Source organism: Lolium rigidum, chromosome 4, assembly GCF_022539505.1.
Source record: "Lolium rigidum isolate FL_2022 chromosome 4, APGP_CSIRO_Lrig_0.1, whole genome shotgun sequence".
NCBI lineage: Eukaryota > Viridiplantae > Streptophyta > Magnoliopsida > Poales > Poaceae > Lolium > Lolium rigidum.
This window is the reverse complement of record NC_061511.1, coordinates 163,019,080-163,087,948: the sequence shown is the minus strand read 5'-3', so window position 1 is coordinate 163,087,948 and position 68,869 is coordinate 163,019,080. Positions and strand designations below refer to the sequence as shown.

Below are 68,869 nucleotides of genomic sequence, written 5' to 3'. Positions count from 1 at the left end.
TTTCTTTTTCCTATATGATCCAGGAAAAAGAACAAACACCAAACCAACTCAAGTACTCAATTTGTAGTAAAAAAAACTCAAGTTGTATTATCCATGTAGGTTTCGAAGAGTCACTTCAGTCACCCAACCTAATAGATAGGTGATAACCTAAGATCGATATACATATTGTGGCTAAAGAGATACCCCTTACCAGCGGCGGGGGCAGGATTAAAGGTTAGAGGAGGGCAAACATGTTAATCTTCATTTAGGGGGACCAAGAAGCCTAACTTTCACTAAAAAAATATGTAAAAAACACACTTACCTCTATTTTTCTCTTGTTGGACCATGGCATGGGGGCGAGGGGGGGGGGGGGGGCATAGCCCTGCTAGTCCCTATAGCTCCTCCATTGGCCCTTACAAAATAGGCCACCAAACTGTGGATTTTTTATCGTACTATTTGAGATAAACTTGGTGAGCTCTTAAGCATGGTAACTTGAGAACCACTATCTGAATCAAACTTGGTACTACCATTGCCGCTGTCACACCACAATTGAACGAAGTATCAGAATACATCAGACTTAGGGCTGACAATTTGCAGCGACAAAACACCACATGAACCCCAATGTTGGTCGTGTTAGCCAAGACAACAACTACATCATGAGATCGATCGAGATGTGGGATCCTTAATCCACTGAGGCTTCCTGAAAGATCGGGGTTTTATCGACTAGAGTACTTGCTATTCTCAATAGGGGTATTTGCATTATCTTGTTACCGTATGTTGGCTTCCTGAAAGATCGGGGTTTTATCGACTAGAGGAGTGATGCGGAGCTAAAATCTGAAGCAATGGGAGTTAAAGAAGATATAGGAACAAGTGCAGTCACAATAGTGCAGGAAATAAAAGCTATATGCAAGGACACCAAATGTATCCAGATGTTCAAGTTGTTAGCAGGAACTCTATGTCTTCATTGAAGAGGCTATTACGTGTGCTTGAAATCATGTATCTTCACTTTCTTCTTCCCGAGCTCATATTTCCCTTAACTTGTTTGTTCAATCACTCATGGTGGATCTTGAGGTGATCCCAAACATCGACAAACTTCGTTGAGGCGGCTTGTACAAATTAAATTCTCTCGAACTATGCCTAGCCAACTAGGGGGCGCCAAATCTTCAATAGTAAAACTGAAAACCTATAAGCTAGACGATGCTCTAGCTTGATGTGCTCAATTAAGATCAACTTTTGTATGACATTTTAAGATGTGCTTGGGAGTAAGAGAAACTTTCCCTCATGGTGGTCAATGTATCTCATATCTAAAAATTTAAACTCTAACATGTATGGTCCGTCATCATTAAATAGGCCCGGTCACATAACAAAACCAATCCATGTGGTACTGATACGTCCCGAACGTATCTATAATTTCTTATGTTCCATGCTACTTTTATGATGACATTCACATGTTTTATACACATTATATGTCATTATTATGCATTTTCCGGCACTAACCTATTGACGAGATGCCGAAGAGCCAGTTGCTGTTTTTTGCTGTTTTTTGTTTCAGAAATCCTAGTAAGGAAATATTCTCGGAATTGGACGAAATCAACGCCCAGGGTCCTATTTTTCCACGAAGCTTCCAGAAGTCCGAAGAGGAAACGAAGTGGGGCCACGAGGTGGCGACACGCCAGGGCGGCGCGGCCTGGACCCTGGCCGCGTGGCCCTGTTGTGTGGGTGACGAGGGAATACCTCGGCAATGCCTACGTATTGTAGACTAGGGTTTCGGGAGGAGCGACGATGGAGATTCCGGGGACGAGATTAGGCACACGACGTACCCAGCTTCGGGTCCCCTCGGTGGAGGATCCCTACGTGCTGCTAGCAATCCAGTATATGATCATAGATGTGTTTACAGGGTGCCGCCGTAGGCGGAGCTATGTTGTCTATTTCCTGTCTATCTGTTGTCCTCCCTATTTCGGGTGCCCTGGCTAGCTTTATATATGCAATCAGCCTAGGGTTTTACAAGAGTCCTAGTCGACTACTTCTTCGGGTTGCCTTGTTGGGCCTTCTCCATATTGGGCCGAGCCGATCCAGGTATACCAATAATGGGTACCCGAAGGGTATGCCCATGTCGATAGCCCCCGAGTTTATAGGGAAGTCGAAGACTTGCGTAGAAACTCCAAGCATAACCATCTCCGAAGTCGAAGAAATACAAGGCGAGGTCCATGTCGTAGATCATGTGTAGCGTAGATGATGCCGACGATTCTTGAAATTATCGGGTGCGCGGCAGCGCTCCCGATGGGAGTAGCCCCCGAGTCTATGGTAAGTGCTTGCACTTAGGCATAGACTCAAGTTGTACTACTCGATGAAGAACTTAACTATATTTCTGGAAGACTTGATGAAATCCATGTGCTCCCGATGGGAGTAGGCTCCACTCGAGTCGTAGAATCGAGTTGAGTCTACAAACCTTGATTGTCATAGATGCTATCGAAGTTATTTTTCTATCGGGTGCGCGACCAGCGCTCCCGATGGGAGTAGCCCCCGAGGCTACAGCCAAGTGTTTGCACTTGGGTGTAGGCTCAACTTGCTTTTAATCGACAGCACAATTTTTCCTCTTTCTTGTATCTTATCGGGAGGGTGAACAATACTCTCGATAAGAGTAGCCCCCGAGCCTATGGGCAGTTGCTTGCACCTAGACATAGGCTCAAGTTGTACTACTCGATAAAGAACTTGGCGCAGCCCCTCTTTTTATCGACTCCAGGCCGTTGCTATTTTTATTTGACATCCATATCTATATTGTACAGGGATAATGGTAGTTGGGGCTAGTTCATCCGACGGATCAGGTACTAGTTAACTGCTCTAGTGGCAATCCGCAAAAACCTACTTCAAGATCACGTCCCTGGACATGATCCCGGGATACTGGTGTTAACTCGACGAGTGCCGCTTAAGGTCTTACCATTCCGTCGAGTCCCGGTCATGTTTTATCGGGTACCTAACGCGTCCGTTAGGATTTTTCTTCGTATCTGCCGATACGGATAAAAGTAGCGGAGCGCAGTCTTTGGCGATGCCACGCCCAGCAGAACGGATCCGGGGTCTTACCTTCGCAAATTTGCGGCATTCGAAATTGATCGCAACTTTGGCGTTACGAGAATATATTGTCGAGTGCCTTGTTCGGCTGATGCAATGACCCATTTTGCGGGTTCTTCTATTTTTCTCTCGGTCTTGATAAGACAACCGAATATATTGGTTCTTCTATACTGTCGGGTACCTCACCGATGCTCTTGCTCGGAATAATATGACGAGTCAATGAACCCGAAGATTTGTCCACCTCTTTTTTTCTCTTTTTTTTCTCCTTGATGAAAATTTCGTCGAGTTCTTCTCTCAGGAAAATTTCTTCGGGTCCTCCTTGAGGACAATTCTTCGGGTCCTCCCTGAGGACAATTCTTCGGGACCTCCTTGAAGATATTTTTTCGGGACCTCCTTGAAGATAATTTTTCGGGACCTTCTTTAAGATAATTCTTCGGCACCCCCTTGAAGATAATTCTTCGGCACCTCCTTGAAGATAATTTTTCGGCACCTCCTTGAAGATAATTTTTCGGCACCTCCTTGAAGATAATTTTTCGGGTCCTGTTCTTTCTTGAAGACAATTTCGTCGAGTTCTCCCTATAGACAATTTCGTCGGGTTCTCTCTTATATACTTTGAATTTTGCTTTCTCCTGCACCAATAAACAAATTTTTTCTATCTTTCCCTTGACTCTCTTTTTCGCATGCGGTGTCAGATGCTCAGATCCAATGATATGTAAAGTGAATATATGCCGCGCAACCCCCAAGTGTCGGTTGCGATGGAAGTAAATGATAATCAACTTTATGCAAATCAAAGGAACACTTAGCTCATTGGGCACGACGAAGTCGGCACGATGATGTCTTTCAGTACGAAGAAGAAGTCGAGCCGAAGTATAAACCACCAAATAGCGAAAGTAAATGCCGCCAAATTGTTTGATGAAGAAATAGCCGAGCCCCCGAGCGCTGCTGGGGTGATATGATGATTATTGCTTAGATGTTGTGTCGCAGTTGCGACCCGAGGCGAAATCATGGTCGATCCCCCGAGTGTTTGCTATGATATCGAAAGAAATTGATGGAGTCGCGGCGTCATATACGGTAAAACCATTTAGAATGAAGCCATTGTCCATAATGTAATATGAGCTCATGAAGATGAATCGAAGATGAAGTATTTGAGATGAATCCATATTGAAGATTACGCCATTAAATATAGAGCATATATTAAAGATAAATCCGCCGATATCATAGAGGATGACCCCATTGACCCGAAGAATCCCGTAATAACCATAGAAGATGAATCCCTTGATAGATGATGAATCAATTGACCCGAAGAAAATAGTTCCAGTAATAACCATAGAAGATGAATCCATTGACCCGGAAACGCATCGGGTAGTATTGTATAAGTGAACCAATAATCACTCAAAGAAAACCAATCCAGTAATCCGAAGAAAATAAATCCACTGAGCCGAAGAAGATAATTCCACTGAGCCGGAGAAAATAATTCCACTGAGCCGGAGAATATAATTTCACAATGCCGGAGAATATAATTTCACAATGCCGAAGAAAAGAAATTCACCAAGTAACCGAGTATATTTGTGATAACGAAGTAAAGGCGCAGCCCCAATTGTTTGGGTGAATTTATTGTAATAATGCAATGTTGCAGCCCCCAAGTATTCGGGTGTGGCAAAAGTAAATAAATAATTAAACCTTGGAGGAGGAAGAAAACTTAGCTTTTTATCGGGTGCAGAGAAGCCGATGTGGACGCAAGTCGTGCCTCAGACGCAGTCTGTAGCCACGCGTCGCCTGGCCGGAAGTAGTCGATGAAGATGATGCAATCAATGTAGCGGTCCCGCAACAGGTGAGCACCCGAATATATTTAGTTAATAATGTCGGGTCTATGACTTGCAAGCCCCCGAGTACGGCAAGTGCGCGTCAGAGGGTGCGGTTGACCGAACAGAATAATCGAAGTTTTGCTTCAATCTGATATTTTTTTGCGTCGGATGAAGACTTCATGATGACGAGTGCGTATTGGCAGGCGCGCGCTAGCGGCTCCGTAATGACAAGTTCGGATTTGTACGTAATCCGCGGTTATTAGGAAGTCGACGAAGTTCTTTTCTTGCGATGTCCGCCCAGCCCGATAACTCAATATTGTCATCGGCAGCGTGAGCATCCAAAGTCTGATCAATGAGTTCTTTATTCAATGCTTCCTGACTCTGTGAGTACGTGATCCTGTTTTGCTTTCTTGCTCTTTTCCTTTTGGTTTGCTCGCATCAAACATCTCCTAGGAACTTGGCTTTTCTGTCCTGTTTTTGCTTTCCTTCTTTTTAACGGACAGCACAGACGTACGCTACTGGCTACGGGAAGACATCTCCTTGCCTACTTTTCTTGATCGGCGCGAGAGCTTCGAATTCCATATTGAATTTAGCTGCGTTGCTTCCGCGAGAATCGCCAAAAAATCATGCTATGTCTCGGGACTTGATCCTTGCTTGGCTAATTGCTGGTTGCCGCTACTTACTCTTGAATAGATACGTAGTTTTTTGTCTGAAAATTTGATCTGATCTCCACGCGAAGCAGCATCATGCCTTACTTTTTCCTCTTTCCACGGCAAACGCTTGGATCCCAGGAAACTTCGGTTCACTTGATCAGGCGTTGCTTGCCCGATACTGCAGCTTCTTGATGGTGGATTTGAGCGCTTCTGAAGTACATAAGCTAGATGCAATCTGGTTTTTTCTCATCTTCTGTCTTGCAGATGACGAACTCGACGGATCCCGCCCGGATCACAAAATCCAGTCGTCGCAATTCCCACAGACGGCGCCAATTGACGAGGGAATACCTCGGCAATGCCTACGTATTGTAGACTAGGGTTTCGGGAGGAGCGACGATGGAGATTCCGGGGACGAGATTAGGCACATGACGTACCCAGCTTCGGGTCCCCTCGGTGGAGGATCCCTACGTGCTCGCTAGCAATCCAAGTATATGATCATAGATGTGTTTACGTGGTGCCGCCGTAGGCGGAGCTATGTTGTCTATTTCCTGTCTATCCGTTGTCCTCCCTATTTCGGGTGCCCCGGCTAGCTTTATATATGCAATCAGCCTAGGGTTTTACAAGAGTCCTAGTCGACTACTTCTTCGGGTTGCCTTGTTGGGCCTTCTCCATATTGGGCCGAGCCGATCCAGGTATACCAATAATGGGTACCCGAAGGGTATGCCCATGTCAGTGGGCCCCTCGTGACGCCCCTTGACCTGCCCTTCCGCCTACTTAAAGTCTTCGTCGCGAAACCCCCAGTACCGAGAGCCACGATACGGAAAACCTTCCAGAGACGCCGCCGCCAATCCCATCTCGGGGGATTCGGGAGATCGCCTCCGGCACCCTGCCGGAGAGGGGAATCATCTCCCGGAGGTCTCTTCATCGCCATGATCGCCTCCGGATCGATGTGTGAGTAGTCCACCCCTGGACTATGGGTCCATAGCAGTAGCTAGATGGTTATCTTCTCCTCATTGTGCTATCATGTTAGATCTTGTGAGCTGCCTATCATGATCAAGATCATCTATTTGTAATCCTACATGTTGTGTTTGTTGGGATCCGATGAATATTGAATACTATGTCAAGTTGATTATCAATCTATCATATATGTTATTTATGTTCTTGCATGCTCTCCGTTGCTAGTAGAGGCTCCGGCCAAGTTGATACTTGTGACTCCAAGAGGGAGTATTTATGCTCGATAGTGGGTTCATGCCTCCATTAAATCCGGGACAGTGACAAAAAGTTCTAAGGTTGTGGATGTGCTCGTTGCCGTAGGGATAAAACATCGATGCTTTGTCTAAGGATATTTGTGTTGATTACATTACGCACCATACTTAATGCAATTGTCTGTTGTTTGCAACTTAATACTGGAGGGGGTTCGGATGATAACCCGAAGGTGGACTTTTTAGGCATAGATGCATGCTGGATAGCGGTCTATGTACTTTGTCGTAATGCCCTGATTAAATCTCATAGTACTCATCATGATATATGTATGTGCATTGTTATGCCTTCTTTATTTGTCAATTGCCCAACTGTAATTTGTTCACCCAACATCTGTTTATCTTATGGGAGAGACACCACTAGTGAACTATGGACCCCGGTCCTATTCTTTACATCCGAAATACAATCTATCGCAATTGTTTTTTACCGTTCTTCGCAAACAATCATCATCTTCCACACAATACGTTTAATCCTTTGTTTACGAGCAAGCCGGTGAGATTGACAACCTCACTGTTACGTTGGGGCAAAGTACTTTGATTGTGTTGTGCAGGTTCCACGTTGGCGCCGGAATCCCTGGTGTTGCGCCGCACTACACTCCGCCGCCATCAACCTTCAACGTGCTTCTTGACTCCTACTGGTTCGATAAACCTTGGTTTCTTACTGAGGGAAACTTGCTGCTGTACGCATCACACCTTCCACTTGGGGTTCCCAACGGGCGTGTGCTTTACGCGTCATCAGGTACCGACTTGATAATTGGTGTAATTGAGGTTTCAATTATGTGAAGTAACTAACACAGCAAGCCAACGAACATTTTCCCATCGAGGTACCTCCGATGATGTTGATTCCCTCTTGCCCTCTTGCCACCGTTCGCGCACACTCATCACAAGGCAAGACACATGCACCCCAAATCGCACCACCTCTTTAAGACCGGAGATCACCCTATTTAGTTATTGGTGAGGAGCCTCTTTCTCCTTTTACCCCTTCGCCTTCTTTCTTCTTGCATCATCTCCCCCCTCCCCCCATATTGGAAAGCGTGACTTTTCACTGTGTAAGCTTAGGGAGCAAGTAGACACATGTCAGGTTTCTGTCATAAAATTGGACCATAGTAGTTCTCACAAATAGAGCAGATGTATACCCCTCTAACTATAGGATACATGGTTAATTCGTTGAGTATTACTATACGATACATCCGGTCTCTCATGATCCTTGCCTACGCAGCTGCTCCCCGTTTGTCTAACCTTGTCTTCCTTCGCTAACCCAAAGTTGGTCTGAGGTCGTGGGCCACTCGATGATGCATGTGTCGATGCCGCCAAGCCCACCTTCTGGGTGCTGCAAGGATTCCAATGGCACCGCCAATTTGGACTCTGTGCTTCGCCAACCCAATTTGGACTCTGTGCTTCGCCAACCCAATTTGCCCTGTTGCGCTCGGAGCTACTTCAGTTGGTCGTCGACCATAATTAAGGAGATGCCTCTCCCAGCGTGAAGAGGTAGCAACAATCAAGCTTTTTTTTGGCGTGTGCCACTAGTTCTGTGTAGTGTGTGGACTTGTATGTGTTCATGTGAGTTCACTGGGCATCAATCGTATGTGGTTGATGTGCGGTTGCTAAGATGGCGTCAAAGGCTCTCAATGAAGCCATTGTTGACAATGCCACATAAGAGTGGTTTGTGGTCAGGGAAGATGTATCTTTGGTTCTTTGTCCCTTCGTACCATGTCCTTCCCATCACCGCCGTTCAATGTATCAGCTGTCATTGAATGTGAGGACATCGATGGGTTGACCCGTCTCTGATGATGCGGATCATGCTCGAGCTACAAGAGCTGTGTCTTGACCCCTCTCCTCCTCTCTCGATGGTGTGCATATGCATGTGAACTTGCTTAGGATCCCGGCAGTGTCTTCCACACCACCACCAGTAGATCCTAGCTAGCCACGTGCCTTCGTTGACTGTGGTGACAAGGTTAAAGAGGAATGTGCACGGTTGACTACCTCCGAGGCTCTCTTTGCAAGAGAGCTCTGTGACTTGAATCTAGCAAAGAGATTGCTTGCCTCTAGAAAAGGTTGCGACGGGCAAAATTAAGAAGGTGAAAGAGTATTATGTCAAGAGCAAAAGTAATAAAAGTGGCGCCACAAGAAACGTGCCCGCAACTATTTAATGGATGGTTCTGTTCTTTGAGGTTAAGGTTGTTGAGGTTATTTTTTTCTTGAGTTCTTCCTTAATGTGTTGTGTGGGTTTGGTGTTGTAGTGTTGGTGTTCATCTGAGCTTAGCCTTTATTGTATGGTTTTTGCTCGATTTTGCGCTAATTAACCGGACACCTTTCTTTTTCAAAAACAGTTACGTACGACAAACATTAAACGACCTTGGGCAAATCGGAGCATCTTACAAAGACCGTGCACCTTGGACAATTTTTAGAAGCAAAACAAACACACACAAGTAGTATATGCTAGACGGAACCTTCCAAAAACCGAAAAAACTTAAACCAAAACGCCAGAATCAATCGTTCCAGCAACATACGGCCGGCCGCGCCGAGACTAAGATCAGTCAGAAATCGACCGGCGGCCTCCTCCATCCAGTGATCGATCAGGAGCAGCTCTTGTCGTCGTCGTCGACGTCGCACTGCGGCAGGGTGGAGTAGTAGGGCCCGGCCCGGTAGGCGACCTCGCCGGGGCAGCTCCGGTAGGGGCGCGACGGCTTCTCGCCGATCCTGCCGCCGTTGAAGTTGGTGAGCACGGCGCACCCCTCGTTCCCGGACGCGACGAGGCGGACGAGGCACTCGGACGGGTCGAGCTGGCAGCTGTTCACCTCGTACGGCACCTCCACGTTGAACACCCCCTTCTCGTCCGTCGCGTCCTTGCCGTAGAACACCGTCCGCCCCCTGTGCTTGTCCAGGCACGTCACCGCCACCGTGCTGCCTGCAAGCGATTCACAGTGTATCCGTCGGTCATTTCATGAGCTCGCCGGCCGCCGGCGAGGACCGGTATCAGTGAGGGGAACGTACCGTTGACGGGCTTGGCGTTGTAGGCGTAGGCGTTCCAGTTCTTGGTGCAGTCCTGGCACAGCACGGTGCCGGTTATCCTGAACTTGGACGCGCCGTAGTTCCCACCGGCGTCGGCGCGCGTCGCCACCGCGAGCGCCACCAGCAGCAGCATCGACGCCGTCCTCCACGCCATCGCCGACGATTCTGGTTGGCTAGGTAGAGCTCGGCTTGCTGGAATGGATGCGCCGGTCAAATGTTATCGAGCTGTGTCTGAAGCGCGCGGCGGCTTTATCGTGGAGCTCCAGGGTGGTCGACGTGAGCCCGACTCGTTTGGCCGACGACGACGTGCGCGCCAGTTTAAGCTGTCGGTACGGCAGGATAGCCGGCCTCTCGTTGCAGCCACGACAGCGTCGGCCGAACCAGTCTGATGACGTGGAGGCCGCGCGTGCTGATGACACGCAGACATGTGGGCCATGTGACCCGGCCGCTGGTGGACCCACATGTCAGTGGAATCGCAGTCTCCTCTCACTTTCCCCTCTCGTTGATGATTCCAAGAGCGAAAGCACCACCAAGCTCTGCAGCTGCTGCTGCTCCACCAGCAATGGCCATCGCGAAGTCCGGCGAGCGACGGATTTGAGCCGGAAATGCAGAAGCAGAAGCAGTGTCCGCAGCCTAAGCATTTGGCTCCGATGCTCGATCGAGCCCCTCCCCCGCCATGAGAGACCCGAAGCAGAAGGCAGCAAGAGCTCACAAGCCGCGCCGCTTCAACATGCTCGACAAGCTCAGGAAGCGCTACAGGTGGAGCTGGCTGCTCTGGGTCGCCCTCTCCGCCTACCTCTTCCTCCCGGCGCTCCCCTCCCTCCGCCGCTCCAGCTCCGGCTCCGAACCCCGCCCCGGCGTCCGGATCTACGCCTACGACCTCCCGCCGCGCTTCAACCGGGCATGGGTGGACGCCGACGCGCGGTGCGCGCGCCACCTCTTCGCCGCCGAGGTGGCCGTGCACGAGGCGCTGCTGCTGCGGCAGCGGCGGTCGGGCCTGCGCGCCGAGGAGGCCGACCTGTTCCTCGTGCCCGTCTACGTGTCCTGCAACTTCTCCACCCCCACGGGGCTCCCGTCGCTGGCGCACGCGCGCGGGATGCTCGCCGAGGCCGTCGACCTCGTCCGCGCCGACATGCCGTACTGGAACCGCTCCGACGGGGCCGACCACGTCTTCGTCGCGTCGCATGACTTCGGCGCCTGCTTCCATCCCATGGTGAGAGAACCTGCTCCGTCCAAGCTCTAATTCTTACCAGTACTAGTTGTTCAAACACAATTTGGTTCCTTCATTGTTTTCTTGGCCGAACTACGAATTGGTAGAAGTATGTGCAGTTCTTTGCATCAAAACAGAGTCTCGAACTAATTGTTAGGAGTATGTGATTCAGTTCGTTGCATAAAAGGCAGTCTAATTTATTACTACTACAATGACCAACGCAACACATGAAAAGGAATGTCTGTGCATTTTTCAGGGTACATATAAATTTGCGGTATAGGAGTTGGCTGATTCTGTTGATTCCTGCCAAATAGAACCCAGTTGCTGTTGCAATGATGTGACACCAATTCACTGGTTCAGATTATACTAACAGTTCAGCAAAAAATGTTCATGTCCTTCCTATGTAACCATGGACTTACTGAGAATACCCTCTTGTCTGCTCTGCACGATGTATTAATCAATCAGGAGGATGTGGCCATTGCGGCTGGTATCCCGGAGTTCTTGAAGAGGTCGATCCTGCTGCAAACATTTGGTGTGCAGGGCAGGCACACGTGCCAGGAGGTGGATCATGTGGTGATCCCGCCACACGTGCCGCCTGAGGTGGCCTGGGAGCTGCCGGAGCCGGAAAAGGCTCATCGGGATATCTTTGCCTTCTTCCGAGGCAAGATGGAGGTCCATCCCAAGAACAGCAGTGGCCACTTCTACAGCAAGTAAGTATCCACTTGGCAAGAACATTGCCTTAAAAATTCAAGAACACTATTAATTGACTGTTTCGCTTGATCTTGCACATTCCATCGGTCAAATATTCAGGTCTCAGAAGTTCATAAATTGCCTCAATGCATGTAGAAAACAAGTTGCATGTTAGTACTACTAGAGTACTAGTTAGAGCAAATCTCTTACAGAACTCCATACCCAAAATGGAACGCACAGTACAAGGTTATTCAGTCAGCTTTGGAGTTTGGACAGCCTATAGCGTACACATAATCTCTACTAGCGTATGTGATTAATCATGTCCAAGTAAAAGTTTGGCTTCATTATTTGTTGAAACTTACAGTTTACTTTGCACTTGAATCAGGAAGGTGAGGACTGAACTATTGCAGCTGTATGGCCGCAACCGCAAGTTCTATCTGAAGCGGAAACAGTACAACGGATACCGGTCGGAGATGGCACGCTCGCTGTTTTGCCTCTGCCCCCTTGGGTGGGCGCCATGGAGCCCCCGGCTTGTGGAGTCGGTCCTCCTGGGCTGCATTCATGTTATCATCGCCGATAACATACGCCTGCCGTTTCCTGACGTCCTCCGGTGGCCAGACATCTCACTACAGGTGGCTGAGAGGGACGTCGCCAGCCTCGAGGCAGTGCTCGACCACGTTGCGGCGACCAACCTGACGACGATACAGAGGAACTTGTGGGACCCCGTGAAACGGAGGGCGCTGGTTTTCAACCGCCCCATGGACGAGGGAGATGCCACCTGGCAGGTTTTGAAGGAGCTTGAGGCGAAGCTCGACCGGTCCCGACAGCAAGGGAGTAAGAGGTGATATAACCGAGGTTCAGACGTTGATACCATCGCAATGCATGCATTTTGAGCATTCTGCAGTGCCAAAGTTCAGTGGATAAGCCAGAAATCCTCTTGTCAGATGCTTCAGATGCAGCGCATCACCATGAGCATGCCATTTTTGAGTTCAGACTGCATCACCATGAGCAAGCTATTTTAGAGTTCAGAAGTCCTTTTGTCAGATGCTAATCAGCTAATATCTTAACTGGAAGCAGCATAAGCTTTATGCCGCAAAAGGGCAGCCTGGATGGCAAAGCAGCCTAGTTCTGCACAGGAGAAAATACACCATTTTGTTCTAAGGATCATGATGTGTATTCATGACAGTGACAATAGAGTAACTAGAAGAGAAGTGTATCAAATATCAATCAACAGTGGAATTAATTGAAGTAGTTTTCTCACTATGATTGAGGAACCAATGTAATCAGAATAGTCAAATCTGAGTATTGAAAACTTTGCCGATGCCTAAAATGACAAGTGAAAGAGGATAGATGTAACAATTTGAAGGTCACCAAGTTATCTCCACACACATCCATTCGCCCGGCAAAATTGAAATGCAATTTTCTGCTCTCAAAAAGTTTTGGTATTTTTCTGAAACAATTGTATAATCAGTATGTTTGCGAAATTTGGTATAGAAATATAGATATACCAGTATGTGTCCTGCCCGGAAAAAAGGAGAAGAAATTACATTTAACTATCTTTTTCATAATATGCCTTGAGTTTTCTTGCACCTCTTTTACATTTTTAAGTCTTCGGATGAACATCTGACCATCCTCACCCATCTCACTTGGTATAAAATCCATGGACTAGATTTACAATTACATGTTAAAATTACAGATTTGCTAGTTCTCAGCTAGCTAGCGCTAAGCCAACTCATATACCGGTTGCATGGTGATTCGTGCATCTTTGAGTTGTAAGCTAGATTGCAACTGAGATTTTTCACTTTTAAGTGGAGTTGCAACTAAGAAAAAAGTGCTCCACACCGTAAGATTTAGTTTGAGTTTATGCTAGTCATGAGTTGCAATATGGATTGCAACTTAGATTTAATGACATCATCTAACTAAAAACTAAGTTAACTCTTAGCCACACCCTTAAAATTAATATTAAACTTATTTAAGAAAAATTGAAGGCCATTGTCCTAGCTTTATATCATAGAGCCACAAACCGCAGCAGGCCTTACGAAGTTCGAAACAAACATAAAAGACACACGAACAACATGAAGGTAGCAAGGTTTCCATTGACCAAATGAAAATCCCAAATACGAGGTGTCAAATGTCGTAAGTTGTGCGTGAAAACGACCATCGGCTCCCAGCGCCACGTCAAGGAACTCCGTGTCCTTTGGTTTGGCTAAGGAGAGCATTCACGGTGTTGCCAAAAGCTAAATATGCCACATAATAAAAAAATGATTTTGGTGTTAAATGGCTAAGTGTCTCGCGGTGTGTAGATTTTTTTAAAAATCTATGTTCCCTCTTCTTAGCTTTTCATGGCCCACAACAAAGAGAGACATTAGAGAGACAAAAAAAATTAGATATCTCATAATTTTTGGCTATGGCAATTCCCTCCACAATTGAGGGAACCAATGCTAAAAGCCAAATTCAATATTTGGAACCCCTATTTGGCATACATTATAGCTGCCCTAAGATTCTCCATCCAATTCTGCATGATCATAGCATTTTGAAAATGGCAGACAACTGGTTTGCCAATGATGTTGTCTTCCATAGCTAATTTGTTCCTAATAGTCAAGAGAGTCCAACATTTGCGCCAGCCAGAACAATTATATAAACCACTCCAAAAGCAGTGAATCAAGAGAACATTACAACAGTCTTTGAGGGCGGAGGCAATGAAAGCAAGAGAGAGTTCAGGGGGTCATAATTATTACACCAATAATTAAGAACAGAGGTAGAGGAGGGAGTAGTACAACGATAGGCATAGGCCCAAAGCCTAATATCCTTAATACAACGGCGGAAGACTAGGGTAAGATCCTCTACAATTCCATTAAAAGCGAGAGCATTCTACCTTTTCCAAATGGCCCAAGCGATGGCAGTGTTGATCGTAACTTCCTCGTAGGCATGGCCGTGCGAGAGCCACATATCAGCGAAGCTGGCTGGGCCACGTGTGTCGAAGTCCCGGTGGAAGAAGTTTCAAACTTCTTTGGCTCGAGGACATAAGAGCAACAGGTGATTGATGTCTTCATCTTTGGGGCATGAGACGCAGTGAAGCAACAAAACTAAGTGCATCGTTGGATCCGACAAGCCAAAGTCATCAGGTAGCATTTCCCGAACTTCTGGCTACATGAATTTCGAAGGGGCATGAAAAGATGTAACTTTCTTTTTGCGAAACAAAGAAGATGAGACATTCTTGTAGTGTATTAATCACAGCGCGCCTTGAGATAACCTCATGTAAACAGATCGGGTCGGGAAGCACCCCCATGCTTCCCTATATAATTACAGCAATCCTTCTGGTACTAGTTAATTTTGGTCAGGGAATAGACTTTACTTTGAGCAAACTTCATGATCATTGAGCTAGACACGACGAAGGCATGTGTTCAGGTTAGAAATCAAACAAGAACTGAAGAAAACAAGTCATTTTCCCATCCCATTACAAATTTGCAGTCGTTGGGCCAGTGTTACTACTGTGTTGAAATACGAATTACATCTCTCTTCGGAGGAGCAGGGTCTCTTAGAATCTCCTTCCGCGATGTGAAGGAGTCAACAGCAGGCAGTAATCAAATGCAGAAAACAACGGGGGCCTGCATATTGAAATCGACAAGTCCAGGACGGCCACGTTGCCAGGACAAACCAGTTTCACCATCGCAAATTGCAATTGGACATGAACAACCGTGACAAATGTGAACATGAACGAAACGTGTCGCCCAAACATTTCACAGCGAGTCAAAATTATGAGAAAAATTAAAAACAACACATGCGGTTAAGGGAAGTCATCAATTCATCTTTAACCAAACGAAGAAACTACAGGGAGCTTCTTGCACATGTAAAAATGAAAACGTCACCGCACACGAATACTATCAGGTTGGTTGAAAGGTCTGAAGCTTTGTTCTACTTAAACCTGTCGATAGCCCATCTGTAAGCAGTCAAAATAAGCTCATATGGAAGGAGCCATCTCCCGATCCCCTAGCACAAGGTATGGCCTCCTAACCCATGTGCTAGCTGAACTAATTCGTCATTGCATTACAGTAGTTCTTAAAAGGAATACAATTTTCAAGGGTTGCCGTGGTCACCGGAGGCAACAAAGGCATCGGGTTAGAGGTGTGCCGGCAGCTGGCTGATCATGGTGTCTCCGTCGTGCTGACGGCCAGGGACGAGACCAGAGGCGTGGCGGCCGTCGAGAAGCTCAAGGCGCTGGGGCTCTCCGACGTCGTCTTCCACCAGCTGGAGGTCACAGATGCTTCCAGCATCGATCGTCTGGCTGCTTTCCTAGAGATCCGTTTCGGGAAGCTCGACATCCTGGCAAGTATTTCTTCTGTCCGACCCTTTGGTTGATTGATAAACAAAACATGATCAGCAACTGATTCGTATGTATGTATGTATGTGGTATGCCACAGGTGAACAATGCCGCCACAAGTGGAAATGAGAGACTAGATGATGGCATAATACCAGGAGTGGAGAAGGTGAGCTGAGCTGATCAGTCAACAAATTAATCTGTGCACAAACAGACTGAAACGGATTTAATTCATTCATGTGTACTACGTGCATCAGTTCGACGGCATAGATGTGCATCAGAGGCTGGAATGGATGAAGAACAATACCCGGGAGACGCATAAGGCTGCAAAACAGGGCGTGCAGACCAACTACTACGGCACAAAGCACGTTACCGAAGCTCTGCTCCCCTTGATCCTCTCCTCGTCTGACGGAAGGATCGTCAACGTCTCCTCCAGCTTCGGACTGCTGAGGGTACGTAAACCCCACCACAAATCACGCCCGCCAAAGAACTCCCATGCATATATGTACATACATGACGTCTCTCTCTGTGCGGGCGGCTGCAGCATTTCGGCGCCGACGAGGTGGAGCTGAGGCGGCAGCTTGACGACATCGACAGCCTGACCGAGAAGAGGCTGGACAAGCTGCTTGACGCCTTCTTGGGAGGCTTCGCCGACAGCAGCGCGGCAGAGACGCGTGGCGGGGGGCGAACGACAGGGTTCTCGGCGTACAAGGTAGCCAAGGCCACAGTGAACGCCTACACGAGGATGCTGGCGAGGAGGCATCCGGCGCTGCGCGTCAACTGCGTGCACCCGGGCTTTGTCAGGACCGACTTTTCCATGAACTCAGGGCTCCTCTCGCCGGAGGAGGGCGCACGCGGCGTGGTGGAGGTGGCACTGCTACCAAACGGCGGACCCACCGGCGCCTACTTTGCTGAGGGCCAGCTGCAGGCGTCGTTTGCGTGATGATTTCAACTGACCTGTTCGCCGCTTACCAGCCAGCAGCTAGGGCTTTTGCTCCAACCAAATTGTCTTGCTTGCAATGTTAGTTAATTACATGACTAGTGGTGTGGCCTGTGGACAGTGGTCACAGTGCTGTTTTGAAATTTCACGACAAATTTCTATCCATTGTTCCAATTCAATCAGTTTGGCGTCCATGTCCCACTGCAGGGGACATAATTGGGTTGGGTAATATGCTTCAATATTGAACTAAATTCTTGACCAAACTTTGATAAAAGCCCTGACTAAATTTGGATGGAGAACAGAGGTAAGCAGATGATATATGGAGCAAAATATATCATATATGAACTTAGCCCATATATAATTTGTCATGTGCTTTCATGCCATGAGCTGCAGTTAGTTTCATCCCCCAAGCTTGAGACGGATCAAAACAATCAGAAAACCAACTAACCCCATGTCACACTTCATAAGTTCACATATCACAGAATTAATCAATTACCAAGATATAAGCACCTCTAAATTTTGTCAATTGTCCTCATCGTCCTCATTATCTTGAAGCATAGCTCCTCGCGCCCTTGCCCTAAATAAAGAATAGCAAATGTTATAGCCAGGTGCATTAAACTTCCACATCAAAGTAGTGTTTGGAGGAACTTTGTACAACCTCCGAGGCTTGGGGGCTACTCGCTTCGTGGCTTTAGCTGGAGGGACTTTACTAGGTGAAGGCACTGTAGATTTGAATTTCGTTAGTTAAGAAAGTATCATGTTATCTTCACTTCCAGTTATGCATGAAGAAGAAGCATGGTCACCTGATATTTGCTGCTCCACATGAGCTGTAACTTGATCCGAGCCCGAAGTCACAACAGACACACTTGGAACCTCATCAGCTATCAGCTTTGGCTTTGTTGCCTTTCTTCTGTCTAGGAAAGAAACAGCTTCAAGCTGTTTTTGCATGATTTCATTTTTTTCCTATGACACGAAAATATTACAAACATCATATCAATTGATGTTTCCAGTATCCAACTAAACAAAAAATAACATAGGAATAGCTTCATTGTTACCCAATAAAAGTGCTCATCATTCAAAAGAACCAGCACATGCAAATGACATACCATAATGAACCTCAATGATATAGGGAGTAACTGTCACTGGGCCAACACACTGGGTGACGTTGGAGTTTAAGTGAAGTCTTTGAGAAAAAGCATGTATTGCTCAAGTTAGCATTTGTATGCAGTGAACACACGCAGGTCATGTTTTAGTGTGCGCAAACTGTTACACATTCCATGTAGACTTTGGAGTAACAAAAGTTGTACAATGTCAGTGTGGTAAAACTAGATTGTTCAACTGTTTGATATGTTAACAAGAAAACATGTGGATTAGTGGGCTACCCTGATAATCCCATTTACACTAGTTCAAAAGTGCTGGTCAGGAGATAAGATGACCTACTCTTTCAGATGACAGGCTCACCATCAGCTGCGACATTCGTTCCTGTTCTGCAAAAGAAATAAAACAACGCATTCCTGAACAAGGTTTTGAGTAATGACTAAACCCTTTCAGCGACAAACCTAAGTATTGAATCAAAACTCAAGAGTAAAATGAAGACATCAGATGACAGCAACCTCTGGATGCACGCTCCAGCGTAGTCCTATAAGCGGCGTAAAGCGCAAGCGAGATCTCGGCTACGACATCACTCACTGCAGCGCCAGTAACTCTCTGGAGAGAAATGGCGATGCGAGGCAGGCCCTTTGCCTTGGTAGCCACGAGCTTTGCACCATCGGGGCCTGAACAGAGCGAAGATGACACTCTCAATCATGTATGTAATTGTTGTAAAGATTGGGGAAAACTGAAGTGGTGGATAGGTAGGTGGCATGCCAGGTGACTTGCGGAGTTGGTCGGCGGCGAAGAGCAGCTTCACTTCCCCGGAGGACAAGGAGGACTTGAGGTAATCCAGGAAGTCGGACCATGAGCCGCCGATTCCAACATCGTCTCTCTTCGATTGATTTGCACGCACGGCAGGGCACGCAAGAAAGGGAATGCATAGATGGAGAAGCTATGTGTCAGCACCAATCGGAGGCGACTGGGTTCAGACGAGGACTAGGAGTCCAAGGGGAGCTTACGAGATCGTCGAGGTCGGAGATGGAGAGGGAGCGGTCCCAGGCGAGGGAGTGGCAGTCGGTGGCGGCGATGCGAAGGGCGGCGGCGGAGCGGGCGTGGGCGCGGAAGAGAATGGGGCGTGGGGACGGGTGGCCCTCCGGCTTGGCCTCGCCGACGACGGCGCCGAACGCGTCCTCCAGGTCTACCGCCGCCGCCATCTCGCAACTAGGCCGGACGGCGACGAGGAGCGGAGGAGGCGCGGGCGCCGGGGCAAATTGTTTTTCTTCTCCTCTTCTGGGTTTGACTCGACTAGAACAGGCTTACGTAACTCGCTCCTGAAAGCGTATTCCCAGTAGAATTTTCTGTGTTACGTATCTTGAATTTGAAAGCGGAAAGCTGTAAGATCGGAATGCTGTCTTCAAGGCTTCTTACTTGGAAATTTGGAATGACATCTGAATGGATAATACTTCGATGTTTTTCATTTCTAGCGTTTCCTTTTTTTGACAGAAAACCGACAGATTAAATCACATCAACACAAAGGAGTCCTCGGATGCAATCCGAAACAGAATAAGAAATAAAATTAGAGTTTACATCTTGACAAGACTTATCTAATATATGCTCCGCTTCATTAAGAACCCGCTTCACATGGCAAAAGGATACCGAAGTGAAGCCACTCACCAACTGCTTGATACCAGCCACGGCCAAACCAACGGACGATTTGTCCATGCTTTGTGAGTTTAGTCGTTGCACCATAGAGAGACAATCTAACGCGAATATCCCCTTTCTCATTCCTTCATCTTGAGCTAGCTCAACCGCCCGCCGAAGAGTCAAAACCTCCACATGCTCAGGTTGTTGGAGCCGCTCAATGTGTTGTCGACAAGCCACCAAGCAAGTGCCCCGGTGATATCTCCTGACCATTCCTACACCCATGCACTCGACAGCTTCAAAGATCGCAGCATCATAGTTAATAAGAACTGTACCTTGCGGCGGCGATGTCCAAATTGTTGTTGTACGATTGGACACACACCAGTGCTTGATGTTTTTGTTTGTATAGATGCTCTTTGATCATATCAACATAAGCAAGAATCTTCATTAACAAGTCTCGAGTCCTATTTGAAAATAGATTGGAATATTTGGAATTTGAAGTCTATATAATGGTCCCAACCTCTAGACTCAAGATTGCATTGTGGACGGCACCATCGATAAGGCAGAGGAATAGAGGGTAGGCCGAATAGCTCCAACCCTAATTTTCCTACACTTCACACACACACGTGCGGCTAGGATTTGGCTTGACGTTCGAGTTCCTCACCTCGTTACGTGTCACCCAAATATGCCAGAGAACCAATGATAGAACTGTAGGCTGACGATCATTTGAGCGAGATAGGAAATCAAAGAGCCCCCTCTTGCAAGACTCAAAATGTTTCCGATTTAGCTTCAGAGATGCTCTTTAATTTCCCGCCAACCAACACGAGTAAACTGACAAAACAACATATATGGCCAAAAAAAATGCATGCTCAGTTGTGATAAAAAATACTAGTCGTGGGAGGAAACTGTTTTTCCCGGTGATATTTCCACCACTTTTCTTATCTCAAACTAAGTCTTCGGATCAACAGTGGAAGGTTGGTTGTGTATTGTTTAGTCGATGACGTCTCGCTAGTGGAAGCAACATGGCACTAAACAGGACGGTCCATAGATTTCGGGGCGCTAGGGCGAAACGATACCAAGGACCCCTTTTCATAGTAGCTAAGCTTTTCTAGGGTAGGGGGCAATGCCCCCTACTCTAAGAAAAACCTGAAATCTTAGGAGAGGGCGTGTGCCAGACAGACGTCTTGGGCACACGCACTAGGCCACAACCTGTTGCGTCCGGCTGTCACAAAAATGGTAGGCTAGCTAATATCAGGTGTCGTTTTTAAAAAAACTGTAACTCTTAAATCGTGCGGAGAAATTACAATTCGTTTTCACTTCTAAAATCTCCACGACGAGAGCTTCAAAACTAGACCACATTTTCATATGTTTCGCTGACCTTTTTTAACAAGCAACTTTGATATGCAACAGAGCAACTTTATTGTGTAGCAAAACAACTTTCATGTACCACAAAGCAACTTTGATGTGCAACGAAGATGTACACTTTTTGGTACACGAAGGCACAACTTTGGTGCCCGAGAACAATTTTGGTATCCATCGTAGCAATTTTAATGTGTGATGAAGCAACTTAAGTGCCCTGCAGAGCAACATTGGCATCCGGCGACGTAGTTTTCGAACCCTGCAGAGCAATTTTGGCGCCCGACGGAGCAAATTAATATCCTGCAGAGCAACTTTGGTACTCGACAAAGCAAATTTGGTTTGTGACGGCCTAATTTTGGCGTCCAGCAAAGCAACTTTGGTGCCACCGAATAAATTTTGATGGATGGCTGAGCAACTTTGGCGTCCACTGATGCAATTTTCGTTGTGAATGTAGATTTACGCCGTGCAGCAAAGTTGCTTCGCCCCACACTAAAGTTGCATCATCTCGTATTATAATTGCTTTATCCCACGTGGAAGTTGCTCTAGAAAAACTTTATCAAAATACATAGAAATGAGATCTAGTTTTGAAGAGCTCACCGCAAGAAATTCAAAAGTAAAAGCGGATCCTAATTTCGACATCTGGTGCAAAAGTTATATGATTTTGAATATTTGAAAAGGAAAATTAATGTGCATGATGTCATTGCAGTGCATGTGCTACAATCACTGTGCGTTCACACTGACAAAGTTATCATGCTTTCTTTTTTTATACGCTCGCTCAAATGCACCAACAGGCACGCGGCCGCCTGCTAGACGGGTCCCTGAAAAAATCCTTAAAGATATTCATTTATGTTAAATTTATATACCTTACTTAAAGTTTAAGCATGATTAGTTTTCTAGGCCCTTTAACAATCTCACTCAAGCTTCACCACTTGGTCACACACAAAAAAAATAAAAAAAAATTATTCAGCAAGATAAATATAAGTAGCTTCATCTTAATGCCCTCTACCATGTTGTCTATAACCTTTTATAAGTTCACCTTGTGTTGCTAAAGAAGTAAACAAAATTTAAACGGATGAGAGGTGGGCGAGGAATTCCTGCCACCAAGATTTTACGGCATGATCATGTGAAGCTGAGGAGAATTCGTGTTTAGGCACAAATTCACCGATTTGTGAACAGTGAACCTCGTGCCAGTAAGGGAAATCCTTGCATATGTGTTGGACTGTCTTATTGTCGTTCAGGCATAGATGAGATATATAATTGGCTACAATATCATCCCTTTATTGTAAAACTAGGAAGAACGCCCGTGCGTTGCACCGGGATAAATAAAAACGCTACACTAAATCATCTATAATTACAGTTCTCAAATGTCCTACCATCGATGGAGATAATCGTGAGTTTTCTCCTATTCATGATGAACATGATTAATTCAAAAAGGTGAGCGCGGGAGTTTCTTGCGTCACCTACTTGTAATAATTCAAACTTTTAATGATGGTTGACACCACCCCTATATAATTTAAACTTGGTACATTTTGCATCTCCATGTTTTAGTTCCATAGTTTGTTACAATGGTGGGCAACACTTGTGTGTGATCTGCATTATGTGTCGGGCAACAAATGACTAAAATAATGATGGATCCGAAGTAAAAAAAAAGTTAGTTTATTTGTTGAAAAATAGTCAATACTAAAATTTTGTCTCAAATTCGATTGGATTTGCTGCAGCATGCTAAATCTGCTGTAATTTTGAAAATAGGCCTAAAACTATGCAATTAAAACCGTCTCCTTAATGTTCAAAAAATATCAAAATCATCTCCTTAGGCAACAAACATATTTGGTAGTGATTAGTTTTTTGGTATTAGTTAAATATAAAAACATTTTAGCGTTGCAACTGCTGTAAATCTATCAATAAGGGTTCACGAAATAATGTGTTTTTATTGATAAAAAATGTTAGGTTTTCTCTTTGATTTCCTTTCATACCATTTGAAATATTGTTAGGTTTGTTCTTGCAGGCTTTGCCGCTGTCGAAACCGAAAAAGAGCTTCACTTCGCTAGACACTTGATGATATCACACTCTAGAAACTTTTACTACATTCGGCCGGTGCGAACGTGAGTAGTTCGTCCCAACTTGCAAGTCCAACTTCAAGTCTCTATGCACTCCCGCTGATCTGAAGATAGTCAGTCATAGAAAACTTCAAATTGTACACAGAACAACCAACATACAATTAACATCTTAGTAAGTAATAGATTTAGTACACATGCTCGGCACCCTAAAAGAGTTTAAGGTTAGTTTTTGTGAACTCTCTCCTGTCGTGGCTCAGCATCGGGTCGCCGGAAACATGGAGAGAGCAGAGCAATCTGGTCAAGCTGTGGTCGAGCAATCCTTCACGGAAGTTGTATGGGGGAGCAAAGACTACAACAACCTTGATTTCAGGCCTCTGTTCAAGCCAACCTCGTACTCTCCAAGTTCAGCTACCTCGCCCATCCAATCCCACAAACAATCGGGCAAGCAAAACACACTCTCGTTGAGGTGTTCCTCCTCAACCATCCAGCTCTCCGGCTGACTCGCCAACGTACGATATCGTTATGCTCACCAATGCATATGTCATCGACGCTGGCGTGAAAAAGATTACCGGTCCAATCCCACCATCCTTCTGGTGTCTGAGCATTGTCGAGCAGCTCAACATTCCGAGAATCGGCGAATCGCCTCCTATTGGCAGGTTTCCGACGCGCTCTGCAACCTGGCCGGCCCGGCCAGCCGTCTCGCCAAGATCATGCTGTCGCGCAAAACTACTTCATGTATATCCGGCCGGCGTGGTCGGCACTGATCGAGGACGGCCGAAGGTGTGTTGGAAGTGAAGCACTACTCGCCCGGCCGACTGCGCCCCGTTTCTGAGCAGCAGAAGTGCTCGGCGTGCCCCGCCACAGCCCACAGAACCCAGCCGACGCTAGAAGCCTAGAACTCGAGTCCTTTATTGCCGAACGGGCAAATTGAAGTTCATGTTGGGGAGGGAAAATATCGCTTGCCAATCTGTGCATGAACGGCTTACGACAAGCAGCAGGATGAGGCCGGAGTCGACGTGAGCTGTTCATCTCCAGCTGCTGGTACGGGACAGGCTGCTGGTTGTGGACGCCGATTTCTGGCATCGCTTTTGCCATCGTTTTTGTTCTCACGTTGCCTTGTCCTCTTGATCGTTGATGTCCCTTAGAGCATCCCCACTCGTTGGCGCTCCCCACGCCCAAATCCGGCGAAATTTTCGTCCGGATTGGAGGAAGATTTGGCGTGGGGAGTAGCAGTTTCCCAGCCGCGTGCCCAGGCGAAGTCGACGAGGCGAATTGAAAAAACAGAAACTTGACAAACTACGGCTAAAAACGGGTGAATATAGACTAAATTTAATGATATTTACTACATAACGGGCGGAGTTCATACATAGAGGCCGAATTCGACTATATTTCGAATTCGGCTAGGGAAATCCAAATGCTAATTTTAAAACACGGCGCTCTACATGCCCAAATGGCGGTAGAACACCGTGTAGTCGCCGCCGTCGTCGTCGGAGCCGTCGTCGTCGTCGACCTGCGGCGGCGCGGCCCGGCTGCCGCTGCCCCGGCCGGCGTCTCCCCACCGAGGCGGGGAAGGCTTGTACCATTCGTCGTCCGACGCTTCGAGGTCGACGAATGGGACGGCGGCGGCGGTTGGAGCGGCGGTTGGAGCGGCGGCGTGGCCGGCGCGGGCGGCGAGTCGCTCGCGCGGCGGCCGGTCCAACAGCCTCGCCTGTCGCTCCGCCCGCTGCGGCGCTCCCGGTCGCGCGCGCCCGGTCCGGTGCGGCGTCGTCCGCGCGCTTCTCCTCCTCCATGTCCCGAAGCGATCCGGCGATCGCCTCCGCCATCGCCGCATCCTCCGCGCGCTTCGCCTCCTCCTCGGCGAGCTGGTTTGCGGCGGCGGCCTCTTTCTTCGTCCTCTTCCGGCCGCCCTGCGGCGCGGAAGGCCGGTCGCGGATGACGAGGGCGCCGGCCGCTGCGCCCTCCGGTCGGCGGCGGAGACGCCGACTCCTCCCTCTTCACCGGCGCCAAGGACGACCTCGGCGCCGATCCGGAAGACGACGAGCTGGCAGCCATGCGCTGTGGCTGCCAGACGTTTCCCCGGCGGCGGCTCGTCGATGCCCTCGATGCAGGGGGCATCGTGAGCACCGGAAAGTTTCCGCCCTCGATGTGATCGAGGACGTTCGCCAGCGTTCTATCCGGCGCGCTCCACCACCGTCGTCGTCCCGCGGCGTTGTTGCGCGCAGGCGGAGGTGGCGGGCCATCGTAGGCCGCCAGCTCCCGCTCCCACCGCCGAAGGAAGTATGAGTTCCGGCGCGTGTAGTTCTCGGGGTGGTGGCGCGGGTCGGCGCGCTCCTCGTCCGTCATCGTCAGCCGCGCCTCCTCGATGGCGGCGTCGAGGGCGTCGCCCTGAGGCGGCGGCGGGATTGGTACGCCGCCACGGCTGAGTCGCCACCCGCCGCCGGGAGGCCTCGTGTCGGGCGGGCAGGGGTACCCCGCCTGGTGGAGGAGGTGCCCCTCCCACTGACGGAGCGTCCCGGCGGGGAAGCCATTGGAGGCTGCGCCGTCGTCGTCGGAGAACGCCATCTTCGTTGGAGGTGGCCGGTGAGTGGAGGGGAAAATGGAGGAAGAGTGGAGCAGGGCGTCGCGGCGAGCGGCCCGGCCTTAAATAGGAGCGGCGGGCGCGGCGAGCGCCGGCGATTAATGCCGCGCGGAAGACGATGCGTGCGCGAATGACGATGCGACGGCATTAATTCGCCGCGTGGAAGCTACGCGGCCGGCGAATGCGGACCGGCGGCAGGCTTTCACGGCGCGCGGAAGACGATGCGATGAGGACGACGATCGGTTTCTCTCGCCGACAAGTTGGAGCCACCGGATGCGCGGGAAGTTGCCTCGCCGTTTCGCGCGTTTCGTTTCGTCCGGAGTCCCCGAGCGCTCCCCGGGGGCCGGGGATGGCGTGGGATCGCCGGATGGATTTAGGCCCAAATCCGGACGAAAACGAGGAACCGGGGGCGCGACTGGGCCGAATTACGCCGTCCGGATGGAAAAAACGCTCGCCGGGGGCCTGTTCGGGCGGACGAGTGGAGATGCTCTTAGATACTGGAACGATGACGCTCAATGACTGTCGTATCCCCGCGCCGTCCGGCAAAGGTCATTCTTGCATCGATAGTTTTTTTTTCGAAAATAGGGAGGCTGACGGGGCGTCGCCGTGAGAAGCCAGACCAGGTGCGGAGGAGGGGGCTTCGTCATCACGAGTCGAAGCATGGTGGACTCTGCTGCACTGCCCCGAACTTGGGTCGCCCCTGTCGGGCGGGTGCCGAATAGCGGTTGCCAGCGACGTCGGCAAGATCCGCCGTCGGCAAGATCCGCCGTACCATACGTGACCTCCTCTTGCGCCATCTGCCCCCGTTCCTTGCTTGTGCAAAAAAAGGACCTGGTGCCTATTGCAGGCAACGCAGGGTTTATATTTAGACGAGATCGGAGGGAGTCCCTGCGGGCAACGCGTGGTTTATTTGGCCGAGATCGGAAGGAGTCCGTGCGTGAATCTCATACAAATACATATTTCCTTCGGAAGAGCGACGTACGATACGAAAACTTTTTTAGCGATCGGACGAAACAATCTAACGTACCAAACCAAACGGACCAAACCACGGAAACGCTTCTCCATTTATTATTAGGTATAGATATAGATATAGATTTTACGACGGTCGGGATCTTCCCATGAGCACAAGCCAAGCAAACAACTTGATCTTTTATAAGCCTGAAACTCTGAAAGGCTGCATGCGCCCCAAGAATTGTGCAGCATAAGCCGAACTGTGCAGCTAGCAGAGTTTGCGGTTGATTCCGTCAAGTTCCCTCTGATTGATTTCATAGGGGTTAGGCAAGACCTAAGTTTTGTAATAGGGTTCTAGATGTTTCAGTTTTCTTCTGTTTGATGTAAAATACACCGTCAGAAAGTTTTCTTCAGTTGACGTAATTTATTTAACTAATATTTAACTTGAATCGGTTCCTGAATAAAGCATACCCACAAGTTTATTAGGGATCTAATATCTTATAAATCTCGATCAATTAAAAGAATACCCGTTGAAAACCTTAGTGAGCGGCTCTGTTTGATGCTCTTTCTGACTGGTGACGGATCTTGAGAAGATGAGATCTTACTGACATGGTTCATGTTCAACTATGCTGCAACAGATGTTTCAAAGACAGTAAACAAAAATTTGTACCAACACATGTACAAAATAATTTATCACACAGCACTGAAACAATTGTAGCACCATATGATTAAATCACCGTGCTAGCATAATCTGCAAAATTGTTGCTCCCTGCTGTTGATATGAAAATCGTCTTGATATATCAACTGCAGCGGGCAGCCAGCCCTGTTCCCTGGACTCTGGTTATAAGTTAATAGAAAAGGAGTTTCATCAAATTCAGATCCTCAACTTGGGGATAAATCAGCTGAAAAATCCAGGAGCTGACCTGCTATGGGCAGGAAAATGGTGCAAAATTACCAAATATTCCCACCAAAAAGTGTTGAGAACATCAAACCACCAGATTAACGGACTTGAAACTGCCTCCAGACTATTCCCCGTAATCTGATAATCCTGTGACTCCAATAACTCTACATCCATGCATGGTTAGCTAAGGATAATGAATCATCCTCAGGTTTGTAGCCTTTCTTCTCTCTCGATCTCACTCACGAACCTGTGCACGAACAGAGAGGAGACAATGACAGAGATTTGTTGCCGTCTAATGCCTCCAGCTTTTCTGTTTCCTTACTCCTTTTATTAAGCAAGACAACGATCTTGCCTGCTCACACGTAGCCCACAATGATCGTGCCATCCCACGACCGAGCACACGAGCTTACAACGCAAGGATCGGATCGACACAAAGACCAACTCCTATCCTATCTGTTCCTAGCAAATAGCTGAAGAAAAACTAACTGAAACTGACTGACGAAAAACGACACTACTAACTGAACTTGACACTTATTACTGACACACTAGATTAACCAACAAGGTTTAGCCATCGATGTTCATACCACCACATCGGTTCATACTTCTTATACTTTGTTGTAAGATTAAGTTCAGTGGAATAATGTTCTTAATGTAGTTCAGTTCCGATGCAGTTAGGAACGTACAGAATACTAGCTCATGTACAGCATCTAGGTCCACACAGTATTCAAGCAATGATAATCAAAGCTGGGAAGATCTTGACAGTAGAATTGTGCATAGCAAAGCTAAGATTAAGTGTTGTTGCCGAAGTCACTGAATGTGTGGAGCTCTAACAACATTCTGTGACCAAAATTAAATATTCCATAACTTCATTCAGTTTTCTCAGTTCAGTGCTCTTTCTTTTTTTTTTTTTTTTGACTCTGGCAACAGTCCAGTGATCATCTGACGAGCATGCACTATAACAGTACCTAGCAATTTAAATCAAATACTATTTCAACTAACCCTTAAATGATTTTCCATTGAGTAAAGAAGATGATATGGGCATTAGAAAGTGCAATCTAGCAGGCCAATTTGACAGGAGTACCAAGGATTCGGATTGAGAGTACATTCTACTGATGTTATCCCAATACTGCAGAACATACTCTCACTCACTTGTTACCCTCAATACTTCACGTATGCTTAGCATGTCGAATATCATGACAAAGTCAGCTTGCAACATATTACATAGGCATAACCTAACAATTGACGAGTGTGTCAGGTTTCCATGTAAACTCTCTGCACTCTCGTCTCTCAGTTACAGTTATACTTCACATTATACATGAACTGGTGGTCAGTTACAGTTATACTTCACGTTATACATGAACCAGTGGTCATGGTGGTTCATCCGCATCTCCCACATTTCTTTTCCATCCTAAAAAAAGTCTCTAGCAACAAATGCCAAACTAAACCAACTGCAAACAGAACAAAGCTCACCTGCAACAAAGTCAAACTGACCTACCAGTTCTCTAACAAAAACCTATTTATGGGCCTCTTGGATGCAAACGATTTCCAAAGGACTTTTGGAGAATTCAATCTTTAGGATTTTTTCCTAAGTGGGTCATTTGATTTTTAGCATCGCAAACCATAAGAATCTTTCCTCATGATTCATTTGTAATTTATTTCAGATGAAAATTTCATCCACTCCAACCTCTTGGAAAAATCGTAAAGTTTTTCCTGTACTCAGTCAAACGCCCCCTCAGTCCTGGTATTCAATATGGACACTTGGCCTCTTTGGTTTGTAAGTGGAGGAAAATCATATAAAGATGTTTTCCTTTGGTGGGACTATTTATCCGTTTGGTTAGTGGAGCAAAGGAAAAACAAAAGAAAGTTTCCTAAGTTTCAAAGGGAAAAATAAAGGGATTTAACAATCTACAGGCCTCATTGGTTTAAAGGAATCATAGGATATTTGGAGGATTCCATTCCTTCAGAATTTTTCCTGTAGAGCTTGTTTGTTTGTAGGATGGAAACCATAGGGATATTTCCTATGGTCTACTTTGTATGCAGTTCCAAAGAAAATTTTCTATGAGTCCAACTACATGGAATTTTCTTTGTTTCTAATTTCTATGATAACTATGCCATTTACCTATTGCCTCGTAGCCTAATGCCGTATGAAAGTTCATGCGTTTATCTTATGGTGCAAGCAAACAGGTTCTATTACAGATCACTATGATTTCGACTCCCATAGGGTATTCAATATGGCATGCCATCCTAATCTCACTTTTTTCGGGGTCTAGTGTTTTTAGAATCCTACAAACCTAAGAGGCCCTCTTATTAGAATTCCTATGCACGAAGTACAAGAAAGAGGTCTAGCAGCATAGTACATTCTAATTATATCTATATCACTTGATGTGGTTTGACATTGATTTGAATGCATTTATCAGGATTCATGTGTTTTTCCTACACATGCGAACCAAACACGCAAGTTCACAAAATTCTTGTGCTTTTCGATCCGCTGTTTTACACATTCATTCCTATCATATTCTTGTGTTTCACAATCGTGCAAATCAAGAGGTCTAGAGCAGAATATGCATGGAAATTGAGATTTCAGGGTGGTGTTAATGGCTTAATATGACTGGCTATACATTCTTAGTAAAACAAGGGCATTTTGCTAGTGTCCCATTAGTATGCCCAACTATCATACACTGAACAGCTAAAAAAATACTATCACACACTAAAGCATATGGATATTGTGTAGTAACCCTCCCGTGGACTGATCTGTCGCAAGTTCCTAAGCAATACAATTTAGGGTTCAGTTCCAGTATACAAACGAGCAATTTAGTTTCCTAGAAGGGCCCTAATAGCACCAAAATGTGCATTCACATAAAGAGAATACGAGTCTCACATGAGAATGGATTCATCAAATAAAAGACAAAAGCTAATAAACCGAACAGTACACACCAATCATGATAACTTGTGCAGAACAAATGCCCAATACATATTAAATCAACAAAATTGTATAGTGGGTTCTCAGTTCTCATTGCAAAATAACCCAGTAACCGCACTAGAAAAATCTACAGGTGCGCAGTGATAAAGAAGAGTATAGTGATTGCTACCCAAAGAATAAGTATAATCATGTTGAATGGATCATCACCTGATCAGTTTCCGTTATTCCCTAGCCAAAATTCCCCTTTCTGGGGCTCGAAAACACTACTCCAATTACAACATCATGCTGCGGAGCGTGCCCAACTCATTCAGACAATTAAATCTATCTATCCCTCAATCACGCACTTCAGATCTACTGTAAATCGTAAAGCAGAACGCAAAACCTTACGAGTTTGCCTTGGCTCCATCGGCCGCAACAGTTGGGGTTTCCTCAGCAGCAGCAGCTGCTGCTGCAGCAGCCGCGTCCGCCTCGATCTGCTTCTTATTGCGCTCGATGGCCTCGCCGACCTCCTTAGGCATGTACTTCTCGTCGTGCTTGGCGAGCACCTCGGTGCCCTGCAGGAAGCACGCGCCCTCCCTTGCCTTGTCGGCGACCTTCCTCCCCGCGCCGTCGCGGCGGAGGTCGTCGGACATGGGCTTGAGGAAGCCCTCGACGACGACGGAGTGGCCCTCGCGGAAGAGGTCGGGGAGCGCGCCCTCGTAGCGGACGAGGACGTCGGTGACGAGGTCGGTGACGACGAACTCGATCTCGGAGGCGGAGGAGGAGGGGTGCGCGACGGAGCCCTCGAGGACGAGCCCGCCGAGGCGGCAGCGGGCCTTGGCCGGGTCGGTGGCGAAGCGCGCGAGCGCGTCCGTGGGCGTGAGGTAGAAGACGAGCTGGTCCTGGAACGTGGCCAGCACGGTGACCACGAACCCCGCCGCGCAGCCGAAGGTGAGCGCGTAGGTCCAGAGGCGCCGGCTCTGCAGCTGCCGCGCCCGCGCCCCGATGTCCGCCGCGCGGGGCTGCCGCGGGGCGCCCGGCCCGGCCCGCCGCGTCGCGGAGTAGAAGCGGGCGGGGTGGAGATTGTGGGCGAACGGGGTGGGGGTGGTGGTGGCGGTGGCGCGCGCGGCCGGGGCCGGGGTGGGGGTGTGGAGGAGGGTGGAGAGGAGGCGGCGGGAGGGGAGAAGGCGCGAGAAGGCCATGGAGCTCGAGCTTGGCGGTGGTGGGATCTGGAAGGTGCGGGGCGGAGCGAATGGGGGAAACCGGGAAAGGCGTGTGTGCGCGGTGCGCTCGCCTTTGCCTACGGATTGTTGGTCGGGCGCTCATCTTCTTGCTGCCCACGACACGACCTCCGGCGAGGTCAAGGCGGGCCGTTGGATTTGTTAATTTCTGGCCCAGAAAATCGAGTTGGAAAATGAGCACTTGCAAGTTAATAAAAAGGCACCTGCGCTAAAAAAAAGTTTCAAAAATAAGGGTCTTTCTGGACACTCTCACACCAATCTCTCCCCACAGAAAATGTTCTTCACCTACGTCAGATGTCTAACAATTGCTCTTGTAGCTTATGTCACGCCCTAATGACTCACGGAGACATTCTTTATTACAGTGCAACATGGCTGAGAACACCTGGGCTCTTGTTGATGAAGAGCTTGTCGAGCATTTGTAGGCTAACAATTGTGGAAATGCTAAAGAATGGATGTTCTTCTTGATGGAAACTTTGTCACATGATGATTTTGTGAAAGTATCTGTGACGTTGTGGGCGATCTAGACAGCAAGAAGGAAAGCGATACATGAGCAGATTTTTCAGAGTCCTCTATCAATTTTTGGTTTTGTCAATTTATTTTTGGCTGATCTCAAATTAACTTATTGTGTTCAAACTGAAAAATGCCCTCTTACTCGCCGGCCAAACCTTCAACATGTTTGGGTTCCTCCACCACAAGGAATGTACAAAGTAAGTGTTGATGCAGCGTTGTCGAATACTAGAATTGCTGGAGCAGTTGGTGCGATCTGTAGAGATGAGAACGGTGTTTATTTAGGTGCTTCAGCTCGTGTCTTCGAACGTATTTTTGATCCTGCAACTTTGGAAGCTTTTGCTTGCTCGGAGGGACTCGCCTTGGCTCATGATCTCTCACTTAAAAATGTTCAGGTGACCACAGATTGTCTGGTTATCTCGCGATCCATCGATGAGGGAAGTCTGGCTTCTTATAGCCCTGTTTTGATGGAGATAAAGGAGCCTCGACACCATTTCAATAGGTCCACTGTTATTTATGAACGAAGGACCTGTAATGTTGAAGCTCATAATTTTGCAACTTTTTCAGTAGCTTTACAAACTGGCCGTCATGTTTGGCTGGGTTCTTTCCCTGATCCTTTGTTTGTACCCAAAAATGTTACTATATGAATAAAGGAAGGATTGTTTACCTAAAAAAAAGTTTCAAAAATACCAAAATATTGTTCCAGTTATTAGATCTTTGGATGAAGTGTGAAGCTACACACGTTTTGGTTCTAAATTTTTTGGCCCAAAAAAAGTTCATTTGTAGGAGTAAGGATAAATATTAGAATGCGACATAGTATAATTGTTTTTTAAAACAAGGGAGGCAAAAGCTTAGCCCTAATCTATTAATTAAGTAGAGAATTGTCCAATTAATTACAAGGAAACTGGGCGAAAAAACCATCACAACGAACACCAACACCAGCAACACTTACAACACAAGCGGATTACTTCTAAAGCAAGTAACTCCTACAACCACAAACTTTGAAACGTCCATCAACCAACTGCCGACCCCTTTCATGTGGCGCCATTTTTCTTGCTTCTTCTCCTCAGGTATTCTTTCACCTTCTGGATTTTACCCGTCGAAGATTTCTCCTCTAGGAGACGAGCAATCTCCTTGCTAGATCCGAGGCTAGCCGCCTCCAACCTAGCGCGCAAAGCTCTCTACCAAAGAGCGCATGTGAGCTAGGTGCCAAACCAGGAACATCAGCCACATACAATTGATATACAGAGACACAGAGCACACATGTACTTCTCCTTCACTGATACATGCTTAAAATGAGTTTAAACATGAGTTTAAACAATCAAATGTACAATCTATCTTCTTATCCCGGCTCGAGGTAAGGAGCCAATGGAGTTCGAGGTCTGGTGTTACAGACTTCTAGAACAGAGCACGTCGCCTCCTTTCCTCCGCCGAAAGATGCTTAGCCAGAAGCGACGAAGGAGGGGAGCTGGGGAAGGCCGACGATGGCAATGAGGGGGAAGCAAGAATAAAACATTTTCCATTACTCAACACTCCGTGCAGTAGACACACAATTTGCATAACAGCCAAAAAGAAGTGTTGTAGGCATGTGTATATGCAAATGAAATGTTCAAAGACATTCCGTTATCAAATCTAATGAGATATTTATCAATGTTATGAATGATCATTTCAACAAGGCGACATAGGAGATAACTGGACCAACTCAGCAGCGATGCTGAAGCCACTGATCGTTAAAAATACGAGTCGATCTGATCCAGTTCGGTAAACCAGGAACATCAGCAACATGTGCCTTTGCAAGGAGCATCTTTACAGCTGCAGACGGGCTGCCCTGAAACCTCCCATCCATTGAACCCACGTTCCAGCACCATGATGTTCTTTATCCCTGAATCTTCCTTGGACTCTGACAGATAGTCTGAAAACATCCGAGCACAGGATGGGCCTCGCACCTGGAGTGTGATGGCAGAACATTTTATAAGAACAACAGACTACAAGGAAAATAAATGGGCAAAAAACAGAGGATTGTGAAAAAAAGATGTAGCAGGATTTGATCCATTTCATATCTTGCCCATGTAACCCCATCCGGTGTTAAGATGCTGTTGCAGAACTACATGGTTGGGGATAATGACTAACTGACTGTAAGAAATCGACTTCATTACATGGTCAAACAATCAATTCCACAAACACAAATTGGTATAGTACATCGGTACTAACTCTAGGTAAAACAAGGGAATAGTTATACAAAACAAAATCTATGGAATTAAATAGGTTAACAAAGTTAAGCCACCTTGGTATGAGAAGAAAATATTTGATATTCAGGGTACTCAGCACAGAGTCTGGCAAAGAATCTCGGGACTCTTTGTAGCCTCAGGCTATGGCCTTTGAGGCGGTTTATCTGAAAGCAGTTATAGTGTGCTTATCGTTATCCCATATATGATGGATGATGACTGTGGGCTCAAGTTTCATTTTGTGCCTCTGTTTTACTGTTGGAAAGTTCTGTGTTTGATGTGAATCTGAATCTAACGTTTCCAGATCTCTTCGAACTTACAGGTAAGTTAAGGCATTATTCAGAGATTTCCACAATGGCATTAGAAAGCACAACACGATCCGTGGGAAAAATAAGAAGCCTTCCGGATAACATTTTGTCTCTCAAAATCTCTTGGTTTGGCACACACATATAAATACTTGAAATCCTACCCAGTTGAAACGAACTTTGCCAATGTATCTGGATCATAATCCTAACAACAGTGGATACTGACCATCTAAAAAGGGCGTCGTTGCAAGAGATAGACCTAGCCTTATTCTTGGTTCCAGTGCTAAAAATATCAACACCTGAATTTAAACAACTAGCGATTCAAAACGACCAAAGCAGTGCATATGCAGATTTGATTCTAACAAAGAGGGTTTCAAGTTATCCAGTGAACTGCCTTAAATAAAGAAGTTAACCAATGACAATGGAGTTACCCCCACAGGCCACAAGACATAGTAGACGATTGTATAATCTCAGACGAACCACATGCCAGCAGGTCTGCACTTAAATCCAGTAATAAGAAATCACAATCGCGCGCTGTGGGTAGGCAGGTGATTGCGCGTGATGTGTTGGGGGATCGAATTTCCACTTAATCGCGAGAGACGAGTAGAGGGGCGTGTGGATTTCGATCTTTCACCTGGCTGAGCGCGCAGTGGAAGACGAGGGTGTCCTTGCCGCTGGTGGCCTGCACGAGCTCTGGCAGCCGCGCCGCGAAGCTGCCGCTGGCGAAGTGGTGCGACCCCGCGATGTGAGCCTGGTAGCTCCTCTCCTCATCCCTTCCGATTTCCCCAAAAGCACGAAGGAATAAGAAAATAAAATTAGCTCCCAAATTGGCACGGCGGCGGAGGGTAAAGGCGGGCGCCCGCACCTGACGTCGATGACGGCCATCCGGTGGTTCCCCCTCGCCATCGACACCAGCTTCGCCGCCGACACGTACGTCACGCTCCGAGCCATCGGTGAATCCTCCCCAGAAATCAGTCGTTCCCCTTCGTGATTGCGCGCCGCTCCAAGACCTATTTTCTGCAGATTTCACAGTTCTGTTGTTTAAATAAAATTAGATACGAACAATTTTTTTCCTGGAGTTAATTTTCCAGGGACCGTTTCGCAATTAATTGGATTGTGACAGCCTACGGCAGACGGGGCAGGAGGAGGACCAAAATTTAATTTAGGAGAATTGGCAGGGGCCGCGCGGACGCGTACCCCCTCTAGCACAAATTACGACGTCCACTCTCCCACTGTGGGGAGATGGTAAGCCAACGCGCCCAGCAAAGTGCAATGCGGGCCATTGACCTAGGCCACGGGCCTTCTTGATCGCCCGTCGACCCCGTCCAGGTAAGTACCTTTCACGTTGGGCAATGGCGCTCCTTATGTAACCTCCCGAACCCGCCCAACCGTCATCGCTAAGCGAGGTGGGACTAAACATCTCGACCTCCGCTGCGCCGGTTCGTTGTTTCCTGGGCCGGCGCTCTGCAAGGCCGGCCCGTAAGCAAGTCGGAGGCCCAAAACTTCCTCGCTCCTACGCGCGCGCCAACATTTTCGTCACCAGCGCCACGACCGCGTCCAAATTATTTTCACTATTCTTTCTCTGTCCGTGCCACCGTCCAATCCGTTCTAAATCCGAATCCCCAATGCCGGCGTCCGGAACGGGCTCCGGCGACGGCGGCGGGGCGCCGCCGCCGGCGGAGGAGGCGCACGGGGAGGAGGAGCCGGGGCGGCCCCACGAGGCGCTCGATCTCGGCCTCAGCCTCGGCGTCGGGGCGGCGGCTCGTGAGTTACCGGCTCTGCGGGTCGTGCAGGTGACCTCTTCCAGCTCCCGAGAGGAGGAGGAGGAGGAAGAGGAGGCGGGTCGGGATGAGGAGGAGGAGGAGGAGGAGGGGCCGTCCCTCCCCAGCTGCCCCGTGTGTATGAACCCGTGGACCGCCGAGGGCGAGCATCGCGTAAGGTGAGTGGCAACTGTGCCCTTGATCTGGTGGATTTGCTTGGTAGGTCATTGTCGTGTGTGTGCTTCTGAGCTTCTAGATTGCCTGTAAGGGTTTGCAAAAATGACACCATAGAGAAACCGTTCAACCCGGGTAGTGAGAGCTGGTTCGTTTCCCTTCACATACCCAAATTTCATTTCTTGTTTAGTACATTTCTTTTTTAACTAAGCTGAAACCGGTAAAACCGTTTTTGCCCACCCTTAATTTCCTGGTACTGCTGTCGTGGTTCGTTAATTTCGTAGCTCTGTGGATAAGCAGAGACCACATGCCGATGTCACTGTACTTCCCCTCTTTTAAAAATTGAAATGGAGCTGATGCGATTTCAGTTCAGCGGATGGACTAGATGGTCATGTTTTTAGATGATGCGGCACGAATAGCATGCCACCTATTTGAATCACGAGCTACTGCATTGTCATTGGGTTTATCGGAGAGTGACTGTCCATTGCTGTCACATTGCTTAATCTAAAGTCTAAACCTAAATAACTTGTTTATCATTCCTTATTCGCTGTTTCTGTCGCATGGATTTTTGTTTTCAACTAACCGTTTGTAGCCCTCAAAACAACTCATCCTGGTAGACATCTTGAATTGCTAACAGTGTGATACTCTACTTGCAGCTGCATTCCTTGCGGGCATGTCTATGGCAGGTCTTGTTTAGAGAAATGGTTATTACAGTGTGGGAAGAAAACTGCCACGGTATGTTGCTCAATAACTCCTAGTTCAGAGTCACATCTTCAAGTGCTCTGCACACTGTCATTAGGAGAAATACTTCTTGATGACCATAATTGTTATTGTTTAATCAGTGTCCTCAGTGTGGCAAGATATACAGGCAAAAGAACATTATCAACCTCTATGCACCAGAGATTGTTGTTGCAAATGACGATCTTGAAAAGGTTAGTTTTCTTCTTTACTAATCCTTGGATGTGTTTCTGACCATGGACTGAAGCTTATTTCATTTATGCAGCAAGTATTGTCATTGAGACAGAAAAATGATACTCTTGAGAATCAAGTAAGTTGCGTCTTTTCTGCAACCCACTTTTTTTTACGCCCAACTGTTCTTAGGAGCACTCTTTACCGTTGACATGTTCACATGAACATAGATCTTATGACACTAAGATGGATGTTTGTACTTCTTTTTGAACATTAATTACATCTATGAATCAAGAAGTTGGTGGTGATAAGACTACATGTTTCTTATACAAGTATACTTCTATACCTAATAATAAAGGAGCTAACGTTTCCTTGGTTTGGTCCGTCGAAGTGCGCTTTGGTCCATCTGTAAAGGCGCTTTCGTCCGTCCCACACCGTTGTTTAGAATCAAAAGCAGTACAGCTGGAATAAATAAACTCAAACGAGTTTGGTACGAATCCCTATCCTTAAAATCAATCTGTTTACTTTCTTGCCTCCTTCCAATTTCTAAACACATCAATCTAGCCCTCGAACCTTGCAGCGGAGTCAGCCTAGGCAACCTCGGATCGCGAGTCATACGCGCCTCCGAGGATGATTCCTTCTCGAGTCGATGTCCATGGCCTCCTCCCCATCTCACGGAAAATAAATAGGCAGCAATGGTCCTCGGGTCCTTGTTCCTACGGATCGGTCCCTCTCCGATCTCCTCGACGGAAGCCGCCGAGTTCGCCGTCCATCTTTCTTATGTGTTTTCGTCCGTCTTGCTCGGCGGTATCCCGGGAGTACAAGTGGTTGTGATGTATATGCAAACCGACTACACCTGTGCTATACGATTTGGTTAGCAAATCGACTACACCCGTGCGTAGTTGAGGCAGGTTGCGGATTGCGCGAAGGACCACGGCCGCCGGAGGTCGGACGTGCGTTATGATCGAGCGGTCAAGCGCCATGGATGCCGTCGACCGCTCACGGTGGACGCCATGGACCATGGTCAATCGTTGCTCGGAGCGCCGCATGGATGCCGACAACCCCTCACGGTGGACGTCGTGGTTGATCGTTCGTCGGAGAGCCGGCACCGATGATGGGGAAGATGGAGTGTAACAACGCCGCCGCCCGTACGAATACCGCAGAGAATAGAAGGAGCACACCGCTTTACCCATGGCCTCGGCTAGATTCGACACCGCCGACTCCGACTCGAGAGTCGAGACGCTGCGGCTGCCCAAGATCGATATGGTTTATATGAAGCAGCAACACCGTCGGGTGATGACGATGGCCTCCACCGTCGCCTCCCCGGCCACCGTTCGGGACACGTTCCGCCAGGGCAGAACTGGATGCCGGCGTGCTGTGCGTGGCTGCCCGACGGCTCACGGAGGCAAGCCTGAGATGGAGGAACATGAACTGCAACGCCTGAGTCAGATATAGGCGACACCGACAAGAGAGCTCCGTGGGGTTTGGAGCGATCCGCTATTGGTAGTGGCACACATTGCAAGCCGAGCAGGCCAATCCATGGCCTACTACTCTGATGCGATTGTTCCTTGACCCAACTCCCCCACCATCAGGCATAATGGAACCTGAGGTGGCTGGATCATCCGGCACTTATCGTCCACTCCACCGTGGTATATTGGCTTGGTCTTCCAACATGCTCCGTCCAACACGCAAAAACTTTGTAGTGAAGCTGCAAATTGGAAAGCGTCGTTATTGCTTCATTGGTCTGCACTATATATACTGCTGAAGACTCTCGATTGGTTTGTACTTACTGATTAATCTGCATTTGCAGCGCATACTCGAAGCTCATAATTTATTCTCCTGAGATTATGTACTGAGTACAATGCTTATTTTACTGATATTGTGTGAGATTCAAGCGTGAACTCCCACTTACTTTTTTATTATAGTAAACTATACTGATCTATTGAACATTTTTGGTGATTTATTAACCTCTTTGTTGCATGTTTCTGACATTGCTACATGATGAAAAGATGTTTTCTGGCTTTTCCTATATCCTTTCCTTTTTTGTATGGAAGTCTTCGATTACTTTAGAATTCATTGGTCTACCGGAAGTAAATCAGGATAACTGTTCTTAGCTGCTGCCTTTTGCAAAACTATGTCACCGTTGGATTTTCACTACATATTAATCCCTAGAAACATCTAAACTGGAGTGAAGCCTGAGGCAATAATTCTAGCAGTTTATGCATGCATGTTCTGATGTTATTTTTTGCGTGCTACTGACCACGGTAACAGTTTTTAAATTTTTGTATGCATCGGTGGATTTTGAAGCGCATGATTTGATAAGTCTGGGTCAAACAATGGCGGTATTCAAGAGATTATACATGAATATGATTTTAGAAAGTTATAAAATATAAAGTTAATGCAAGATAAATTCGCATTTTATCGCCAAGTACATCATCATCTAAACTGTCACCTCAACTATGCCCAATGGAGACTTAATTTTTCGCCATCTAAGAGCCTCTATGATACGTTTTTTTCTTCCCGGTGCAACGCACGGGTTTATTTCCTAGTAGTGGCTTAAAGTAGCGAAGTACGAGAACAAGGATTAAAGGACTCCCAAACTTGCTACACAGTACAAGCCTCATACAGAGCTGTGCTCTTGTGGTATGATAAGTAGAAAAGGGAAAAGGAGTGCAAAAGTACTTTCAACAGCTGAAAGCCATTGCTCCATAGTACTACAATCATCGAGCTTAAACATGTGTTCTGCTTAAAGAAAGACCGGAAGTTCATGCTTTTCGTTTTTCTACTTAAGACAACATGGACAACAACCAACTAGTAGTATTGCGTATTGCATGCCTAAATATTCATTTCAGAGTTTTCAGACATTCTTTTTTTAAAGGATACCACATGGGGCCTGAGTAAATCATAGGCATTTGCCCTTTTTTTTGCTAAACTGCTCCTCCCTGCCTGGTTCAGCAAATGCCTGATTACTCTATTTTTAGTCGATTCTGAAGCTTTTGCATGCCATGTTGAATGTTACCTTGTGCTGTGGGAAATGTTAACTTGTGCTATGTTATCTTCATGCCATTTCAGTTCACTGTCAGTGTGTAAATAATAATAAGTTTTCACATTTTTGCGAGAAAACTGTAATGTTCTGTTGTAGGTAGGCAACTCCATATATTCCCTTACTGCAACAATCGTATACATATATATTAAATCACCACAAGACACATATTGCATATAACTTCTGTGTAAAACTAATTATTTTTCATGTTTCCATGCAGCAACAAAAAATGATTGAGGAGATAAAAGAGTATAAGGTACATGTGTAACTTCTTACTTTGTTATCAGTGTATCACCGTGTAAAATTTGAACAATAATATTTCATCGTATAACAACCATGTGTACTATTTAAATTGAAAAGCTAGTGCAGCCATTGTTCACAGTAGTGTTGTATAGACAAAATTATATTTCATTTTCACACTTTATTCATCTCAACAAGGGCCTCCATTGTATGTTTCGTTATACTACATTGCCAGTTTCTTATTCACCTCACCTGTGTAGGAAAAATAAACCTTAAACTCAGTACAGACGCTTATTTATTCATTTAGTTTTCTGTATGTCTTGCAGAGGCAGATTTCGTTGCAGAAGCATTTAATAAATGAATCGAATTCGAAGCGACAGGTAGCATTGCTCCAAATTTTAATTCTTACTATCATGTGTACAATATATGATTTTAACGTTCTTGTCAACCAATTGTGAAGAAAATGGCAGAACAGTCATCAAATGGAGCAAGGATTGCACAGTCAGTTGCCTCATTTAGAGCAGATGGTGGCAGTAGTGACCCTTACAAGTTTTTTCTCCAGGTCTATATTATTTTTTCCAGTGGTGCTTGATTGGCTCTTTTTATAGTACATTTATACTGTATGGAACTATTTCAAGAGTTATTCTCTAGTGCAATTTAGTTGTGACCAATAATTGATCATGTAATATGACAAAATCTACCTACCACGGACATGCCTTGACGACTTGGTTGTCACGCTAACTTTGGACAAACTGTTTGTTGAAGTACAACAGCATAATTCATACCAAATTCTTATTTTGCTTCCAGCTTGTAGTTGTGGGTGGCGGGCTTGATTTTTGATTCCTTCAATTTTCACTTTGATTAGGACGTTTGCCCTTTGGCTGTTCCATGTCCATGTGGAACCTTTGCAAAAAAAATTTATGTAGACCACCTAAATTCATTCACATATTAAAGGGGGACAAAAAATTGAAGAATGTTACAATGCAAAGATCGTATGTCCTTACATTCTATGAGCCCGGAGTACTTATGGAACTACATAGAAAACTGGGTTGATTTTTGTACATTTTTCCTGGATGTATATACCTCCCTTGGCATGCCAACCACAAAGACGTATAATCTTTTGATCCAATCTGTCCATCCGTTCTTGAGTTTGTTCTTACCTCAAAAACATAAGCACTCCTTCACGCATGTGATGAGTCTGGCATCAATTTGTACACATGTTGCAGACTAGCAGGAGAAAATAAACTTTTTTAAACAATGTTACGTTATACTTGCATTCTCAGGTAACCATCTCCATGCATTTCTTGTTATAAAATTGCTGCGCAGCCAAAGCCAAATACAGGATTATTGATAAGATTAACCGGAGGCGTAGTAGGTATACCCATCTATTGGTAGTCTGGTACAGTTGTTAGTTATTACTGATTGGTTCGATCCTTGATAGGATTTTCTTCCTAAATTTCCAATTCCCCTTTATGAATCAAAGAGTACATCTTCTGAAATTGGTATCTATATGTTGTAGAATGAGTATTTCCTGGATGGAGCTCGAGTCATGGGCATTGATGCATCCAGCCAGATCATATTAGCTTCTGGCAGAGCTGCTGGAGTTAGTATTGAACATGTCCTTACAAAGGTACAGATTCCAAACCATATGTGTTGCTTAATGGTTTAAGGCAAGTTGTGCTGGCTGCTCCACATTTTGGTTGTAATTCTTATTCACCTAATGTATCTCCACCATAATTTCGACAGATCAGCATGTTCTCTGGACACCAAACAAAAGTGCAGCTTCCTCCCAATACGAAAGCTCTCAAGGACATCTGTATAATTCCTGGGGGGCTTGCTGTTTTTGCATCTCTTGGCAAGAAATTGTCACTTTTAAGGTCTATCTGGAATGTACGCCAGTCCAATTCTCACTGAATTGTTTTTCACAAATTTTTGACTAACTTTTACTTCTGTGCTTTTTTTTTCTATCACAGCATGACAACCAATAATATCGTCCATCAATATGATCTACCGGTGATTCTTTGAACTTGAAGTTCACATTTTTTACAAGTAAATTTATGTTCTCCATATGTTGACTAAAACACTACCCTCAACATTTTGTTTATTCACATGATTCCTACTGTGATTAACTTCATTATGAGTATTTTTTTAACCTATATGGGGTGGGTAACCAGAAGGGTTTCTATTTATCTTTGTTTCTTGCCACAGCACATGGTCACCACAGCAATACATTTAAAAAAAATCAGGAGATTTCAAATTGTGTGGCACTTGTTCCCCACAATGATGCTTAGAAATTTGAACTTCCTAAATTGTTAGTTACTGAATTTATACTTTATAGTTGGAGCTTACTTTTGAACTACTTGGATAATTTATCCTGGCCTGCTAATTTTTTGTATATTAACACCATGCAGGCTCCTGGCTGGTCCTGTTCAGGGCTTCAAAACGGTCCAAATCACATATATGCTGGATTACAGGTTGCTTCTTAAAATCTCTTATGATTCTTTCCTTTTGTGCTGTTTGAAAGGCTGATAAGAAACCTCTGTTCAACTTTACAGAATGGCATGCTTTTGGTCTTTGATACCCGCCAAACTAAAGCAGCACTGCATTCCTTAACGGGTCTATCTACACACCCAGTTCATACAATCCACTCTGTGGTAGATTCCAGTGGTTCCACGAAGGTCATCTCTGCTTCTTCCATAGGACCTTGTATTTGGGATGTAGATGGCAGCGACAATAGGTATTTGGCCGTTTTAAAAAGTTCTTACTGATTTAATTGGTTCTCATGGTATGTGCAAATGTAGATATTGGTTCTTCGTGCTTCACATTCTCAAAACTTGGTCCTTTTTCCAGGCCAAGTTTGCTTACCGGGACGGAAAACCAAGGGGTCTGCATATCTCTTGCATGTGCTGCTCCATCAAGTGATGTAATTGTGGCTACCTTCCGTCCGAAAGTTGAGTTGTCAGTTGATGGCACCTCATCCCAAGTGGCTATATCACAATCACCGACGCTCTCCAGTTCTGGAAAGCTGGGGTGTCATGCCCTCATGAGGAGGGCAAGCGGCACATCCTTCGTGAAAGAACAGACCTGCAATGGCAATGTAAGTGAGCTGCGGATGTCCAAATCTGCAATCATACCCAGCATCAGAAACAACCAGCACCTGTTTGCCTATGGTGATGAGTCGCTGAGCGGAATCCGGACGTGGCAGCTGCCTTCGTTTCAGGCGTTCAGTGATCTCAAGCCGCACCGCAGACCGATCCTTGACCTGAGGTTCGCACAGAGCTCTACCGGGGAAAAGTACCTTGGCTGCTTGAGCGAGGAGAAGCTGCAGGTTTTCAGAGTCACTGATCACTAATCCTTCATTAGTTGTAGCACTTCACTAGCTTTTGTTGTACTAACATAAACAGGTTTTCTTTGTACAGTGTTTCTAAATCACATATCTAGTGTAAAAGTCTGTATGATTTTTTAGAGATGAAACATAAAGATCTTGATATAAATGGGATGATCCCTTGTATGCTCTCACACCGACATTTTTCCTTGTTCTTGTCATCACAAGCAATATCCATCAGCACTGTAACATTCCAGATATATTTGTCATGACTACCAGTGAGTGAGCAAATCCAGGTTTCAGCTTTCCAGCTAGCAATCGACACAGACTACATGGTGCTGTCGGATGTATCTTTTTTTTTCGAAGCTCGGCAATGCCTTTGATTGATAAAGTCAAAAAGATTTTGGATAGTTTATAAGGGAAATTGGCCGAAAACCATACAACACAACGCACCACACCGGCCCCGAGGCCCACACAAGTCGACGACCAAGCCACCCTAGCGACCAAAGCCAACACCACAACACCTCAACACAACACAGCGGAGGCGAACATCCACGCCGGCCCCAAGGCCGCGCCCACGAACTAGCTGACGACCTAGTTACCCAAGCAAACCAAGGCCGACACTCAAACACCTCAACGCGGGACGGGGAGGCGATGATCCGGAGCAGCCGCTCCGACATCCACGCCGACTTGCAGGGCTGCGCACCACCAAGCCAAAGACGAAGAACGGAAAGCGCCGACCAGACGAGCAGACCAGACACCAACATGGGAGGTGAACCTCCACAACGATGCCTCCAAGGAGGGGAGCGACGACCGAGAGCGCCGCCATCGCCAGCAACAACCGAGGCCGGTGCAGGGTTTTCACCCGGGGAACACCAAACCCAAAGTCGTGTCTGCATGTCCATCGAAGTCGAGGCTGCCCAACTCACCGACGCCAACTACCAAAGCTCACTTCACTGGCCCCTCCAGCCGAAGGAACATCCAAGGCGAGGCCCCAAGAGGCAAACGGCGCAAGAACGCCGAACTCAGATGTATCATGTATGCAGTAGTAGAGCATGGACTTCACGGTGTGCTCCAGCCACTGGCCAAGCTTGCAGAGGGCGACGCCGGGGCGGCATCCTGACGGCGGCGCAGGTAATGGCCAACGCTACTGGTTTTGTTCAAATACGAGAGATGACAGTGGGCAGCTGACATTGCTGTCCATGGCGATGAGCTAAACAATTCGATCAGATAATTAAAACAGAAAATGCTCCTGAAAGTTGGGCCATAATCTTGCAGAAGAGAGCTTTACAGAGATCATTGATGGATACAGTTGGTGCACCTGCTGTTGCAATACTAGTGCTACAGAACACATCGAAGCATTTCGTCGAGCACATCGCGGTCAGCCGCGCGGGTACAGCGTCCTGAGGGCGTCCACGACCGGGCGGAACCCGTCGCGGAGCGGGGCGACGGAGACGACGCGGAGGTGCTCGGCGCCGTCCCTCGCGGGCTCGCGCAGCGCCAGGCGGCACATCTCCCCCTGCAGGGCGTCCGCCGCGGCGCGCGCGGCGCCCCGGTGCGCCGCGAAGAGGCGCGCGAGTTCGTCGGCGGGGCAGCCGAGCAGCGTGCGCGCGGCGCGGTCGAAGAGGACGACGGGGAAGACGCGGTCGTGCGTGGCGACGGAGAGGAGCAGGCGGTAGACGAGCTCCGGGGCGGGGCCGCCACAGGCGGCGCAGGAGACGCCCTCGGGGTGACCAGGGTGCGCGCGGCGGCAGCAAGCCGGGCAGGCCAGGTACGAGAAGTCGGACATGTCGGCCGCCACGATGGTGCAGTACGGCGGCGTCCACGTAGCCGCCGCCGTCGCGCCGCCGCCTCCGCCGGGGGTGCAGCCGGGGTGAGACATCCTGGGCCAAGCACAAGGGTTGTCGTTCGCCTCCGGCCCATAACCATAAAGCAGTGCTATTTAATTTGGCTGCGAAAAACTGTGAGATTTTTGTGCGTGCGAAAATCAGAAGTTAACGGAAGGGCAGCGTCGGGTAGCCTGAATTTAAAACTAGTAGTTAAACAAGTAACTCATGAGTGGATTTAAACTCACATGTAACGAGTCGAGCTGACTTTTAACTTTGGCCGTTAAGCAGCGAGCTTAAGCTAAACGAGCAGAATTCACCTGGCTCGCAAGTAACTCGTTTAATTTGGTACTAAAAATAATATTAAGTTGTACAATCTGATCAAAGAAGGTAGTCCAGCCTTGTGGTCAAGTCCGCCCAATCCCACTTTGCTATGTGATAACTTAAGTACACTTGTGGTTTGTCGACTTGCCTTGCAATATTTATGGTTGATATAGTTTATCTATTATCTAATGATTGGTTTATATTATTTTTGTGATATAATTATTGATTGTTGCCATTTATCCATTGTATTTTTGTGATACAATATTTCCAATGATTGTCACCTATCATTTATGCCCAAAAGAATCAGGAAAAAATGCACCATGTTATACATGTTCCTTTTAACCGTTTTTAACAAGCTACTCGTGAGCTTTGCAAGCCGAACCGGCCTTCAAATCTAGACTCAGTTGTTAAACGAGTCCAGTCAAGCTAGCTCCTTGAAATAGTTTTTCGTCCCGCTACATTAATATAGCAACCACCCGGTACAACTGTTAGGGCCTTAGCACAAGCATGCCCAAACGAACAAAAAAGAAAGGGAGAGAAAAAGAAATGCCAATGAATTCGGATTGACGAAAACGATGATGACCCGCAATTGTTGCGTCCTCTAGAGAATTCCCACCACACTCTTAGCCCTTCGAAGCGCCGCATACCAAGCAACACATTGAAGAAGGGATGCAACGATGAACACGCTAATGCCCAGACAGATCCTAGGATTTCCCCGGTACCTGAGGGTGTGGGGAGGGGGTACCCTAGCGCCCTTCAAGAAGGAATGGCGGCGCCCGCAGGCGTCACCGCGTCGGCGCCAGCCATCCGACAAGGATTTCTCCCGACCCCCACAGAACCACGACCCGGGACGCTCCATCACACAAGTAGCCATAGGAACACATGCAACCTAGGAGGAGCATGCAACTTCAAATATGCATAGGATCAACTCCTCCAAAATTAATAACAAAATAAATAGAAAATAACAGAATACACTCCTTTGGACACCAAGTTCCATATAATTGAATCCTATTCATCACTAAGGTGAACTGTTTCAGTTATATGCATATATGTGTTAACTCATACCATCTTTGGTCCTTCCAAAAAATGGATACCATCTCCGAAGAACTTGATTAACACACCTAATAAAAGTAAATTTAAGATATCTACCATCCTAGGTCTCAACAATTAATGGAAGCATTTTATTCACTAATTATCACATACAAGTTTGAGAAATGGATTGTGAAACTATAGTTGCCAAACCAATGATCCTCCTAGAACTTAACTTTCATTACATTGCCTACTTTCTGTTGGTACCCTAGCCTACCAGCTCTTGCTTCCACATAACCCCCTTCGGAAAAGGGGAGATGCCAGCATCAGGGCAAATAAAAAAAAAATAGTGTTTCTAGTTATGGACTTATGATCACTTGTTTGCTTCCAGAGTTTATGATCATCTAGGTGATATCTTTGGACCCAAGCAAGTAAACATAGGTTCATTTCAGCCAAGTTGGGGGTACCAAGCCTCCATATTCAATTTTTTGAGCTAGGAGCCCACAAGGCCACAATTAGCTAGGTGATATTTGTGATGCCCTTTATAATTATCCATAATTATCCCAAAAGCAACGTTCAATATGAAAGCTAAGGAGATTGCCCATTTTAGGAATGTGATAACACTTAATAAGTGCCAGGTGTATTATTGATTACATTAGTGGTCACGGTTAAGACACGAAAAAAAAATATGCATTGAGACAAAGCAAGTAACATATATTTGTCTTCTATAAATAATATGCAATATAAGACTATCTTATCAACTACTCCACATGCCCTCTATACTTCTATAGTACACCCTAAATGTTAAACCATTAATCATCAACGCTACTTCCTCCAATCTAAATTAGTTGCAACTAATATAGATGTAATTAGATATATTGTAGTTATAGGTACATCCATATTAGTAGCAAGTAGCAAGTAATATGAACTGGAGGAAGTATAATTCTAGCTCAACTCCTTTAGTCCATCTATATCTCCCCGCTACATAAGAACTGACGTGCGTGACTGCGTGTCATGCTTGTCAGGTGCATACGAGTGGTGTGTTTTCTATGAGCCGTCCACTACAGATCGGACGGCCAAAAAATCACGTGCGCCGTCTTATAGGCTAGATCTGCGTCGTCCTCCCGTCCTGGTTTCGTTCCGGGTTCAGAGTTCAGACCAACCCAATCCCAATCTCAATCCAACCTCGCGAGTCGCGACCGCTTTTCCTCGTCGTCGCCGCCGTCGGCTTTTCTCCGGTGACCACGGAGCGCCCTAATCGCTGGAGGCCGGCCTCGTTGAGTTGCTTAATTCGTCTTCCTTCCTGCTGAAGATCCGTACTCTAGGTAAGCCCCTTCTTTGATTTCACCTGTCCGTAGTTTGCGCTGCATAAGCAAAAAGTCGACTGTTTTCGCCGCGAGATTTCGTTCCTCTAAGCTGCACGATTACGTTGCTGGAGTGGATGCCGAACCTGTTTGCTGTTACCCGACGTGGTCGCCGTCCCTAGGGTTTCTTTAGCTGAAGCTGGGTCTTCCTATTGTACAATAGGAGCATATGGGATGTGGGGAATTGTCGTCGAAGCGCCTGTATGCTGATGATCTGTGCTGGATTGTTCTTAGGACTCTTGTAGAGTAAGGTGGTAAAAGAAATCTATTTGTTTTGTTGTAAATTGGCCGGCCGTGTTATGGACTTGTGGGGGGAGGGAAATCTCGTGTTGGGAGAAATTTAGATGCGCGGATTGTGTTTGCATGCTGTGAACATTGATGGAAGAAAGTAGGGGAAGTTCCTGCAGCCTACCGTTGGAATTTCCGTGTGCTTGCTAAAGGATGATGGTTGTTGGCCTCATGGAGTTGGATTTCGGTCTGTGGTTTTGTTGTGGACAGGGAGGAAGGAAGGAAGGAAGAAAAGGCGTGAGTTGTGTCGATTTTGTGAGTTGTCACAGTTTGGTGGGAGCTTGGAGACAGGAGATTGTAAGGAGGGTTGACGATGAGCAGCCGAAGCCCACCGCGGAGGGACCGAAGGATGCGTACTGAACGCACCTCATACCGTGACGCACCGTACCGGAGAGACAGGGACAGCCGCCGTGGTCCAAGCAGGTTTGAGCTGCCTTAATTTTTAAATGAAGCACGATGAACATTTGGCATCCTAAATCCAAACGTTACTGCTTCCTCTCCTAATCATATGCGTTGGCCACCTGTAATGCTACCTGAAGAGGCCTTACACTTAGTCCTGGTTTGTATGATGGTAGGCAGTGTATCCTCTAAACATTTCTGTTATTTTCCTGCAGGTCTGCTAGTGATTTGTGCAACAACTGTAAGCGTCCAGGGCATTTTGCTAGGGATTGTACAAATGTGGCCGTCTGCCATACCTGTGGGCTTCCTGGGTAAGGACTATTAGTTGTTTGCTTCTGCAGATTTATAATCTTCTATCTTAGCTTATGTTAAAATCTTCCACTATCCAGCAATATGTTAATTGTAATTTTGTTCATAGTGATTTTCATGCCAATACTATTCCCAATAGCCTGCTGTCTTTTGCCATATTGTATCTAGAAATGCCCATTATCCAGTAACAGTTTATTGCAACTTTTCCGATGCCTCTAGTATTCTCAGTAACCCTGCCGTTTCTCGCTACTATCTAAAACTCCATGTGAATAGTATTAGCATCTTATGTTATTTATAGCGCAAGTTTCTTCTAGAAGGACCGTTTCATTTTGTACAGTTTATTGTGGGATACAAATATATCATCAGAAGGTGGTGGTTAATGAATAGTGAGACCTGAAGCTTGAACCATATGTAAATCATAAACATCATGCAACTGATCAATACTACTCCCTCCGATCCATATTAGTTTTAGTTCTAGATACATCCATATTAATGGCAAGTAATATGAATCGGAGCGAGTACATAAATTGTGAATATTAAGTTGTTGATCGCTCATAAGTTAATTCTTCCATGTGACCAGGAGAGCATACATAGTACATTCTTCACCTGTCTTGAGGCAACATTGCTCAGTCTATTTTTTTTTACTTCATCAGGCATATTGCAGCCGAGTGTTCCTCCAAAGATCTCTGCTGGAACTGCAAAGAGCCTGGGCACATGGCTAACAGCTGCACAAATGAAGGGATATGCCGCAACTGCGGCAAATCAGGCCACATTGCAAAAGACTGCACTTCTCCACCAATGCTGCCTGGAGAAGTGAAGCTCTGCAACAACTGCTACAAACCAGGGCACATTGCAGTGGAGTGCACCAACGAGAAGGCCTGCAACAACTGTAGGAAGAGCGGCCATCTTGCCCGTAACTGCACCAATGAGCCTGTTTGCAACCTGTGTCATGTTGCAGGGCATTTGGCCCGTGAGTGCCCCAAATCTGATGAGATCATTGAGAGGGGTGGGCCTCCTTCCTTCCGTGGTGGCGATGGTATGTTTCGTGGTGGCGATGCTCCCTTCCGTGCTGCTGGTGCTCCCTTCCGTGGCGGCTACAGTGATGTGGTTTGCCGGGCCTGCAACCAGGTTGGCCATATGAGCCGTGACTGCATGGGTGGTGCCTTCATGATCTGCCACAACTGTGGTGGCCGTGGCCACATGGCTTACGAGTGCCCATCTGAGAGGCTCCTGGACCGATTCCCCATGCGCCGTTACTGAAGGGCTGTTTCAGATGACTATTACTCGCCTGTGTGTTATGCTTCATCATTTTTCGTGTGCTTCATGTTTCTCAGTGCCAACGAATTTTTAAGTATTCCAGTTTCTGTACCTTGTTAGTTTCATCGTTAACAAATGACTTCCAGGTTCTCTTTCAGATAAAAGTGTACATTGGGATCTCTCTGCCATATGAATAATTATTTTCTGGGTTAGTGGATACCGAGTGTTAAGCTGTAATAGTGATTCCAGCTATTCAACTGTTCTATTATGTTGGGAAATAAATCAGACAAGTGTTCAAATTATGTATTTTTAGCGCTAACAGTTTATGTTCTTACTGTTGTGAGTTATCAAATGTTATTTCACATTTTATGGCGGGAATTGTCTCAAATTTGACACGTTGAATTGTCTTATGCTTGTATGCAGTGCGATATTATAACTCAAGCAACTGAAATGGATGTCCTTAGACTCGTGTTTACTTCTTCGAATACTCCATAGACAACATAGCTTAGTACGACCATTTTCAAGATATCACCATGGTTGACAAGCTTGGTGTAAGAACTAGAAGTTGCAAAAATATTAACAAAACTTAACAGAAATTGCCGTGATATGAACATGATAGCTCACTGTGACACTTTCTATTATTGAAAGCCAGAGCATAGCAGATAGCCAGCTCGCTTAAGCTTATCTGGAAAATATTATTTATCAGCATAACAAGTTCCAGAGATGTTTCACAAACACTGGCAGAAAAACAAAAAATAATAACACAAGACAAATTAGAACACTACAAATACCTAACTCAACAGACCTATTTGACAATGCCATAACTGAACAAGATCACCAGGGCGGCACACAGTATTAGGCCACCATCTATTCCAGATTTGATTCGACAGCACCATCTAATCGAACTTCGTGTAACTGAACCCGTTGGCATCTTCTTTCTCACCATCGCTTGGCGCCAGGTCCTTCAACTATTTTATTCAGAGGGGGCAAGAAATGAAAAAGGAAATATAATCAGATATCTGGCTTCGTTTGCAGATGGCGATTTTGCAAATATAAAATATCAATACTTTAGGCAAGCATAAATAAAGATAGAAGAGAAGAAAATACCTTTGCTAGGTAAGCCTTATGGAATCTGTAACCCTGAAAGAGCAAAAGACTCAACATTAGATATGTAAGCTTCCTGACGTTCCGAGTAGTTCCTTTGTGTAAAAGAGACTTACCCTGTCAGTCCCATATAGGTAATCGCAATACGTGAAAACAGAAGCAAAATTGCTCTGGCTTTGGCCTCCAACATAGTGATGATAATCATGGTATTCTGCTCCTCCATAGAACGGAATATACTTTGTCAGGCTGAATGGAAAATCAAAGCTGCAGAATGACAAGATAAAAGTTCAGAAATGTCCTGTGGAGTACTCATGGACAGCTATCCATTAAAACAAAACAAGGTCTAGCTTAGCTGTTCAGACATGTTAATATTATTATTTCGATTTCAGAGCTATCGTGCGTTCGAGATCTGTAGTTTTTATCCTTCGTTTCTTAGCACAAGGAAATTGTAATTAAGAAACCAAAGCTATTTTTTGCTGGAATTATCAAGTCAGGCCACATGAACTGAACCAACAGCTGCAAAAAACTAAAAAAATAAATAGACTGATGTTAAATTTCTGTCCTACTAAGGGTAGCAGGCGATGTTGAATATTTTTTTGGTTCCTTCATTAACTTGTTCTTTCAAATAACTGAATAAGCAGCTAGCTACGACTTCTCTAACTAACAGCTCTGGCTTCTATAATGCTATAAGAAAAACCTTCAGGTCAGCTGTCAGCTACAGTTGTTCTAATCAAGACTAGCTCGATTCAAGTAGGCATGTGTAGCCCCTCCACCCTTCCACAAATACCACTACTTAGTACAAACAAATTTAGCTATCCCGTGTCAGGCAGGTAAACATCCCAATCACCCACCACCACTTCCATTTACAACGAATCAATCCATCACTAGCAGCAAAGTGTAAATCGCAGTACATGAAAACAGCAGATTCTTTTAGAAAATGATATTGAAGATAAAAGCTACGCAGAGTCCTTACCCACTATGCGTCTCGATGGCCTCCATCTGACGAAGCATAATCCAGAGCCAGAGTGTAATCATGTGGCCTGGCGCAATGGCCGGGCCAGTAAAGGAGGGGATGCCGAGTATGAGCACCTCCGCCCAATGCGCGTACGGCGCCGCGAAGCCGATGGGCGCCGTGTACTCGTGGTGGATGCGGTGGATCTTCTGGTAGCCCCACTCCCCGTGCAGCAGCCGATGCAGCCAGTAGTTGAGGTAGTCCTCCACCAGGAAGTAGACCAGCAGCTGCGCGCCAATCTCCCCCAGCGACGGCAGCGGCAGCCCCGTGTGGATTCCCACCATCTGCAGCGATTACAGAGGATCAGTTACAGACGCGATGAAAGGGTTCAGTCCTCTTTCGTTTTACAGCCACCGATGCGCGTGAAATCTTTGAAATGTGGATTCTGGCTCGGAGCAGAACCCAGATCACGAATTCCTTAAATCTAGCACCCTTACGAGCAGACAGATCAAGAAGGGCACGCGCACGGGAATCTGAATTCTAACTTGCAAGCGGAAGACATGGCACGGAATCTGCCGCCGGACCTCCCCAAATCTCCGGACGCATTGCGCGGATTCATTCATCCACGAGATAGAGTCGGGTGGAGAGAGAACCGGGCGGACCTTGACGGCGGGGTAGGACATGAGCTGGAGCGGGCCGATGACGAGGAAGAAGATGCGCATGACGTCGCGGTAGCACCTGAGGAACTCGGCGCGCGTGAGGCGCACCCGCGGCTGCAGCTTGTAGGGCTGCACGGCCCGCGGCGCGCGGAGCTCGAGGAGCGCGACGGGGAGCGGCGCGAGGGTGAAGACGACGAGGAGGAAGAGGATGTTGAGGCAGTAGAGGTAGTAGTCGGGCGTGGCCGCCGTGAGCCGGAACCACAGCGCCTCCGCGGACGTCATGGCGCGCCCCAGCGCCGCCTCCGCCTCCGCCGCCGTCGCCCACGGGAGCATCTCGTCCGGCCAGAGGGAGGGGCCCGTCCGAAAAAACAGAGGTGGTACTGACTACTGACCAATCTCTGTTTCTCGTTCTCGACTGCTCCACTATGAGTGTATCTATTTCTGCCACTCGCGCAGGGAGTTTTCCGCAATATTTATACAAATCAGGGGGCTACGTGCATATCTTCCACTCCCCGTTCCCGGCCCGCTTCGGTTACACTGCCGGCGAGTGGCGGAGAGACGTCGTGCTCCCCATTATGCGGCGATTTACACAAAAATAACCCAAAAGTGGAAGAAAAGCACAGACTAACCCTCCGGCGAAACTATTTCACCAATCTAACCCTTTTGTGTGGCGCCCCTCTCAAGGGCGCCACACATGCCCATGTGGCGCCCCTGGCGCCGGCGCCACACACCCATCCTACGTGGCCCGTCGACGCCGAGCCGGTGACCCCGATCCGACGTGGCAGCACGAGTGGCGCCGCTCCGCCGGCGCCACACTTTGAAAGTGTAGCGCCCCCGGGAAGGGCGCCACACATTGACTTAAGTTTGGGCGCCGCGCGCGCCCAGCCCGACCCTCTTCTTTCTTTCTTCCTCTCGTTCCTCTTCTCTCCTCCAAAGGCGCCCGGTTTTCTCTCTCCCCCTCTCTCCACCCCACCAAATCAACCACCAAATCGTCAGATCTTTCCGTGGAGATCGTTCCCAACTCGTTGCTTGAGGTAATCTCCTCCGTTTCCCCTCTTTTCATCCATTGATTTTGTGTATTTGCTCCAATCTATATGTGAAACCCTAGATGTGGATTTGGTTGATTTGAGGGTGGAGATGGATTTGGTTGGATGTTAGGGTTGTTGAAGTAGAAGAAATGGTAGTGTGCTAGTTTGTATGGGTAGATTATGTTGATTATGGTATCTAATGAACACATGTGTGTATGTGTTGTTCCCATTATGCTAGGGGGATGGAAAGAATTGTTCATGTTCATCATGTGGACAAGGATGCTTACTTGAAGGGAAACATAGAGCCGGACCCGGAAGAGGTTGACTTGGTGTTTGACGTTAGCCCTAGCTTTGCGGAGGTGGTAGCACAAGTTAGGGTTGAGTTGAATTGGAATGAGCCAAATGATGGTATTGAGCTAGAGGGAAGGCATAATGTGGGGTTTGGAATGCACACCCGTTGGAAGATAATGCGTATCAACTCCGAGCAACGTTGGTCCATTTACAAGGAGACGGTGGCCGGGTCACAAGATAAGGCTTTGGAGTTGTTTGCAACCAAGACGGTTGAGGCTCGTATCGAGCTTGACCTTAACCGGCCCTCCTCCCCGTTCGAGAGAGGACTCCTCCACCCATGAGCCAAGAAGAGGCCACCCAATCTCCCATTGCCCAACAACCTCCGTTGGATAATGAGTATGATGAGCACGAAGATGGTGATGATTGTTTCGAGATGAATGGCAACAATGTGGGTGATTTGGATAAATATTGGACGCAAGAGGAGATGGACCACTCCATTCCTTATTCCCGATGCTATGCGTCGGACTCGGATGATGATGGACCCGAAGAGGAGGTTGACGAGGATGGCTTCACGGCTAAGGAAGCCGAAAGAGCCGAGATCTTCAAGAAGGTAACCGGACGGGATATCCGGGTACCATTGTTCCGTGATGTTAGTCTTGCGGATGGAGCCGTGGTTGATGGTGGTAAAAGTTTACTTCTTGGAGCTAGGCCACTATCCAAGAGAGATGTGGAAGCTACGACGTCTATGATCTCTAAAGGGCTCACGTTTGATACCTTCTTGGAATTGAAGATATGGTTGAAGGAGTTCTCCATTAAGCATCATCGCCCTTACATCGTTGTTCACTCGGACTTGAAGAAGCGGTACACGCTAAAATGTGTGGATAAAAGGTGCCCATGGGTTGTCCGTGCACGACCTTTCAAAAAGGGCCCTCTTGGCACATAACAAGTTGTGTAGCCACTCACATGTGCCGGGGACCGAAGCTTGATGGCAAGGATGCACGAGCTGGACCACCGTCAACTCACATCCGAGTTCATTGCATACAAGCTCTCGGCGGAGATATCATCACTTCCTATCATGAGCATTAGGTCCGTGCAAGATACGGTCAAATCCCGGTTTGCCTACGACGTCAAGTACGGGAAGGCATGGAAGGCCAAACAAGCCGCATTCAAGATGTTGTATGGTGATTGGGAGGAAGCATACAACCGTATCCCTAGGTTGTTGTTAGCGATGGCCGCAACTAACCCGGGCATGGTGCATGTGGTCGAGCCTTCCGCAACCAAAATGACATTGCATGATGGTAAAAGAGTGAGGGTATTTCACCGTGCATTTTGGTCATTCCAGCAATGCACGAGGGCATTCGAACATTGTAGGCCCGTCATAGCCGTGGATGGTACCTTCTTGACCGGTCAATACAAGGGTACACTATTGGTGGCAATAGCAAGTGATGCAAGCAACCGTTTAGTACCATTGGCTTTTGCATTGGTAGAGATTGAGAACAATGATAACTGGCAATGGTTTTTCCATATATTGAGGACGAGGGTCATACCACCCTCAAAGGAAGTGTGTGTCATCTCCGATCGTCATCAAGGAATTCTCAATGCGGTGGAGGTTACAATTCCCGGGCATGCTCCCTTGCATCACCGATGGTGCATGAGGCATTTTTGTGCGAACTTCTACCGGGCATGCAAGAGCAAAGAGTTGTCTGACCTTCTTCAAGATTGTTGCCTCGCTTATTCGGAGCGCCTCTTCGCAAACCTATACAACGGCTTGCTGAAGCACAAAGACCTCAACGCGGGTGGTCAAGAGTTTCTTCATAGACACCTCGTATTTAACTCAAAGTGGGCAAGAGCTTATGATGAGGATGGGAGGAGATATGGCCAAATGACAAGCAACATGGCCGAGTGCTTCAACAATGTTTTGAAGGGTGTCCGTGCATTGCCGTGACGGCAATCATTCAATACACATTCGAGAAGTTGAATGTCTATTTCCAGAACTACACCGATGAAACGGAGAAGGAAATTGCTTTGAATGCCGAGTTCCCAAAGAAGGTTCAAGAGTTCATGGATTTTCAGGCGAGGAAGGCCGACTCCCAAACGGCTACATGTTATGATAATGTTGACTGGGTTTACCAAGTGAATGAGCCGGGGGCACCACACAAGGTGGTGTCCAACACGGAGGCCGGGCTTTCCGTGTGTCCCTAAAGACATGTGAATGCACATGTAGGAGGCCCTCTTTGCTTCATTTGGCTTGCTCCCACTTGCTAACGGCGACACGCACTAGACGTGTCGACTACAATAACCCGCTCACCGTTCGGGAGTCCGAGTTCTCAATCGAAGCCACAAAGAGGACATGGGCTCCAAGGTTTTGTCCTTACTTGGATCAATCACAATGGCCGGAGTATCATGGAGTGCAAGTTTGGCCGGATCCGGAATGGAAGGTTGTGAAACGTGGAAGAAGAAAGACAAAGAGGTATCACGGAGATATGGATAGATGGGGTCATTCCGGAAACAGGTTATTCCAAGAAGCTCGCGAGCCAACTAATTGTGGATCCTGCAATAGTAAGGGCCACAATAAAAGGAAGTGCACATCCGGCAAAAAATCAAAGGGCAATGATGCTAGCACAAGTCAAGCATCAAGTAGCCAACAAGCTTCAAATCAACCTCCAAGCCAACAAACCCCAAGCCAACAAGCTCCAAGCCAACAAGCTCCAAGCCAACAAGCTCCAAGCCAACAAGCTCCAAGCCAACCGCGTCAAACTCCTCCAAGCCAAACGCGTCAACCTCCTCCAACCCAAACGCGTCAACCTCCTCCAAGCCAAACGCGTCAACCTCCTCCAACCCAAACGCGTCAACCTCCTCCAAGCCAAACGCGTCAATCTCCTCCAACTCAAACGCGTCAACAAGCTCCAAGCACACAAGCCGAACGGCAACAAGCTCCTACGCAACAAGGTCCAAGGCAACAAGCCTCAAGGCATCAACCACAATGGCGACAAGCTCCAAGGCAACAAAGGATTCACGTAGGGCTTAGTAGAGGTGGCCGTCGCAGTGCTAGTATGCTACGATACCTAGCGGGGCCTTATCCGTATGTGTCTCGAAGTTACTACTTGCATTGTACTTTCTATTTTCATATTCCATGACTAACTTTGGTTTTTCAATTTGGTTTACAGGTATGGCAACTCAACCCACCAAGGGGAAGGGGGCATGGGAGGGCAATGAGAAGGAGGAGTCCGTTTGGGAGGAGGCGGTAAGGACGGTGCGGAAGAAGGAGAAGGAAGCACTAGAGAGGAAGAAGAAGGAGGAGGAAGACAAGAAGATGGCGGAGAGTGCCCGTATGCAAAAACGAGTATGAGGAATACATATTGTTCCACAAGAGGAGGAATGCCAAGTCGAAGGCCGAACGGGACCGCGAGGCACGGATAAAATTCCCGAGGAGCTGCCAACTTGAGCAAATTGCGAGGGAGAGGGCCAATAGGATGCACCTAGAGGAGGTGGCTAGGGAGGCCGAACGCATCAAGGAGGAGAGAGCTCAAGCGGAAGCTGCAAAGACGGAGGAGCGCCACCACTTCTTCGATTCGGTCGTTCAGTTGGCTCGTGACTTAAGAGAGAAGGAAGAATTGGCTGAAGAAGCTAAGAAGAAGAAGGCAAGGGGGGAGGGAGCCTTTGCGACGCAGTGATGTCCCTTTGGCTATGTTCTTGTTGTCGAACCTTTATGTTGTCTGAACCTTGATCTTCTCGAACCTTCGTGTCGTTGAACCTTATTGTAATTGAAACCTTGATGTCGTCGAACCTTATTTGTCATTTGAACCATTATGCTGTGTCAATGTGTGGTACATATTCAGTGCAATGTTCTTGTTGTCAAAACTGTTGGAATATGGTAGGATTTTTCATGGTTTTAACACAAGTCAACGTGTGGCGCCCTTCACCCTGGCGCCACACATGCAAGTGTGGCGCCCGTGGCATCGGCGCCACACGTGCCAACTTATATGAACTATTGGGTCGAAAACATCCGGGGGCTCGGACGATAAGTCCTTAGCCGTTTTGGCGACCCTCTTTGTGTGGCGCCCTTCCCACTGGCGCCACAGGTGCTTGTGTGGCGCCCGTGGCATCGGCGCCACACATGCCAACTTATATGAACTATTCGACCCAAAACATACTGTAAGACAAATCGTCTGGGACTTAGCCGTTTTGGGGACCCTCTTTGTGTGGCGCCCGTGGCATCGGCGCCACACATGCTCATGTGGCGCCGTGCCACGGGCGCCACACAAAGAGGGTCGCCAAAACGGCTAAGTCCCGACGATTTGTCTTACAGATGTTTTGTGCAATTAGACATGCATCCGTGGCGCCGATGCCACGGGCGCCACACTCGTGCAATGTGGCGCCGGTGGGAAGGGCGCCACACATTGACTTGTGTTAAAACCATCGAAAATCCTACCATATTCCAACAAAACTGCCATCATGTCAAAACCTATATCATACACACATCATATCAACAGCCATTTCGTACAAACATCATCGACATAACATCATCATACCTAACATCGTAGCACATAGTTTCATACAATTTAAGATAGAATTCAAACAACACGAAGCAACGAAGATAGAGTTGACAACACTCGACGTTCTAACTATCGGTGTCGGAGCCGGATTCGCCGGTGTGGGGGTAGTGCACACGGCAGGCGGTGTCGTCGAACACCTTGACGATCATCTCGCCGTCCCCCTCGTACGGGAAGGTGAGCCGGCAGCCGGGCTCGAGGTGGAGGTCACGGGCGAACTTGTCCCACCCCGTGTGCGGTACATCTTGCCTCGCCCGTCGAACGAGGACCTCCACGGGCCGGCGGCGAAGTTGCGGCTAGCCTCCCGTAGCCGCAAGTGCGCCGGCTCGACGCCGTCGACGAACTCGGCGAACTTGTCCGGTAGCCGCTTGATGCCGAGTGGGTCGTCGTCGATGCGGAGGAGGAACTCGAAGCGGCGTTCGTCATGCGAAGACGAGGAGGATGCGGGTGACGGTGATCGTGGGGCCCTTGCTCGCTCCACCGCGGCGGCCCCTTCCCGGCCCGGGCGCCCAGGACCGCGGCGGCCGCCCTTCCCCGTCCACCGGCACCGGCCATCCTACATGTTTACATTTTTGAACCATATTACGATCCATTCAACTAACAAATATGAGTTGCTCCATCACAAATACTAGGCATACATGTGGGTTCATACACATACATACACATACATACATAGAGTTCATACACATACATGTGAAATTTCATATGTAGATTTCTACACATCTATGGTTCAAACACATGCATACATGAGGCTACCATCTCCAACACAAACAATACAATATAGAGTGCACAAAAGAAAAAAACATGTCTAGGGTTCATGTCCAAATCTAGCCCGATCTATGAAATTAGTGGATGAATGGAGAAGATTTGAAGGAGATTACCTTGACAAATGGATGGGGAACGATCTCCACGGACGGATCCGACGATTTGGTGGTGGATTTGGTGGGGGAGAGGGAGGAGAGAGAGAACCGGGTTGGGGAGGAGGAAGAGAAGAAGAGAAAGAAAGAAGAAGGGTCGGGGCCGGGCGCGCGCGCGCCCAAACTTAAGTCAATGTGTGGCGCCCTTCCCGGGGCGCCACACTTTCAAAGTGTGGCGCCGGCCGGAGCGGCGCCACTCGTGCTGCCACGTCGGATCGGGGTCACCGGCTCGGCGTCGACGGGCCACGTAGGATGGGTGTGTGGCGCCGGCGCCAGGGCGCCACATGGGCATGTGTGGCGCCCTTGAGAGGGGCGCCACACAAAAGGGTTAGATTGGTGAAATAGTTTCGCCAGAGGGTCAGTCTGTGCTTTTCTTCCACTTTTGGGTTATTTTTGTGTAAATCGCCCCATTATGCGCCGTCGGATGTGTCACTGACAAGTGGGGACAGTGCGGTCTGTCCGGTGTAGGTTCCAGCTGCCAGCCATGGATTGGGGTAATGGGCCGGCCATCCTTTGTCATGTTCTGATGGGTTTTCTACGTTGGATCTCACCTGCCACATGATGCCATGCCCGTGTGGCAGTCTCTGCATTGCTCCCGGCTTTGATACTCTACTCCGTATTGTTGTTTGTTCTGGGGCTATCTGATCCTGAGATCAGACATGATGTGCAAGTTGACAATGAGAGAACTGCAACCCTAGGGGCAATCTCACCCCTGGCGCATTATTGGGAAGAGATTTTCATATTTTTATGCTCCATTTGTTTCATATTACTCCCTCCGTCCCAAAATATAAGGCGTCTAAGAATTGGTTAAAAGTCAAACATTACAAACTTTGACCAAATATTTAGGAAAATATATTTACATCTACAATATCGAATGGACATATTAAGAAAATATACTTGATGGAGAATCTATTGATGTTGGTTTAGTATTATAAATGTTCATATTTTTGTGTATAAACTTGGTCAAACTTAAAAAATGTTGACTTTTGACTAATCCTTAGGCGCCTTATATTTTGGGATGGAGGGAGTACTATGTATACTAGGTTCATAGACTCACGTTGGGCCAAGAGGAATGCAATCCACGATTTTTTGACAGGGATAGCTTTAGTTTGTTGGTGCATGTGGTTACAACGCATCGACATTGTCTTTGCGGGTGCGGTGCCCCTTGCCCACTATAGTCCTTAGCAAGATCCTCGTTGAGGTAGAGTTGTACAGAGTGGCCAAGTTGTTTAGGGCTAGTTTAGCTATAGTGGAAGGGTGGAGGTTGAGCGAGTAGTTGTTCTAGCCTCATGTTGTCCTAGCGACAGTGTGGACTCTGCGTTCTCGCCGTCTATGTCTATCGCGTTGTAATCTCGTCGCTCGGCCTCTTCTTCTATAAAAAGAGATATGTTTACCCAGGACCTATCCTCGAAAAACGAATTAAACTTTGTAAAAATTTGACCAATCATGGAGTAAAAGTACAAGTATCTACAAAATCAAATAAATGTTATTAGAACCGCAATGGGATATTATACTTTTATATTACCTACATTTGGTATTTCATATGCCAATATTTATCATATAGTTGGGCAAACATAGCGGACGTGACTTTGGCTAAGCTAATACGCGGAGTAATATGGAACGGAGGAAGTATTATAAAAAAGAGAGTAAAATGCACCTGCAATATGACTTCGTTTGAGAATCGATGGCACATTCAGGCTCTTCTTTACAACTTGTCCATCATTTGTGCACTTCAGTTCATCAACAACTTGGGAAAGGGTCATGCACATCGCAAGGTTTGCCTTCGACGATGACGCATCGTGGCTGCATGGGGCAAGCCTAAGCTCAAAAGGATCCATATGTAAATTCACATTCTTCGTGGGCCTCCTCGGTGTTATTCATGGACGTGGATGCAAATCGTTAGCTAGAATGCGATGTGTGTACTCCGGGATCCAGAATCCTCTGGCCACACTTTCAATGTTGCCCTTCACCACGTCCTCTAGTCCAAGCACGGAAAGCAACAAGCTGAAAACAATCAAATATGGTCTGTGATCGATGTGCTTTTGGAGGTCCGTTTCAGAATGGAGAGTGTACGTCATCATCTCACGCTGGCAACGGAGCACATGGGTTTTGCATGAGGACAAACTAGCTCAGCTCCGTGAGCTGTCGATCCTGCCATCATCGATCTCTCGTTTTCGCTAAAGCACTTCTTTCTAGTTTTTTTGTTTGCATCATACGTTCGAGCTACACACTAAAGCTTGGAACGCTAGCATTCCACACGATCGATGCCGTCTCTATCGTCGTGACTTGTCAACAGAAACGACGCTTAAGGCTATACCCCCAAAGAAAAGTATGGGGTTTTTAACTTATGTGCTAGCTCCATTCCTAGTCATATTGACAAGGTTTTAACTTATGTGCTAAAATTTTATACTTTTTGAGTTGTGAGTTTTAATCTTGGCAGCTAGCTAAGGCGGGTAACAGTGTTGAGAGGCGGTTATGGTTCAGCTCGAGAGGTGTGTGCTAATAACGAACTCATGCTTATTGCATTCACAAATAATGTTAGGGAGCTAGTGGTATCCTGGTTTCTCCCGTTAGATGTCATAGACCGTTCTTGAGTCGTAGCAGTGCCATCGGCAATAGCTACAAAAGAAGACCTCCACGTCGCCTTCGGGGAGAACCACAACATGTGTAGACAACACCCCGAACTCGATTTTTCAAACAGTTGTACATTTTGTCTTTTTAAACAACTTTCGTCCCGCTTGTATCTTCCATTACCTATTGGCGTCCGTCGGTGCACATCCAGCAAACTATAGGGCACCGCATGTCGTCTCTAGACAAAATGTTGCAGGCATGAATTAGACTAAATCATCGGCAACTAATATGAAATGAAGAGAGTACGTATTACAGAATATAATTCTCATGTATATGTACCTATTTGGAACACAGAAAAAAATCTTGAATTTTACAGACGTCTCTTGTACACGAGACAGATATGTGCAGAGCCATACCCACACACGTGAGCGCGTTGCGCGCCCATGCGCGGCACATTGTGAGGTCGGTGGCATGGCGCACCCGGCACCCCTGCGCGGCACAGTGGTACATGATACATTGTCACGACGTCGCACATGATCAGTGACAAACAGAGCACGTGTATGCGCGTGACGGCAACATTTTTTTTTTGAACAGAGGACGGTCCCGGAGGACCTAGAAGCTTTCATTCATCGACAAGTGGTGATACATAGACATACAAAACCAGGAAAAGTAGAAAATTACAAACAGGCCTAGATATTTTGCATAAAGGACCCTAGATCTAAATTTGGGAACGCAATCGGGTCCAGCTCCTTCCTCACCACATTGAAGCATCACAGCACGGCCAAACGAATCACCGCCGGGTACAAGACCACTTGGGGTGAGACGTCGGGAGCGCACCGAACTGGAGCAGAGGGGCCTCCATCTTGGCATGGCAGTCTGGAGGTTGTTGTTCGCCTTCATCCATCAGCCGAAGAGAATCGAAGCCGACGACGGAGGTAGGAGCAGTCGCCTCACGACCATCAGGTACAACAGCCAAGGAAGAGCTACTGTGTATATACTCCCAGGAGTTGCTTCATCACTCCCCTGTTGCAAATCCCGACAACAACAACACAAGGACACAAAATCCCTCCCATCCTCGTCACCATGACGAGCAACAAGAAGATATCCCTCACCTTGAACGCCAAGTCCAGATCTACAGATAAGACCAGCTCCGCCTGAGCCTACGGGCTTATTTAGGCCGCTTCCTCCAGATCTGCCGCAGTCTGCCGCCGTCCACCATGGACAACAACAGAGCAGCAGCAGGAGGCTCTCCAACCGTCGCTCGGGGACGAAGAAGAACAAAGCGGCAACGGCATATCGCTAGACGCCAAGGAGGACAATACTCAACCTAAAACACCAAAACCTAGACTACAGCTGTACAGGGAGGGGACCCTCACCCTACTTGCCGCCGGCCGCCGCCGGGGAAGAGAGGAGAGGGGCGAGCCAGCCCGAGACGGGGTGAGATGAGAGGCGTCGAGAAAGAGACCGTCTGAATGTTTATGCACCTTACGGCAACATGTTTTTGTGGTGCATTTATGAGGAGTCGTTTCATGTTACAACCAGTTTATACACCTAATACATGAGGTTTCTCTCTCGAACTCTCGAGGAATGCAGGTTCCCGCCTGCCTTGGCAAATGCCAAGATTATCGGTCTCTAGCTGAACTGCGACTTCAAATTTGCCTGGAAATTTTTGGAAGACGATGACAATCTTTCGAAACAACGGTGAGCGAGACATGCAGGGTGTGTTTGGTAGCCCGGGCCAACAGAGATTAGCTATCTGCTCTCAAACAAGCTGACCCTAGCATAGTTGAGCTCAGATTTTTTCACGTGTTTGGTAGGTCGGGCCAACAAAGATATGTTGAGTCCGTCCGTTGTTTGTTGAGTTGTATGCGTTGAGAATAGCTGAGGTGTCTACAATTTGTACAAAGACCCCTGCATACAAAAATGAAACATGACCAGATCCCTAGACACAAAATTAAAAGCAATTGGGTCCCTGTAAACAGAAGAAAAAAAGCAATCGGGTCCCTGGCAGCTCCAATGAGGGAGCTCCGGCGAGGCTAGGGAGCTCCGGCGCCGACCTTGGGACGGAGGACTCCGTGGCCTGGTCGACCTCGTGGAGAAGATTCGTCTCCATGGCGCGGGACGGCGTCGGTGATACGTCTCAAACGTTTCTATAATTTCTTATGTTCCATGCTAGTTTTATGATAATACTCACATGTTTTATACACACTTTACATCATTATTATGCATTTTCTGGCACTAACCTATTAACAAGATGCCGAAGCGCCAGTTCCTGTTTTGTGCTGTTTTTGGTTTCAGAAATCCTACACAGGAAATATTCTCGGAATTGGACGGAACGAACGCCCAGGGTCTTATTTTTCCACGGAGCTTCCAGAAGACCGAAGAGGATACGAAGTGGGGCCACGAGGTGGCGACACCACAAGGCGGCGCGGCCAAGGAGGGGCCCGCGCCACCCTATGGTGTGGGCCCCTCGTGCACCCCCCGACTCTGCCCTTCCGCCTACTTATACTCCCCGTCGCGAAAACCCTATTATCGAGAGCCACGATACGGAAAAAGTTCCAGAGACGCCGCCGCCGCCAATCCCATCTCGGGGGATTCAGGAGATCGCCTCCGGCACCCTGCCGGAGAGGGGAATCATCTCCCGAAGGACTCTTCATCACCATGATCGCCTCCGGACTGATGTGTGAGTAGTTCATCCTTGGACTATGGGTCCATAGCAGTAGCTAGATGGTTGTCTTCTCTTCTTGTGCTATCATGTTAGATCTTGTGAGCTGCCTATCATGATCAAGATCATCTATTTGTAATGCTACATGTTGTGTTTGTTGGGATCCGATGAATATGAAATACTATGTCAAGTTGATTATTGATCTATCATATATGTGTTGTTTATGTTCTTGCATGCTATCCGTTGCTAGTAGAGGCTCTGGCCAAGTTGATACTTGTGACTCCAAGAGGGAGTATTTATGCTCGATAGTGGGTTCATGCCTCCATTGAATGCAGGACGAGTGACGGAAAGTTCTAAGGTTGTGGATGTGTTGTTGCCACTAGGGATAAAACATCAATGCTTTGTCTAAGGATATTTGTGTTGATTACATTACGCACCATACTTAATGCAATTGTCCGTTGTTTACAACTTAATACCGGAAGGGGTGCGGATGCTAACCCGAAGGTGGACTTTTTAGGCATAGATGCATGCTGGATAGCGGTCTATGTACTTTGTCATAATGCCCTGATTAAATCTCATATTAGTCATCGTGATATGTATGTGCATTGTTATTGCCTCTCTATTTGTCAACTGCCCAACTGTAATTTGTTCACCCAACATGCTATTTCTTATTGGAGAGACACCACCAGTGAACTGTGGACCCCGGTCCATTCTTTTACATCTGAAATACAATCTACTGCAAACTCTGTTCTCTGTTGTTCTTCGCAAACAAACATCATTTTCCACACCATACGTTTAATCCTTTGTTTACAGCAAGCCGGTGAGATTGACAACCTCACTGTTAAGTTGGGGAAAAGTATTTTGATTGTGTTGTGCAGGTTCCACGTTGGCGCCGGAATCCCTGGTGTTGTGCCGCACTACACTCCTCCGCCAACAACCTTCACGTGGCCTTCATCTCCTACTGGTTCGATAACCTTGGTTTCTTACTGAGGGAAAAATTGCTCCTGTACGCATCACACCTCCCTCTTGGTGTTTGATGTCTACGGGTGCTTCTATTCTTGTAGACAGTGTTGGGCCTCCACGAGCAGAGGTTTGTAGAACAGCAGCAAGTTTCCCTTAAGTGAATCACCCAAGGTTTATCGAACTCAGGGAGGAAGAGGTCAAAGATATCCCTCTCAAGCAACCCTGCAATCACGATACAAGAAGTCTCTTGTGTCCCCAACACACCTAATACACTTGTCAGATGTATAGGTGCACTAGTTCGGTGAAGAGATAGTGAAATACAAGTAATATGGATGTATATGAGTGGTAATAGCAATCCGAATAAAATATGGCAGCGAGTAAACATGCAACGTAACGATAAATAAACGGAGTTTCGATGCTTAGAAGCAAGGCCTAGGGATCATACTTTCACTAGTGGACACTCTCAACATTGCAATCATAATTGAATATAAATATAAGCACTTCACTATGCTACTCTGAATTACTCTTTGGCAAGATAACGAACACTAATTCATCATGTAGGCAAACCTTAAAGATGTATTCCCAAGTACTAATAAACACCCACGCTGTCACTGTGAGCATTCATAGGAGGTACTAACACACCACAATTTCATAGAGACATCCAACTCAAATCATAACTCAGTGAATAAGTATTCTGTGAAATATAGCCTAAGAGACCCACACGGTGCACACACTCGTCACCTTTACACACGTGGGACAAGGAGTCTCCGGAGATCACATAAGTAAAATCCACTTGAATAGCATAACGACATCTAGATTACAAAGCTCATCATATGGATCTCAATCATGCAAAGCAACTCATGAGATCATTGTATTGAAGTACATGGAGAGAGAGATTAACCACATAGCTATCGGTACAGCCCTTAGCCTCGGGGAGAACTACTCCCTCCTCATCATAGGAGACAGCGATGGCGATGAAGATGGCGGTGGTGTCGATGGAGATGACTCCGGGGGCAATTCCCCGTCCCGGCAGGGTGCCGGAACAGAGACTTCTGTCCCCCGAATTGGAGTTTCGCGATGGCGGCGGCTCTGGAAGGTTTTTTGGTGTTTCGTCAATCCGTGTCGATGTTTTAGGTCAGGAGGCATCTTATAGGCGAAGAGGCGGAGTCGGAGGGGACCTGGGGCCACCAGACATTAGGGGGGCGCGCCCCCCCTGGGCCGCGCCGCCACCTTGTGTGGTGGGCCTGTGGCTCTCCTCTGGCCTCCCTCCGGTGTTCTGGAAGCTTCGTGGAATTCTAAGATGTTGGGCGTTGATTTCGTCCGATTCCGAGAATATTTCCTTACTAGGATTTCTGAAACCAAAAACAGCAGAAAACAACAACTGGCCCTTCGGCATCTCGTCAATAGGTTAGTTCCGGAAAACGCATAATAATGACATATAATGTGTATAAAACATGTGAGTATCATCATAAAAGTAGCATGGAACATAAGAAATTATAGATACGTTTGAGACGTATCAAGCATCCCCAAGCTTAGTTCCTACTCGCCCTCGAGTAGGTAAACGATAACAAGGATAATTTCTGGAGTGACATGCTATCATAATCTTGATCAATACTATTGTAAAGCATATGAGATGAATGCAGCGATTCGAAGCAATGGTGAAGATAATGAGTAAACAAATGAATCATATAGCAAAGACTTTTCATGAATAGTACTTTCAAGACAAGCATCAATAAGACTTGCATAAGAGTTACTCATAAAGCAATAAATTCTTAGTAGAAAGCTTTGAAGCAACACAAAGGAAGATATAAGTTTCAGCGGTTGCTTTCAACTTCAACATGTTTATCTCATGGATAATTGTCAACACAAAGTAATATAACAAGTGCAATAGGTAAACATGTAAGAATCAATGCACACAATTGATACAAGTGTTTGCTTCTGAGATAGAAGGAAGTAGGTAAACTGACTCAACAATAAAGTAGAAGATTGGCCCTTTGCAGAGGGAAGCGTTGATTACTATTTTTGTGCTAGAGCTTTTCATTTTGAAAACAAGAAACAATTTTGTCAACGGTAGTAATAAATTATATGTGTTATGTATAAGATATCCTATAAGTTGCAAGCCTCATACATAGTATACCAATAGTGCTCGCACCTTATCCTAATTAGCTTGGATTAACAAGGATTATCATTGCATAACATATGTTTCAACCAAGTGTCACAAAGGGGTA

The 68,869-nt window shown here is 47.0% G+C and overlaps 8 protein-coding genes and 1 non-coding gene across 9 annotated transcripts; 3 read left to right on the top strand and 6 right to left on the bottom strand.

Moving 5' to 3' along the window:
- Window positions 1-9,341: 9,341 nt before the first annotated feature.
- On the bottom strand, window positions 9,342-9,931 carry LOC124647735. Its single transcript, XM_047187621.1, has 2 exons — window positions 9,760-9,931; window positions 9,342-9,673 (listed from the first exon to the last, which is right to left on the bottom strand). Exons 1-2 carry the CDS (start codon window positions 9,929-9,931, stop codon window positions 9,342-9,344), a joined length of 504 nt encoding a protein of 167 aa, XP_047043577.1.
- A 430-nt stretch (window positions 9,932-10,361) lies between these two features.
- On the top strand, window positions 10,362-13,123 carry LOC124706198 (probable glucuronosyltransferase Os03g0107900). The gene is made up of 3 exons (XM_047237849.1): window positions 10,362-10,990; window positions 11,453-11,697; window positions 12,063-13,123. Exons 1-3 carry the CDS (start codon window positions 10,454-10,456, stop codon window positions 12,520-12,522), a joined length of 1,242 nt encoding a protein of 413 aa, XP_047093805.1. The 5' UTR covers window positions 10,362-10,453; the 3' UTR covers window positions 12,523-13,123.
- A 2,413-nt stretch (window positions 13,124-15,536) lies between these two features.
- LOC124706199 lies at window positions 15,537-19,241 on the bottom strand. The gene is made up of 7 exons (XM_047237850.1): window positions 19,047-19,241; window positions 18,802-18,919; window positions 18,549-18,710; window positions 18,376-18,422; window positions 17,739-17,898; window positions 17,594-17,657; window positions 15,537-17,512 (listed from the first exon to the last, which is right to left on the bottom strand). Exons 1-7 carry the CDS (start codon window positions 19,239-19,241, stop codon window positions 17,458-17,460), a joined length of 801 nt encoding a protein of 266 aa, XP_047093806.1. The 3' UTR covers window positions 15,537-17,457.
- On the top strand, window positions 15,643-17,154 carry LOC124647734 ((+)-neomenthol dehydrogenase-like). Its single transcript, XM_047187620.1, has 5 exons — window positions 15,643-15,677; window positions 15,760-16,003; window positions 16,099-16,164; window positions 16,253-16,447; window positions 16,540-17,154. Exons 1-5 carry the CDS (start codon window positions 15,643-15,645, stop codon window positions 16,936-16,938), a joined length of 939 nt encoding a protein of 312 aa, XP_047043576.1. The 3' UTR covers window positions 16,939-17,154.
- An 11,227-nt stretch (window positions 19,242-30,468) lies between the features above and the next one.
- LOC124706194 (cytochrome c-type biogenesis protein CcmE homolog, mitochondrial-like) lies at window positions 30,469-31,615 on the bottom strand. Its single transcript, XM_047237847.1, has one exon. The coding sequence runs from the start codon at window positions 31,613-31,615 to the stop codon at window positions 30,818-30,820; it is 798 nt and encodes a 265-aa protein (XP_047093803.1). The 3' UTR covers window positions 30,469-30,817.
- A 2,291-nt stretch (window positions 31,616-33,906) lies between these two features.
- LOC124706195 (arsenate reductase 2.1-like) lies at window positions 33,907-35,722 on the bottom strand. Its single transcript, XM_047237848.1, has 3 exons — window positions 35,557-35,722; window positions 35,326-35,464; window positions 33,907-34,107 (listed from the first exon to the last, which is right to left on the bottom strand). The coding sequence occupies exons 1-3, from the start codon at window positions 35,640-35,642 to the stop codon at window positions 33,937-33,939; spliced, it is 396 nt and encodes a 131-aa protein (XP_047093804.1). The 5' UTR covers window positions 35,643-35,722; the 3' UTR covers window positions 33,907-33,936.
- Window positions 35,723-35,865: 143 nt separating this feature from the next.
- Window positions 35,866-36,028, bottom strand: LOC124650817. The gene has a single exon (XR_006987228.1). It is a non-coding gene; the product is annotated as a U1 spliceosomal RNA (small nuclear RNA).
- A 545-nt stretch (window positions 36,029-36,573) lies between these two features.
- Window positions 36,574-51,311, top strand: LOC124647733. Its single transcript, XM_047187619.1, has 18 exons — window positions 36,574-36,630; window positions 37,282-37,360; window positions 37,468-37,557; window positions 37,629-37,673; window positions 40,798-40,833; window positions 42,337-42,447; window positions 42,564-42,694; window positions 42,791-42,830; window positions 43,229-43,291; window positions 43,373-43,554; window positions 43,668-44,154; window positions 44,439-44,489; window positions 45,482-45,913; window positions 48,849-48,931; window positions 49,126-49,160; window positions 49,279-49,396; window positions 49,588-49,683; window positions 50,335-51,311. The coding sequence occupies exons 1-18, from the start codon at window positions 36,593-36,595 to the stop codon at window positions 50,939-50,941; spliced, it is 2,724 nt and encodes a 907-aa protein (XP_047043575.1). The 5' UTR covers window positions 36,574-36,592; the 3' UTR covers window positions 50,942-51,311.
- Window positions 51,312-51,545: 234 nt separating this feature from the next.
- LOC124708790 (very-long-chain aldehyde decarbonylase GL1-10) lies at window positions 51,546-54,002 on the bottom strand. Its single transcript, XM_047240453.1, has 5 exons — window positions 53,657-54,002; window positions 53,016-53,338; window positions 52,159-52,306; window positions 52,046-52,078; window positions 51,546-51,906 (listed from the first exon to the last, which is right to left on the bottom strand). Exons 1-5 carry the CDS (start codon window positions 53,984-53,986, stop codon window positions 51,835-51,837), a joined length of 906 nt encoding a protein of 301 aa, XP_047096409.1. The 5' UTR covers window positions 53,987-54,002; the 3' UTR covers window positions 51,546-51,834.
- Between the last annotated feature and the right edge of the window lie 14,867 nt (window positions 54,003-68,869).

Bases quoted from the DNA above. Each gene is read 5' to 3' on its own strand.
- LOC124647735 (XM_047187621.1), bottom strand. From the start codon at position 9,931: ATGGCGTGGAGGACGGCGTCGATGCTGCTGCTGGTGGCGCTCGCGGTG. The intron at 9,674-9,759 runs GTACGTTCCCCT...AATCGCTTGCAG, and splicing joins CAACGCCAAGCCCGTCAACG to GCAGCACGGTGGCGGTGACG.
- LOC124706198 (XM_047237849.1), top strand. From the start codon at position 10,454: ATGAGAGACCCGAAGCAGAAGGCAGCAAGAGCTCACAAGCCGCGCCGC. The intron at 10,991-11,452 runs GTGAGAGAACCT...TTAATCAATCAG, and splicing joins GCGCCTGCTTCCATCCCATG to GAGGATGTGGCCATTGCGGC. The intron at 11,698-12,062 runs GTAAGTATCCAC...CACTTGAATCAG, and splicing joins AGTGGCCACTTCTACAGCAA to GAAGGTGAGGACTGAACTAT.
- LOC124647734 (XM_047187620.1), top strand. From the start codon at position 15,643: ATGGAAGGAGCCATCTCCCGATCCCCTAGCACAAG. The intron at 16,004-16,098 runs GCAAGTATTTCT...GGTATGCCACAG, and splicing joins TCGGGAAGCTCGACATCCTG to GTGAACAATGCCGCCACAAG. The intron at 16,448-16,539 runs GTACGTAAACCC...GGGCGGCTGCAG, and splicing joins CCAGCTTCGGACTGCTGAGG to CATTTCGGCGCCGACGAGGT.
- LOC124706199 (XM_047237850.1), bottom strand. From the start codon at position 19,241: ATGGCGGCGGCGGTAGACCTGGAGGACGCGTTCGGCGCCGTCGTCGGC. The intron at 18,920-19,046 runs GTAAGCTCCCCT...AATCAATCGAAG, and splicing joins TCTCCGACCTCGACGATCTC to AGAGACGATGTTGGAATCGG. The intron at 18,423-18,548 runs GTTGCTGTCATC...TTTCTTTTGCAG, and splicing joins GCTGGAGCGTGCATCCAGAG to AACAGGAACGAATGTCGCAG.
- LOC124706194 (XM_047237847.1), bottom strand. From the start codon at position 31,615: ATGGCCTTCTCGCGCCTTCTCCCCTCCCGCCGCCTCCTCTCCACCCTC.
- LOC124706195 (XM_047237848.1), bottom strand. From the start codon at position 35,642: ATGGCTCGGAGCGTGACGTACGTGTCGGCGGCGAAGCTGGTGTCGATG. The intron at 35,465-35,556 runs GTGCGGGCGCCC...GGAAATCGGAAG, and splicing joins ATGGCCGTCATCGACGTCAG to GGATGAGGAGAGGAGCTACC. The intron at 34,108-35,325 runs GTGAAAGATCGA...ATCACACTCCAG, and splicing joins TCCACTGCGCGCTCAGCCAG to GTGCGAGGCCCATCCTGTGC.
- LOC124647733 (XM_047187619.1), top strand. From the start codon at position 36,593: ATGAACCCGTGGACCGCCGAGGGCGAGCATCGCGTAAG. The intron at 36,631-37,281 runs GTGAGTGGCAAC...CTCTACTTGCAG, and splicing joins GAGGGCGAGCATCGCGTAAG to CTGCATTCCTTGCGGGCATG. The intron at 49,397-49,587 runs GTTTGAGCTGCC...ATTTTCCTGCAG, and splicing joins AGCCGCCGTGGTCCAAGCAG to GTCTGCTAGTGATTTGTGCA.
- LOC124708790 (XM_047240453.1), bottom strand. From the start codon at position 53,986: ATGCTCCCGTGGGCGACGGCGGCGGAGGCGGAGGCGGCGCTGGGGCGC. The intron at 52,079-52,158 runs GTAAGTCTCTTT...TTGCTCTTTCAG, and splicing joins ACCTATATGGGACTGACAGG to GGTTACAGATTCCATAAGGC. The intron at 51,907-52,045 runs GTATTTTCTTCT...TGAATAAAATAG, and splicing joins ATAAGGCTTACCTAGCAAAG to TTGAAGGACCTGGCGCCAAG.